Raw genomic sequence first — 70,778 nt, 5'->3', positions numbered from 1 at the left:
CCTGACTGTGCCAGAGTGCCTACTGCCTGTGGAGGATCGTGCTAGCCTACCTGGCACTTGTCTCCCAGAAAATACTGTCTCCCAGCAAACACCATGCAGTCTGATTTCTGAAGTTCTGCACAGCAAATGAAGCAAAGAAAAAGGTCAGACAGAAGCAATGCAGCCATCTCCAGTCAATTAGCCCCCCTCTGGGGTTCTCTCCAGCTGGCTCAGACCCTTCTGTACATGGGGGACTAAGGAGTGGTAATTCTGCATCCCAGGGTCCCCCATGCATAAAACAGGGGTAGGCATCCTTGCAATGCCCCCTGACGGGATGGGGAGGATGCCCAGAGCACCCACCTTTCCTGCTGTCCAGCCAAACATCGAACTCCACATTACGGTAGATATCTGGGTCCAGAGCTTTCATCACTTTGTAGGGGAAAGGCATCTTGGACTGATTATCTGAAAACTGAAACAAGATTCCCAAGCCATCAACTTCCTTTCATCTTGTTTGTCCCAGGTTCTGGGACAAATGTTAGGTGATGTGCACCTTCCCCTTGTTGTTCTTTCCAAAGGCGAGGCGGCCCTCTGTGTACTGACAACCAGGAACCCAAAGAAAGAGGGAGCAAAGGCAACCATGTGAAGTACCTGAAGATGGAGGGTGAAAGCCATGTAGGGGTCTGCCTGGGTCACTGGCTGTGTGCCAAAAAGCAGCAAGTCTTCCCTTCCCATTTGGCCGGCCCAACGTACCCTGGCAAGTCAGCATTTAGATTTGCCACCTCATCGCACGCTGCCACCCATCGAGGCTTTTCTGGGGCTTGCTGCATCATTATCATTAACATCACTTGCTACTTGGGCATGGATACCAAAGATACACAGAGGCGGAGTAGCAGGGCGTTTAGGGACTTTATCCAAAGCCCTGCATTTCTCAGAGAAGGCACAGGGGGCCCCAGACAGGGGCCGAGACTTACTCTTGATTACTGAATATTCAAGGTTCAAGAGACCAAAGAACATTTGGTCTAACCCCTTGTTTTTACCAAAGAAAGAAACTGAGGCCCAGAAAAGAAAGGTGACCATATCACTCAGAGTTCTGCCCTAGAACATTAAGGCTTGAAGGGGTTAGTTTAATGGCCTCCTTTTAGAGAAGAGGAAAAGGGAGCCCAGTCAGGGACAGCACCTTGGCCAAGGTCACTCCTTGAACTCACCTAATCTCCTCATTTAATAAAAGGAAAAACTGAGCCCAAGGAAGGTCAAGTTGGCCAAGGTCACACAGATGGTCAGTAACAGTGGCAAGATTTGACCTCAGACCCAGACTCCCAATCACTATGCTATGATGCCTTGTAGGGAGAAGGCTTGAGAGAGGCCTATCGAATGGAGCTTCAGAGAATTTTCTAGATTAGGATTCTTGAACAACAGAAAGAAAAGCTGTGGAAGAGAAATGGAAAGGCCTGAATTACAAAGGTTCTAATGACAAACTTGGGGCTTAGCTGCATTTATAACAAAGCTTTTCAATTGAATTTTAGAAAGGAGCTTCAGAAATGCTTGGTACAGGGCCAGGGGAACCCCAAGTTTGTTCCCAAGTGGTTTGGAGGCTGAAAGGCCACTAAAGGGTTGGAATCTCAAGCCAAGTGTGATCTCTGAGGAGAAAAAGAACATCAACCAAAGAAGACCAGAGGCTTTGCGGTAACCAACCTTTCCGTCCTCTGTTCCATGCCTGTATCTATCACAGAGGTACTCATGCCCACCGGTGGTGCTCAGGCCCCAATCGTCCATCCTGCTCAATCAGCAAAGATAAAGTCAGTTAGACTTCTCAGCATGGGCAGAAGCCATGGTGTACAGCGCCATCTGGTGGTTCTACAGCACGAAGAGTCAAGTCTTCAACTTCTACCCCACCCCAAGGACTGTGGTGCCACCTAGCGACAAGCCACAGGGAACCTAGGACAGGGTCTGGGGGTGGATAGCACACCACAACTGCAAAGTGAGTCATAGAAGCTAAGCAGTCTGCTCACCTCGTGTGACAGAGAAAGAAACTGAGACCCCACCTGCCCCAAGTCACACAGCCAGAATTTGAACAAAAGCCTATCTGTCCTCCAACTCCTTACTGTGAGAGAGCCCCTGGAACCATCTCGGGACCCCCTAATGTAAAAAGCCAACAAGTCATTCTCCCGGGGGGGGGGCGGGGGGAATCACTCCGCAAAGCCACAGACAGACAAGAAATTCCAGAACAAAGGGTCAGGGCAAAGTGAACTGTAGAGATCCGACCTGTCATCACTCCCCGGGAAGATGCTGTGTCTGTTCTTCCTGGAAGTGCCACGAAATATTTCAAGGGCAGCTTTCAACTCTTCCCCATCCACAACAAACACATCCTTGTAGAGAATCTCATAGAGTACAGCTAAGAGGGGAGAGGAGCAGACCCCTTTCATCACACCTCCCCCCGGCCCGAGCGCCACCACCGCTCGGGCCGGCATCGCTTTGCAGGCACCATCCATTGACTTGCCTCCCCCCCAGCACAAGCACCACCGCCGCTCCTTTCCAGGCACCGTCCATAGGACTTGCCTCCCCCCTTAGGAAACAAAGGGAAAAGGGACCAAGATCACTAAAGCCTTTACATACCCTGGCAAACAGCAGCATCAGCCTGAAATTGCTTGGTGTACACGGAATCATAATGCCCATTACTGGAACAGCAGAGCATGATCTAAAGGGGGGAGGGGGAAGAGTACATATGTGCCACAGCTGCATTGACGCCATGTTACACCCAGGGCCCCAAAGTCCAGGGCAGCTTCTGGGAAGGCTACGCAACGAGAGACCATTTGGTAGAATGATAACAGTACCTTAGGACAGGCTCCCACCAAGTCTTCGGAACAGAAGCTATACATAGTACGTACCCAGTCAGAACCCAACTGGTCTCCCAGGAGCTTAAGATTCCTAGAGATCCCCATCAGCCCAATCCCCAGATATGCCAAGAGAATACTGCATAGCCTGGGTTATAGGAGAGCATTTGATAACATTCCTCATGCTACCCTTGTGGACAAGAAAGAAAGGTAAGAGCTGTGAACTAGAAAGCTGAACAGATGTGGAACTGGCCAAGTGGCCCAAAGAAGACCATTAATGCATGGGGCGATGTCAACCTAGAAGGCTATCTCTAGTAGACTCCTTCAAGCTTCTGTCTGACCTTACACTACGAACATTCTTATCAAAGATTCAGAAAAGTCACAGACAACACAATTAGCCAGTTTACAGATAAGACAAGGTTGGGAAGCAGGCTTAGCATGTTAGATGCAAGTTAAGATCTACAAAGAGCTCACCAGCTTAGAATGACCAAATCTAACAGATGATAAAATTGAGCCTAATATTATGACCAAACCACTTGGGATTTTTTTTAAATCACAAATTGGGGGCAGGAGCACAGACATCAGTATCTCAGTATATCTGAAAAAAGATCGGAGGGTCTCAGTGAACTGCAGACTCACTGAGTCAAGGATGACCTAACAGCCCCCAAAGCTGACAGGATCTTTGGTTGCTTAAGAAAGGAAGGGCATAAGACTAGGGAAGTGAGCACCTACTATTTAGTCTTGGCCCTGATCAGATCCTTTAGGACCCAGACAGACTAGGGCTGAAAACTGAGGAGGCCATTGGCGATAAGACAAGTGTCCACAGAAGGGTCACCAGGACGGTAAAGGGCCTCAAGATCCTGTCCTCTGAAGCCTCGAACGCCCTCGTCTTACAGAAGAGCAAACAGAACCCCAGAGATGTGAAAGGATTCCCCCAAAGCCGGCCAGACTTCTGAACCCATGTTTCCTGCTGCCAAATCCAGCAACTTTTCCATTGGTTGAAGGAAGACCACTAGGGCAGGTGAGACACCAGAGCGGTCACATGGGCCAGCCAAGTCAAACTTGGCCCCAGTGGACAGAACTTTGGACAACGTCTGGGAAAATACAGAATTGAGAACCAGCTTGCTAATGAGTCAAGCTGTTTCAAAGGGGAAAGGGCTGCCTTGGGAAGTACTGGGCTCCCCCTCACCAGAAACCGAAGGACCACTTATCAAGGAGAATGGAAGACAACATCTTCGTTCAGGTATGCGCTGGCCCAGCTGCTCCCGGAGGGCTGCAACACTTGTCATTGTGTGTGCGTTCACTATGTGGAGGTGTCTGTGTGTATCAAGAAGAAGACACTCCACTGGAAAATTTGACCAAAGCTGAGGCTCCCCAACCTCCACTTCCTACTAGGATATATGGGACTTTAAGAAGGCCAGGAGGTGAATCAAATGGGCAAGGAGAGCTAAGATGGGACACTACCCCATACCTACCACATGCTGGCAGCTGGGTGGCTAATCCCCAAGAATCCGAGAGCAGAAGACGCATCATGACTTCCAGTCCTTCACTAACTTAGCAAACCTTTACTCTGGGAGACTTTTAGGAAATTAAAAGGTAACTTTTTTGTAATTGGCTTTCACAACCCCGACTTTCTCAAAATGGCAATTCAAAAGGTCAAGTTGTCTCTGTAGCCCAAACATTCTTCCCTGCCTGCTTGTAACAAATCCAGCTTGAATCAGTTCACCCTTATCGAAACACTGTGCCAAACGTTCGCCTCTGTGTTAAGGACTAGGGTGGGGGCGGCTGGGAAGCGAAGCCACCTTCTAAAGCATTGAACATCGGAAGGGGCAGCGGGAGGACCTCCAGGCTCTCACTCACCTCTTGGTAGACCCACATGCCCTTACTCTCAGCCATCTTCAGACAGTCCAAGTCCCCCAATGTAGCAAACCACCCACATCTGTCCTCCCCCCAGGGCCCTGGACCTCCTCCCCTCTTCCTAATGTTCAATCAAAATTCCCATTCCCTCCCCAAGTCTAGGGCCTTCAGAAGAAAGCAATAGCCTATAATCTTCCATTCCTATTTCGTAGGCTAGGTATAACCATGGGAAGAAACTAAAAGGCTCCCTTCACAAAGGCAAAAAAATCTCATACGCAACTCTCATGATCATGTTTGCCTTGGATTTCTCTTCCCAATGCTACAGAGCCATAACCAGAGCCTCAGGGGTCTTCCCTTCAATCACTTTTAAGGAGCCTTGCTGCTTAGTAAAACATTAAGGATAACGAAAGGGACAGGACCCCCATCTAGGCCAGGGAGTCCCAGAGAAAGAAACTCTCTACTTCAGTCAGGAAATGTAAAGGCACCTACAATATGGCACAGGTGGCTCCAAGTCCAGCTCTGCTCTCAATGCCAACCCAGCTTCCTCTAACGAAATGGAAGGCAGGTTCATTTCAGACACTTATCCAATGGAACATTCTCACTAGCCTTGGTAAACTGGCTCATCTTAAACAAATCCATATGGGAAGAAAAGATGTCAACAGAGCCATCATCACTTGGGTATATAAAGCAGGTTTACCAAATTTCCTTAACCACCTGGTGAACCTACATGATCACATCAATTTCTCCCAGAACAAGAGGGACACCCTCGCTTCCAGTTTTTACCTTGTTATCGTAGCCATTATCTGTGACGTAAGTTGGAGGCTTCCCAGGGTGTCGATAGAGAATGAAGTCTCGACTGGATGGGTAGAGAAATGGAAGGAGGAAGGGGTGAAAGGAGAACCCTTCACGGTGTGCTCTACACAGACACAAATACATGAACAGAAGCGACTTGAGAAAACCCATTTGCTACGTTGTACCTCTCTCCCTTGAGCCAGAAACCATCAAAAAATACCAAAACCCATTTCAAGGGGCAGTTAGTACTAGACAAAACCATGCTCCTAAATGGCCAAGGCATGCCATATCTGAGAGCTGTCCCTGAAGGCCTACAGGGCCTTTCAAGTGTCCTAAATGGGAGGAAATATCTGACGATTCAGGAGTGTGTGTGCACACACACACACCTAACAACCTCCCCAAGAGAAGGCAAAGACACACATACATCGATGCTTGTGTGTGCCCAACACAAGAGTAAGGACACAAGGGCCCCATGAAGTTGTTCCCTCAAATTAGATCCTCCTAAATGTTCCACAGGACCAGGGGGCACAAAGTGTCCAGACAACCCAAGACCCAGGGACAACAGAAGGGGCCCAAGGGCTTCGGTTTGTGTGATTATGCTATTAGTAATTGCTCAAGTAAGCCAAATCTTTGGCTCACAGAATCACAAGGCAACCTCAAGGTCATCTAGGCTAACACCTCCATTTTAAAGGGAAAGCAGCTGAAACTCTCACAGGCCACAGACTTGTTTGAATTCAGACCTGGAAGGGCCCTTCCCCATCTAGTCCAACCACCTTATCCCACAGAGGAGCAAACCAAGGCCCATGGAAGGAAAAGGCCACGTAAGGAGTAAAGACACAGATTCCAAAGGCAGCATAACTCCCACTGCACCATATTGCCCCTACCAACCTTCAACTGTGGCCTCATCTCAAAAGAAACACCCTCCCCCTGCCCCTTGCTAGACTCCTGACAATCTGCTCTCAGACCTGCCCCAAGTTTGGCCCCTCTGACAGTAGGGAGCTCTGTATCCTACTGAGCACCTCCTGGAGACTCCAAGCTTGCCTTGGGGGCTATTCATGAAAGTTATCTCACCTCCCCAAGGTCAAAACTCTCCTAGGCTGAGGGGTTCTCATTTTTGTGAGCTAGACAGGCTTTCATCTAAGGAATGCCAGCCATCCCAGACCCAAGGCAGGTGTAGGGACTCAGGCCAATCACACTGTGTGAACTGGCCCAATCTCTGGCCCAACACACCTACATACAGTTACGGTCTGGCTAAAATGAATGTGACTGTCTAAGGGAAAAGCAGTGATTAAAAAAAGTCCTGCCTCCAGTGTGCCCAGGGGGGCTGAGAGGAGAGAAGCAGGGCTCCATGAAGGAGTCTTTGGGCCTTTTGGAGAAAAATGTTTTCTGTGAAATAAGTCAGATTCTTTTAACACAAGATTTAGAGCTATGAGACCATAGAAATTCTTCAGCCCTCCTCCCCATTTTAATAAAGAAACTGACGCCCACAGAGGCAGAGTGACTTACCCAAGGTCACACAGCTAAGGATGATGGTTGTATCTCTCACCCTCCCCCCAAATAAGATGGGTGAGGTCCTGGAGGGTAGAGGCCTAGCACAGCGAAAGGTCCCCAGTGAGTGCTTCCCAAATACGTGCTGGCTTATATTGGGGAAGTAGCCGAGCCAGGATCTCACTCCCCCTCCCAGGCAGTGCCAGGAACTTGGGAGAAGAAGGGAGGAGCCCAAAGCATGAGCCTGGGCACCAGGCCAGAGGAGGGGGCTGTAACTGGACCCGGGAGGTATGTACTTCTTGACCAATGCATAAGAATTGTAAATCGGGAGACTGGCACAGAATGTCATGCCCTTCAACAAGAGATATCCTACACCCCTCTTGTCCCCAGCCAAAAAAGACCCATGACCCAATAGACTGGAAAATCTATATTCTGTGGTTAAAAAAAAATAAAAACATCAGAGGGATACAAGAACACCAGAGGGTCAGGTGCTAAGATGGCCCTAGAACCTTCCAGCTCCCCCCCAAAAATATATTTTCCTGTCCTGAAGGGTTAACCTAAGAAGTCTATCCCCCACTCCCAAATGGCAACAAGACTCCAGAGGCCAGGCCAAGGTAACGGGGTGTCCTGGGTCCCACTAGTGTGATCACAAAATCCAAAAATCTCCCACATCCCAGGAATCGGGAAGGAGGGGAGGCAGAAACTTACTTGTAAATGACAGAAAGCGCTCTTAACTCCAGTTGGCCAGCACTTTCCTATGGAGAAACAGTACATATAGCCTTTGTTCGGTCATGTTTTTTCAAGTACTTTGTAGCTATAAGCCGCCCCCCCACCCCCGCAACTATTCTGAGCCTCTTGGTGAAGCCCTCCATCCCGACTTTACTCATTGAAAATATATCAGAAGCCCAGTTTAGGGCTCTGAGGTTGGAGGTGGGTCCTAGGATAAGAGATTTGAGGGGGAGAATCCTTAGAAGTGGTCCATCTAGTAATCCAACCTTCTCTTTTCCAGAGACCCGGGAAGGGGAAGCCCTCTGGCCACTAACGTTTTCTAGTTATTATGAAGTTATGACAAAGGGCCCAAACCCCACCCCAGGACATTATTTTCAATTATCAAAGTCAAGTTGGCTCTTTTTTAAAAAAGCTACTCTGAATCCCATACGCTAAGGGATTTAGTGACTTTTACATTAATAAATTCTCAAAACAGTACAATTGAATTAGGTCAGCTGTCAACTTCTTCAAATTTTTCCAAGAAATACATTTGATTCCAACAGCTGTTTGTTTTTTTTTAAGAGCCTCTACATATTTCCTTAAAGGGCCAGAGCTGGAATGCTCAGGCTTGGTCACTCTTCTCCGAAATGCGCCCTACCCCCCATGTCTACCCTCCAACCTTTCAAGGGCCTTGTGAATAGCAAAGCTGGGAGAGTAACATTTGTGCTTACCTTGGGATCTCCCAACCGCTCCAGGTACCTTTCAAAAGACCCTTCCACGAACTGTGAAAATGAAACAAGCTTCAGTGTAAGCGGGTCCATGGCATTCATCACTAGTACTTAATATCAGACTACACGAACCCTAAGCAAGAGTTAATGCTTTATGCATTTGAACTCCTAGAATGCATTCACTTTGCTCAGCCCTAGTCCTGGAGTTAATAAGGTGATTACACTTGGCCCAGCATCTCCTGGAATACTTAGAAAAAAGTTAAGGGGCGAGAGATTGGTAGCAACAACTCCTAAGAAGCTTAAGGGCTGGCCAACTCAGTCACTTAGACAAGAGGCAATTCCCAAGTCTTTAGAGGTCTGCCTTTTTATTGGTAGCCTCAGAAACACCAACTTTTCAAGTGATGGACAATGGGCACGTCAGGCAACCTCTGTGTAAGCTAGAAAACCAATGTGATGAGTCGGCGTGTGACACTCGACCTCATTAATGATGTTAGGGGACAACTTTAGGGTCTGAAGTTTCCAACAAGATCAGACAGTACAAGGACAGGGAAGAGTTTTAGTCTGACTTGTGCTGTAGGACCAGGTTTGGGAGAGCTAGAAGGGATCTGGGATCACCTCTCATCCCCCTGCTCTTGTTTTACAGGTGAAGAAACTGGGGCCTACACAGTGACTTGCCCAAGGTCACACAGCTAGTGAGTGGCAGAGCCTGGCTCAAGCTCACCAGTGGATGAGCTGCCCTTTTTACTCAGAAGGTCTGCCATCAGTTGTTTTAAGACTTAACACGCTGCTGGTTCAGGTTTTCATTAGCTTCAGCAACGTTACCTGGTCCAGGCAGGATGGAACTCGGTAAAATGGCCCAGTCAGCTTTACTTTCAAACGAATCTGACTCTGAGAAAGTCCCAAGAGCCTGGCCACTGCCATGTGTGAAAGAACCAGTGAAGAGGGGGAGGAGGAGGGGTGGGCATGCTCATACTGATCCTTAATGGCCAAACCTAAGCAGGTCTTTGCTTTTGGTCCCTGGAAGGTTTTTTGGTTCTGTGTCAGTCAAAGCTAACTAAGGGCTTGGGCTAAGATTTGGCCCTTCCTTGCATTGTTTTTTGGGGGTCCAACTGGCTTCCTAACTATTGTAAAATCTGCAGTGTTCTATTCTATCCCGTGCCCAAAACAGCTGTTTCACTTTTTACCTGTGCCCAAAGAAGGCAGGATGGATAGAAACCCTACTGAATATGCCCAGAAATTTCAATGGCCAGCAAACATCCCCAAGGCCCCTTTGCAAAGGATTTCTCTGTTAAGCTATAGAAGCAATATGGGTGAAAAATGCACATGGTAAAGCAATTTAAAAAGTCTTCTCACTCAGGAAACACCCCTGATTCAGATCAAGGACTCCTAGAGCTATCAATGAATGTCCTTCTATTGGGATACAGATCAGAAGTGGGCTGACCTGGGACCTAGTTTGTTCTATTCTCGTCAACACATTAGGGGAATGGGACCAGTCACCAAGGTTTATTATATACGAGGCCAGACCTTCAGAACTATTTGTGTGTCCTTACAAGCAAATATTGGCCTATCTTTATGCAGATGTTCTTCGAAATTAGGAAAACTTCAGGTTAGCTCAAGTAAGTGGGCCCTGAGAAGTGTGTCACCACTGGCCAGCTAGCATGGTGCTTCCCCATTTCTTTATTTCACAGCCATTTCTCGCCATGGGTACCTCAAGCCCAAACCTTGCCATCAATCTGGATGGAGAGCAGGAGATGTGTGGCTAACCCAGGCCATCGAAGCAAACGGGCATTTTGGATTTGGTTTCTCAATTTGTGGAGAAGAGAAGAGGGCAGATTTACCTTCCCAACGTGATTTTATTTACGAAGATTTCTAAACACCCACGGACCAATAATTAGCTGACCTCAGGCTAGGCATCGAGATCAGTGGTCCTGGAAAGCAGAGCCACGTAGAGGAGCGGACTGGAAAGCAGCAGGACTTTTCGCAGATCACCCCCCCCACCCAGGCGCCCACCCTTGCCCGTCTCACTTACAGATTCAAAGTTGTGTTGGTTTTCTCTCATGAAGGAGACGCAAGCCCTTCTGACTTCCAAATGGTGGACCTGGCTGCAAAACAACTGAAGGAAAGATCACTTCGAGGGTGGGCTCTCCATGGGGGACTTCCGGCGGCTCACCCGGCACACGCCGTGGGGGGGGGAGGGGCGGGGCAAGCCGTCCAGGGGGCACTTCGGACTCCCTGTGCCCCCACCCCCACGGCCCCCTGGAGCTTCCACACCCTACCACACCCAAACATGGCTGCCCACCAAGGCAACCGAGGGGGGAGGCGGCAGGGCGGGGTCTAGGCTCCCTCCGCCAAGGGCAAAGCGCCCTCTAATTCTACTAACAACAACAACGACCCCCACCCCCACCCCGGGTCTGGAGTGGCCACTTCGGTCCCGGGCCGGGCCGTCGAGGCTCCAAAGACGGTCAGCCCGGGCAACGGCGGCTCCTTTTCGCGACGGCAGGCTTTCCCGCCACAGTCGGGGGGGGGGATCTGGGGGCGGAAGGGATGCGGGGGGGCCGGGCCCCTACCGCCCCTCGCCTGGACGTCAGGCTTTCTCTCCACAGTCGGGGGGGAGGGGAAATCTGGGGGCGGAGGGGGATCTGGAGACGGAAGGGATCTCGGGGCGGGGGGGCCGGGCCCCTACCGCCCCTCGCCTGGACGTCAGGCTTTCTCTCCACAGTCGGGGTGGGGGATCTGGGGGCGGAGGGGATCTGGGGACGGAAGGGATGCGGGGGGGGCCGGGCCCCTACCGCCCCTCGCCTGGACATCAGGCTTTCTCTCCACAGTCAGGGGGGAGGGGGATCTGGAGACGGAAGGGATCTAGGGGCGGGGGGGATCTGGGGACGGAAGGGATCTCGGGGCGGGGGGGGCCGGACCCCGAGCTGCCGCCTACCTGCTCCGAGACGGCTCGAAAGAGGCAGGAGGCATCCTTGGGCGTGAGCTTGCGGTAGAGCCCCACGCTGCTCAGGTAGTCGTCCATCCTCACCTCGCACTGGGGCTTGGAGCCCAGCGGCCTCTTCCAGCCCTTCTGCATCGCTGCCGAGGTCCGGGGCGCGGGGGGCGCGGCGGCCGTGACGGCGGACACGGCGGAGCAGCACGAGCGGGAGCCCGCACCTCGAGCAGGAGCCCCGCCGGACTGGGAGACTTGAGAGTCGCGAAGGAGGGCGGAGCCGCCGCGCGCCGGCAGGGGGCGGGGCCCGGCCGGGGGCGGGGCGGGGGGCGCCGGCCGGGGGGAGGGAGCCGCGGGCGGCTGGGGGCCCGGGCCGTAGAGGCGCCGGGGTGACGGCCGGGGGCCTCCTCCGCCCCGCGATCGCCGCCCCCCGCCTCGGAGCGGCAGCTGGTGCGCGTTCCCCTCGTCCTTCATGGCCTCGAGCCAGGGTCGCTCGAGACCGGCCCTTCGAGTCTGGGATGGGGGACCCCCTCTTGAGAACTCCCAGTCCGGCTCCGTCGTGGGCCGCCGGGATGGGGTGGTGGGCGGGGAGACTGGCGGCTGCACCCAATTGCGGGTCGCTTTCACCTGAGGGCTCCCCGGGGGCTTCCCCAGGAGACTCACGTGCGGCGGGGGAGGACCACGTGCGCCCGGGAAAGCCGAGGATGCGGGGAGGGGCGGCTTCCCTCCTCTCCATCGGACCCCGCGCGGGGTGTCTCACCGCACTACCGTTCCCGCAAAGGTCCGGGCTGGGCAGGGAAGAGAAGCGCGGCGCCCCGCTTTGGAGGGGCCTCCTTTGCCCACTGCTCCTTGGACTCCGCGTCTCCGGGGTTAATAATGAGGGCCGACATTTAGATCTGCCCCATTTACATACTTGGGGCCTTCTTTGGAACCCCTCTGGAAAAAAAAAAGCCCCATTTGACAGATCAGGAAACGGAGGCCGGGACAGGTGAAATGTCTGCAGGGAGTTTAACTCAGGTCCTCCTGCCACCACTACTCTCTTTTTCCCTTAGAGACCCAAAGGTGGTCGAGAGCCCCACGGCTCTTTCAGAATGATTTTGCTGTGAGCCTGTGGTCAGGGCTCGCCCTCGCTCTTGAACATCCTCAAGAATTGTGTGATCGCGGGGAGCGGGCTACCTCCCAAAACAGCTGAGTGCACTTTGGGATGTCCAATCTCTGATGCTTAGAGGAAAACCCCGAGCGAGAGAGCGGAGGAGGCCTTATTAATGCAATCAGGGAATGGGCTACTGGACCACAGCAGACGGGCCAGGAGCAAGCGGGCATCTCCTTGGGAATCCTGGCTTATTCCCTCTCAGTTTTTGCCACCAAGACCTTTTCCCTCTCCGAAGCCACTTATACACATTCATTCAAAAGTCTGCAGATCCCTGGCCTGATTCCTCACCCCACCCCACCCCATTACATTTCCCACCTGACATTAAAAATTGTAAAAAGGAAACCTGCCCTGGCCATTGGCAGGGGAACGGCCGGCCTCTGCTCCAAAGGCCTTGCAAGAGAGCAGAAACACGTGCGTTCTCTCCCCCTCCCCCCCCCCTCTCTCTCCATCTCCATCTCCCTCTTCCCCCCTCCTCTCTGTCTCCCTCCAGGTGCCAGGAGGAGCCCACACTGGGGCTCAGATCCCAGAGAAAGTGGGAGACGCTGGCTTGTGGCTGACCACCTTGGTCTATGACAGGGATCATCTATACTTAGCATCTGGCATCTGCTGGGAGCCCCTCATTTATCAGAGAGAGAGAAAACACCATTTGATTTTGAGACAGGACCTCAGCTCAAACCCCCAGCTCAAACAGCAGCTGAGTAGCCTACAACTCTCCTAACCACTCTGGGCCTCAGTTTCCTCATCTGCAGCATAAAAGACCCTGAATGTCCCTTCTAGCTTGAAATGTATGGTCCTTTCAGACTATAATAACTACCAGCATTTATACAGCACTCGAAGATGCAGAGCACTTCCAAATGTGACCTCATTCAATTTTCAAAATGACTGTGTGACATGGGTGCTGTCATGATCTCCAGTTTACAGATGGGGAAACTGAGGCAGACCTAGGTGAAGTAACTTGCCCAGGGTCACACAGCTAGCAAGTGTGGGGGACAGGATTCCAACTCAGACTTCCTGACCCCAGGCCAAGAGCCACACCTACTTACTTTCTTCCAATAATTTGACAGGATGAAGAAGCTGAGGCAGGTAGCATGACCCCAAATCCGGTGTTCTTTTCACTCCCCACAGGATCACTTATTTCAAGGCTTCTTAATCCAAAGTCCAGGAACTAAGATGGGGCAGAAAAGACATTTTTATTTTCACTGCCCACTAATTGAAACTTGGTATTTCCTCCAATTATGTCAAAAACAGCCTTCTGAGGAGAGGTCCATAAGCTTTATTAGACCCATAATGCAAAAAGGTGAAAAACCCTCAATTCATTCTTTTTCTGTAAGAAAAGGTAGCCAAGGCATGGGAATGAACCAGTTGTTCCCAGTGTCCCACAGACAGTTAACACAGGCCAGTAACATGCAAGAAGGGTACACCAAGAGGGGATACCAAGTCATCCAGGTTGGCCAGAAAGCTGGGAAAGGGCTGGGGAGTCCAGCCTTGATCTAATTAGGCAAAGGGAAGTTATCTGTCACTGAGCGCAACTTTCGGCCACTCCCTTCCTTTAACTGCTATAGGCTCCATCCCGAATAGGGTTTGAACGGAGAGGCAGCAGCAGGCATCTCCTTAGACTTGGCCTCTCAGGCTGCTGGGAAAATGGCACCTGAAGCCCACCAATGACACTTGGATGCTCTTTACCCTGGGCTGGGAGTGCTGCTGCTGCAATGGTGGGGGGCACCAAGGGGCCTCATGATTCTCTGCTGGCGAGTTCTAGTTTTACAAGGATGATTTCTATTGTTCATACTGAACCAGGACACATAAAGTGGGGGTTTTAAGGGCCCAAACGGTTTTTCCTCCTTATTTCAGGTTTAATTTATTGTGGAGGAACTGAAAACAAATCTGGTCAGACATGTTAAAACAAGGATGCCTTTCATAAATGGCTTGACTAGCTGGCTGCTGAAGTCATTTCCAACTGATCCTTCAAAATACAGTATTTTGATTGATGAAAAAATATCTGTTCATGGAGAAGTTCATCCACCCCAGTCTTGGTAGGATTTTAGCAAGTAGTAGGATTTATTCTTGCTAACTAGGCCCTAAACTATGTCATTCCTAGGCTACCAAATGACTAGAACTGCTGTCAGCACCTGCTAAATTTGCTGCCCTGGGGAAAAGTCCCAGTTGCCTTGTCCTGGTTACAGTTCTGGACAGAGCTAACTCTACTGACCCACTATGAACAGGGCCACAGGTTTCTCTCACTTTCTACTTAGAAGGAAGGCACATAGTAGGCACTTAGTAAATGCTTGCCTCCTTACTAGTGTCCCTGGCAAGCACAGGATCTATGAAAATGGCTATGTAAACTCAGGGGTGGCCTAGTGGTCCATGACATAGTAAAACTAAAGGTTCCACAGAGTAAGGAAGCTAATTTAGTTACATACCATTACAGATCATAATTCAAGCCAATCCTTGGGGCATTTATGAAGCGCTGTGCCAGGGTCTGTGGATATGAAGGCAAAAAAATGAAGCAGGTATACCTGCTACTTTTTTCCTTGTGACACCAAGAATGTTAGGAAGTCATTTTGAACTAAGACCTGAGAGAAGGTTAGTATAAATTAGCAGAGGTGTAACTAGGGTGGGCAACGTGAGCTATGCCCTAGGGTGCTGATATGTGAGAAGCGTGTTTCCCTTGCACAACATAGCTGCTTTGGCTAGCCCTGGGCTGTCACCTCCAGGGTTTTGTCACCATGACATCCCTCTCCCAACCCAACTGCACCTGACAGCAAGTTCCTCCCATGAAAGCCAGTCATGTGCTCTAGCTGGAGCAGACTCCCAAGATGGTCCCACACTGCAAGGAGCCTTTCTCTCTCTCTGCCCCTGTACCAACTTCTGAGGCAGCAATGCTTCAGGAAGTCTGGACCCTCAAATGGAATGTCTAGCATGAAGGTCTCTCCACAACTCCAATGCAGCTGTGTTCTCAACAATGTAATTATTCCCTCCAGTGATGTAGGTCACAGCCCATCCTGTATGAATCTCATCCAAGTCCTCACCTAAGTTCGCTATGGCTTGGGGGGCACTGGGGAGGATTTTCTTGAGCGCTCAGTGGAACTCATGGACTAACCATCAATTACCTCTCCCTCTGAAAAATCTAGACATGAGTCCTGGTTTGGGCTTGTCCCAGCTCCCTGGAAGTATCCATTGTTCCTGATTCTAAGGTTCAATATCTTTTTGTCTGGACCTTTCTCTCAACCTCTTTATGCCTGGGGTAGGGGAGGGAAGAATCAGATAGGTTCTTGAAACCCCCACATGTCAAACACTGGGAAAGATGACAAAGGAGAGGAAGACAAGCACCAAGGAAGAAAACAGGGTATTTTCCCCTACAAACCAGTGCCACTGGCCTGTTTACAAATGGGCAGCTACAGAATCTGATCAGTCTTAGAGACATCGGGGCAGGCTACATGCCAGAGAGAGCTCCTGTACCAATCTGACATTTTGAACAACTACAAGGAAGGATGTTACATACTAGAGAAAAACACAAGAAGCATCTCCATTAACAGCAGAGCTGAAGCAGGGTAGTCTATTCTCCCTACTCCTTTTTAACATCATTTTAGAAATCTTACGAATAGTCATCAGGCATGAAAAAAGTCCAAAGAATAAGTATCAGTAATGATAGAGTTAAAATATTTGTGTTTGCTGACAATATATGTAATTGTAACCCTGGACAAGCCAAGACAATCAAACAACAAAATTCATGGAGTTAATAATGATTTCAGCAAAGGAGCCGATCATAAGAAGAACTCACAAAAAAATTCTCCATTTTCATTTAGCACTACTACAAATCAAGAAATAATGGATGATAATAGTTACCTTCAGGGCCTGCTTATCGCATTTGATCCTGTGACATAAGTGCTATTATGACTCCCATTTAACAGGTGAGAAAACTGAGGTTCAGAAGAATTTGTCAAAGATCTCACAGCTGGATGTTGGACTCCCAATCCAGCACTCTTTCCAGTATACCATGCTTTCTCTCTTAAGAAACAGACAGTAAAAATACTCTTTGGGGCAGCTAGGTGGCTCAGTGAGTAGAGCACGGGCCCTGGGGTCAGGAGGACCTGAGTTCAAATGTGGCCTCGGACACCTGACACATTTATTAGCTGTGTGACCTTGGGCAAGTCACAACCCCAATTGCCCTGCCTTCCCCCCTCCAAAAAAAGAAAAATACTCTTTAACACAACAACCAAGTCCATCACATACTTGGCCGTTAACTTTCGTTGAGAGTTCAGAGATCTATCCCAAAAAGGCCTGGAGAAGGCCCTTCATTTAACCCCTTAATGAAAGAGCATTCCAAGCTGCAGGCCTAGTGGGTAAATGGGGACAAAAGACAAAACCCAACACGAACTTTGGTGGGGTCTAGGTTCTCTCTGATTTTGCCTGGCCAGCTGGTTTCCAAGTGACAGCCTCCAGGGCCTGCTCCCTAGAACTGGATTCAGAAGACAAAGTTCTGTGTTGTTGGTCTCTTTGCCCTTGTTTCAACAGTCCGGCTAGCAGCTGCTGTGGGGGTGAAAAACCACCCCTCCCTCCTGGGTCCCAAGCAGTCCCAGCAGAAAGGACCAAAAAGGCACACTCAGCGCCTTGCTGCAAAGTTTCTATCTTGCCCCAGACCTGAACTCCAAGTCCCTCGGTTCCTGGTCCTCTAGCTCGGGCTGGCCTCTCCTGGCTTCTGCCAGAATTTTTGCTCACCTCACCAAAGTCAGCTCCAAGGCAGCTCAGCGCTTTCAGCTTTCCAAAGTTCCCGTGCAAGCAGTCCTCCACTCCGTCTGGGTTAATACGTCAGCAGTCACCGTCGGCATTTTCTCTCTCCTCACCAGCTGCTCCTGCCATATCTGCATGAAGGCTATTCTCCGCTTTTTCTCTGAAGTCTGTACGAAGGCAGTTCTCTTCTCCTGTTTTAAAACTCTGCATACAATATAGTCTCAAAACATTCACCCTTTCAGCACAGTCCTCCAGAGCCAGGTTTATCAGCTCAAGCCCTCAGAAGGAGGGATTATCTTCCAGGGGGCCTGCTCTGGGCTCCCGGGAAACCACAGAACCATAGCCACCCCAAGTACAAAGAGCAATCCAAAAACTGGAAAACATTCAACCACCCCAGTACCCCAAAACGCCATACTTTCCTTTTACTCTGCAGATCCTCCCATGACTACGCCATTTGGTTCAACAATTCAGCTAGCAGCTGTTGTGGGGGTGAAGGACCAACACAAGCCCAACAAAGAAAATTCTGCAAGCACAGGTTCTTTTTTATCTGCTTTACTAAGGAAAGTAGCATTAAGGGGGTTAACAATATTACTTTAATCCAACATATAAATATCATTCACTCAGCTCAGGGGGAAAAGCCAGCACCCTGAGCTTCAGAGCAAATACAAACAGAGAAAATAAACATGAATCAACAGACAGATTTCTGTCTGACAAAATCACAATATACAGTTACCAGAGAAGCATCAACATCTGAGTTTTCTCCAAAGCCGAGGAGCTCTTAGCAATGGCTGGCCCAGAGTCATACGCCACTCCTGCTGTGGCTCAGAGCTCCAAGGCAGAAAGCCAACCTCTGGGTTTATATATCTTGTTCAGGGTCAAAGGTGAGTCACACACGTGACTCACCCACATGACCTAAAAGTGTCACAAAAATGCAACTTAAACCCACATGGTCTAAAAGCCTCTGATGTCACAAACATGTCACTCAAACCCATGTAAACTAGGCTTTCCCTTGAGACAAGGAGGTCATCAAGGACTCCTAATTTAGTCAAGGAAACAAAGGCCAAACTCTTCAAGGGCACTTGGTTGAATAAGTGCTAAGAGCCCATCTTGATTGCCAATACAGCCCTGTAGTGTCTGGTCCGATTGCTTTGATGTCTTACAAAAGTCCTGCATGAGAAAAGAGTTGAGGAGAACTTTGAGTTGGTAATTAGGGCGAATGGTTTGGCAGGTCTCCCATCTCTGAGATTCAGGTGGTGGAGCTGAGGAGCCAGGGGAAGCACTGGGTGCATTTAGGATTCACCTTGGTTTCTCATCTTTTGCTTTTGTCAAGAGAGTCAGGAGGACTTGGGTTCAAGTTCTGCTTTTGACACTAGCTGTGTGACACTGGACGGGTGGGTGGAAAGTCAGATGATCTGGGTTCAGATCCCACCTTTGGCACAAGCCAGATGACCTTGAGCAGGCTACCCAACCTTATCTGGACCACATTTTCCTCTTCTCTAAAATGAAAGGGTTGGAATCATATAGAAGAACAATTTTGAAAAGCTTTGACACTTTGCTCAATGCAGTGATGAATCATGAGTCCAGAAGACTAAAGATGTCAACCCACATCCCACCAGAGAGGGGACGGACCAGAAAAATGCAGAATGGGACATGCATTTTTGTACATGGCTGCATTATGCCTATTTGCTATGAGTTTTCTTTTGCTTCTTTTGTTGTTCAATGAGGAATGGAGTAGGGGGATCAGAGGGAGATCTAACAAATGTTTATAAAAATAATTGATTAATTCAAAAATAAATGAATGTCAAAATGACTGAAATACTACAATGAGTGCATTGGCCTAGATGGTTTCTGAGGACCCTTCCAGCTCTAGGTCTAGGATCTGGTGAGTTCCAAATGAAAAGCACCTCAGTAGAACTTCTTGGCATCATCCAGTTCTAACTGTGTCATGACAACTCACACTGTGCTGAGCAGCAAGGCAACCCACTGTAGATGGTCTTCTCAAAGAGTTTAGCCATAAAAAGGAAGAGAGATATGGGATGACAGCTAGGGGGAATGGACAGATCAGGTGAGGGACTTTTAAGGATGGGGAAACATGGCCATGTTTGTAGGCAGTAGGGAAGTAGCCAAGACAGGGAGAGACTGAAGATAGTGAGAGATCAAAAGTGAATGTAAAATTAGAAAGAACAAGCACAGTTTGAAAAAAGAGCCATGAGAAGACCCTTGTGACTGACCCCTTAACATAGGTTGGGGGTCCACAAGTGCATATGGCATATATTTGCAGACATTTTCAATGTTGATCAATTATGCTGATTTTTCCCTTCTTTTTTCTTTTGTCTTTAGAAATGCTATTTATTATATGAGATGGTTCTCTAAGAGGGGAAAGAGGAGGGATACTGGGGGAAATTATAGTGATGTAAAAATATAAAAGCTATCAATAAAAACTAATTTTTACAAAAAAGATTAGTGAAAGAGTAGGGATGGTAGAGGGAACAAGCTGTTGAAGAAGACAGGCTAGAATGGGGTGAAGGAGGTATATAGAGGGGTTGGCCTTGGCAGAGAGAAGGGCCACCTCATCATGTGAGACAGGGGTGAAGGAGGAGGAGGGAGGGGGCATCTGAGTGATGTGCCATGAGGAGGAGGGGAGAAGAGAAGAGGGAGCTCTCAGCAAATGGCCTCAGTTGTTTTTGCAGTGAAATATGAGGCAGGGGAAGGTGGGGGAGGGGTGCAGCAGAAGGTTTAAGGAAGGAGGAAGAGGTTGGGAAGAGCTACTGTGGAAAATGGGAGAGTAAACTAATTAAGCAGGTAAAAAAGGATTGCCTTGTCAAAGTGATGGCCCAATGGAGACTGTATAACTGAAATCTGTCAGGAAGCTATTCAGCACGGTTCTGTGATTTCTGAGACAGTGTCTCCATTCAGCTCTGTTCAGTGGTATGTGAATAAGAGTGAAGGCAGCAGATGGTGGGAGTAGGCCAAGACTGATGCCTGCTTGGCAGGCCAAGATCAGTGGTCACGGGATAAGGGGCAAGGGACTTGGGAGAAGAGGATAGTGTAGAGTCGGATTGGTTCACCAAAGGATTGAAGAGAGTGTAGCTAGTTATGGCTTGGGAAAGAACTGAGGGGCAGATGGATTGGAGGTCATAGTGAGGATAAAGAACAGGCTTAGGGACTGGAAGGGAGAGGAAGAGACTGAATGATCGAAGATAATTATCCGATGGGGGGATTTCAGAGTTCATGAACAGGAAAGAGTAACACTTATGGGTGATGGAAAGATCAAGGGAATGGCCATCTCTGTGGGCAGGTGGGGTGGAGGAAGAGCTCAGGGGAAGTGAGCAAGTAGAGGAGCTGTAAAGTTAGGCCCAATGTCCAAGTTGAAGTCCCCTACTCTGAGGACAGGAGTTGGGGAGGAGAGAAAGACTGGGAAGCAAACACTAACTCAGTGAGGAAGGAATGGCAGATGTAACAGCATCTCAGTGGGCTGATAATGCCATGTCATCAGCAGGAACACAGCTCCCGTGAGTACCAGCAGGTGGAAGGAGGGAGAAAGGTGAAGGGTTAAAATGAAAGCAAGGTTGTCACCCAAGATTCCTCAGATTCCAGAGAACATAGGGGAAGGGGGCTTCAGAGGGAGGGTTTGAGAGGGGTGGGTTACTTTAAGGAAGAAGGGAATGGGGGAGTGGAGAGGGGCAAAGAATGAGGTCTGAACAATGAAAGGGAAGGGTCAGATTCACTGGGAGGGGGCACGGTATGACAAGGTGGAGAGACAGTAATCACTGAGCAATGACTTCAGGCAGAGGCTCAAGAGAAGTGCATTGAATGGGCCCATGATTTCAACTGTTCAGGGCCCTCCCTCAACTTCCAGTCTTGTGATATATGGTTGTGTAGGGCTGGGGGGGGGGTGTCATACACCTAGCAACTGCCTGAAGGGGATGAGACTCTAATGGGCCCTCCACTGGGCCAAGCTGCCACAGCACATATCACAGGGAACTGGGTGCCTGACCCTTTGGGATTTACACCTTCAATTCTTGCCCTGATCCTTTGGGGAGGCCATTTTGCTCCAGGATCATTCCAGTGCTTCAGCCCCCCAAGACAAGTCATAAGCGGACACCCACAAGCCCCCCTAAGGGAAGTCAGTCCAGTGGTATGCTGGTAAATATTTTAACATCTGGCTTCAGAAAAAAACCAACCTGTGCATTATCTATGTATGTGTATATATAAAGACACACATTTATACACACGTACACACGCAGCGTTTGACACTGCTGGCCACACTCTCCTCCTTGATTCTCTCTTCTCTCCAGGGTCTGGGGATACCACTCTCCCTGGTCCTCTTCCTCCCTCTTCTGCCCGCTTCTCCTCTGTCATCATGCCCATCTAATCATAGCTTCCCTCGGGGCTCTGTCCTGGGTCCAATTCTCTACTGCCTCTAGACTATTTCACTTATTGATTTCATCAGCTCCTGTGGATTTAATGACCATCTATCTCTATGCTGAGGGTTCTCAAATCTCCCTATCCTGCCCTAAACTCTCTGCTTCTCTCCAGTCTCTCATCTCTAACTTTCAGACATCTCAAATTAGACAGCCAATAGACATCTTCAGCTCAATATGTCTAAAACAGAACTCATGATCTTTCCTCTTAAACCCTTCCCCCTCCTCCCTTCCCAATCACTATTGAGGGCACCACCATCCTCCCAATGACCCAGGTTCACAGCCTGGACTCCTCACTATCCCCCCACATACAAGCTGTTGCCAAGGCCTGATTTCACCTTTGCAATATCTTTCAAATACACCCCTTTCTCCCCTCTGACACTGAGGCAGGTCCTCACACCTGGACTATTGCACTACCCTGCTGTGGGGAAAGGAGGGGGTTTTGCATGCCTCAAGTCTCTCCCCACTCCAATCCATCCTCCAGTTGGCCACTAAAGTGATCTTCCCAAAGCGCAGGGCTGACCCCTACTCAATAACTCCACCACCTCCCTATGGCCTCTAGGAGCAAATACAAAATGCTCGTTTGGCATTCAAAGCCCTTCATAACCTGCCCCCTCCTCCCTTTCTAGTCTTCTTGCCCCATCACTCCCTGACAACATACTCTTTGATCCAGTGACATTGGCCTCCGGCTGTTCCACAAACACGATGCTCCATCTCCCAGATCCTGCCATTGTCTCTAGCTTGTCCCCCCAGTGTCTGGAACGGGCTCTTTTCTCCAGTAAGACTGACCTCCCTGGCTTCCTTAATTCCAAACTAAAATGTCACCTTCTCTGGGAAGTCTTGCTGAACCCCACTCAATTCTAGGTAACTATTTCCTATTTATCTTATATATAGGGATATATATGTATCCACACACATACGTCACACACATGTTTGTTTATACATTACCTCCCCCATCAGATCATAAGCCCCTTCAGGGCAAGGACTGTCTTTTGCCTCTTTTCGATATTCTTGAAAAATTGTTATTTGCAACTGCATTACAGCCAAGATCCGTTAACATTCATAAAGTTCAAAAAAGTATCAGATGAACCTTGGCACTTTGGCAAATTGAGAAAACGTGAAGATCTAAGTCAGGTAAGCCTGGCACAGAGCAGGCTCTTCATAAATGCTCATGCATTGCTGTGCAGAAATTTATTATAAATTTCACTTGAGTGAAGGATATATAGCAGACACCTTACAAATAGTAATAAAATGTGCAATATTCCCAGTGTGAATTCCAGACAGCCAACTGATTCTCACGTTTTCTCAATTTGAGTTTTCATGACTCCATTTGGGATTTTCTTGGCAAAGACGCTGCAGTGATTTGCTGTTTCTTTCTCCAGCTTATTTTATAGATGACGAAACCAAGGCAAATGGGGTGAAGTGACTTGTCCAGGATCGCGCAGCTGGAGTCTGAGGTTGGATTTGAATTCAGGAAGATAAATCTTCCTGATTCCAAGTCAAGTGCTCTGTGCACTATAGCGCCGCCTAGCTGTTCCTCAGTAGGTTTATTATCATTAAATGGGCTATGGGAGCTTCTGTTAAACAATCTGTCACTCCTGTACAAATTCTATTGATTAAACGGAAACTTCTTCCAGCAGCATCAGCACCACCGACTGCAATAACACCATCTTCTTAGCTTTTCGAATGGTTGCAAGGATTGGCACAAGATTTGACTCTATATTATTAGTCACCAAATCCTGAAAATCGTTCAAATCAATTTGACATTTTAAAATTTCACTTAAGTGATATATTTTTTTCACCAGCCCCCATGGTGAAGTTCGTTCTTCATAGGGCCAAGTAGAGGATTCTAATAAATCAAAATCATTTAAAATGCATTCATTGTCGTTTCTGTTCAATAAAGGACATAAATTCTCTTGTTGAATTCTATTTTCTAGTAACCTATTCCTAAGCAGTTTATTATTTTTATTCAGTGGAATGTCTTTACACTTACTGGAGTTCGTCCAATTTTCCCTCTGAGATTCCAGCTTTCTGGGACCACTCGTACCGTTTTCCAAAGCTCATATGTTGCATTTAATTAATTTTCTGCACATTCTGAATGTTAGTTGACCTTACCTTCAATGCAGCTGAAAGTCATGAAAATTCTTTAACAATGTCAATCATTCCAGCAAGGTCTTACAAGAAATTAATGCTGGCTAATCTCTTTGCCGAACCAGAATAAGGAGAAGTATGAGAAAAAAGCATTTATGATGCCAGATGTTCACACTACACAGAAGAAGCAAGCACCTCATGTCTCGCTCCCGGAACTCGACCCATTTTAATGGAAGTTCAAGGTCTCTAGCTGCAGTTTCTGGCTCATACTTTTATTAGATTTGTGATAAATATAATAAATTTTCTCCAAAGATATTTTGAAATGATTAACTTGTTTTATTCCAGATGTTGAATCATCAAGTGCTAATTGCGATCAGTGATTCAAACAGTGCAAAAGGATGATTTTCAGACAATTTTCAAATAACTCCATAGCTCCTCCAGACTTTCTTTTCTCATTGTATTAGCACCACAAGAATAAAACGCAACTAAGTTTGCTTTCAAACATTCATTATCAAAGTCCCAATCATTTCAAGTGAACTGAAAATACAGGCTGCTGTGGTTGGCACCAATGCTTTTAAAGCCACAAATAACATTCCCTGCATAGGAGTGAACTGAACTGTGTGCTGGCCATATTTAACAAATGGTTCACGAAATTCCTGAAAATTTAACAATGGGCTCTCGGCCAATATGAGCAAGCCAACTCCAGCCCATCACCAGGTCAGTAAGTCAGTCAGTTACTAAGTATTTATTAAGTGCCTGCTGTATGCCAGACATTATGCTAAGCACCAGGGATACAAAGAAAGGCAAAAACCAGTCCCTGCTCTCACAGAGCTCACAGCATGCAAACTATGTACAAGTAAGATATAGACAGGATAAACTGAAGGTAGTCTCTGAAGGGAAAGCAGGGAAAGGAGGACTGGGATAAGAAGGATTCTTGTAGAAGGTGAGACTTAACTAACACTTGAAGAAAGCCAGGAGGGAGAGTATTACAGGCATGGGTGCCAGCCAGTGTGGTCAAGAGAAAGAGAGCAGAGCATCATCGGCAAGCAACAGTAAGGAAGCCCATGTCACTGGATTGCAGAGTGCCTGCAGTGAAGTAAGGTATAAGGAGACTGGCAAGGTAGAAGGCGGCAGGTTATGAAGGGCTTTGAATGCCAAACAGAGCCACTGGAGATTATCAATTAGATGGATGACAAGGTCAGCCCTGCACTTTAGGAAGATCACTTTAGTGGCCAACTGGAGAATAGATTGGAGTGGGAAGAGACTTGAGGCAGGAAAAACCCCCCTTCCCCCTCACCAGGCTAGCACAATAATCCAAGTGTGAGATGATGAGGACCTGCCTCAGTGTCAGAGGAGAGAAGGGGATATATTTGAAAGATATTGCAAAGGTGAAATGAGGCCTTGGCACCACATTGGATGTGGCGGGGGGTAAGATAGAGTGAGGAGCCCAGGATGACTCCTGGGTTGGGAGCCTGAAGCATGGGGAGGATGAGGGCGCCCCGACAATAATAGTGGAAGTAGGAGTAGCCAAGGTTTAGTGGAGGAAGACAATAAGTTCTGTCTTGGACATGTGGAGTTTTAAATTCTACTGGACATCCAGTTTGAGATGCCTGAGAGGCAGTTGGAGATGTGAGAATGGACATCAGCGGAGAGATTGGGGCTGAATAAATAGATCTGAGAGTCACAATGAAACCATGATGAGATAGATCACCCAGTGAGATGGTGTAATAAAGAGGCAACATGGTGCAGCAGCAAAAGCACTAGATTTTGAATCAAGAGATCTAGGGTCAGGTCAACAAGCATTTATTAAGTGCCTACTCTGTGCCAATCAAGAAATGTTTATTAAGTACCTACTATATGCCAATCAATAAATAATTATTAAGTGCCTATTATGTGCCAGTCAATCATAAACATTCAGTGCCTACTATGTGTCAATCAATCAGTAAATATTTATTAAATACCTACTATGTGCCAGGCACCATGCTAAGAGATAGGAATACAAAGAAAAGCAGATGAGAGTCCCTTCTCTCAAATAGCTCACAGCTATACCACTTATGAACTAAGTTACCTTGGCTAAGTCACTTCCCCTCTCTAGGTCTCAGTTTTCCCATCATCTCATACTTAGAGAAGATGATCTCTAAGGTCCCTTCTACGTCTAGGGTCCCACGATTCCAATGAATAATAATAGCCAGCATTTATATATCACTTTAAGGTCTGAAGTACTTTACAAATACTAGCTCATTTAATCTTCACAACAACAGTATAAAGCATGATGAGGAAACTGAGGCTGCAAGGTGAAATTACTTGCTTAGGGTCACACAACTAGTAAGTATCTGGTGCAGGATTTGAATTCAGATCTCTCTTGATACCAAGAAGTCTCTCTATCTCTGTCTCCCTCCCTCTCTCTCTCTCTCTCTCTGTCTCCCTCCTTCCCTCTCTCTCTCTCTGTCTCCCTCCCTCCCCCTCTCTCTCTCTGTCTCTCTCTCTCTGTTTCTCTCTCTCTCTCTGTCTCTCTCTCTCCTTCTCTCTCTCTCTCTCTCCCACCCCCTCTCTGACTTTATTCATTTCCATGGGTTCAATCAGCATCTCTATGCAGATGACTCAATATGTCCAAAATGGAACTCATTCTTTTCCCCCGTAACCCCCCCTCCTCCTACCTTCTCTACCACTGCTGAGAGCACCCCATCCTCCCAATCCATCAGGCTCCCAAACTAGGAGGCATCCTGTACTCCTCGCTCTCTCTCACCCCCCATATCCAATCTGACAGCCAAGGCCTGCTGATTGCATCTTTGCAACATCTCTCAAAGATGCCCCCTTCTCTTCTCTGACATCACCCCCACTCAGGCACAGTCCCTTATCACCTCACACTTAGCCTATTACAATAATCTGCCTCAAGTGGCCCTCGACTCCTTCCATTCCCCATTCAGCCCCTAAATAGCAATGTCATTTTGGTCCTCTTCAAGGATGAAGGACAACAACCAACCAGCCAATAAAGTGATTTTCCCAAAATGCAGGTCCAGTCATGTCAAAAACCACCCCCACCCCCAAATCAATAGTCTCCAGAGGCTCCTTATCACCTCCAGAAACAAATACAAAATTCTCTGTTCATCATTTCCCATTTAGCCCCTGTATAGCTTGCCTGGTATATATTTATTGCATTAGATTGTAAGTTCCATGAGGGCAGGGATTGTCTTTTGCCTCTTTTTGTATCCCCAGTGCTTAGTCCAGTGCCTGGCACATAGGAGGCACTTGATAAATGTTGACTCATTGATAGATTGATTGCCAGATTGCTACAGCCAGATCGAAGCCTTCTTCCTGAGCTCTCATCCAACATGACTAACTGCTTATCGGACATTCGAAAGGTGATGTCCCAGAGAAATCTCAATTCATAACAAGAGCTAGCATTTCTATTCAATTTACAGTTGGCAGGGCATTTTCACAAGCATTACCTCATTTGAGCCTCACAACAACCCTGCAAGGTGAGTGCTAGTATGACCCCCATTTTACAGAAGAGGAAACTGAGGCAGGCAACAGACATGGGTCACATAGCCACTAAGTGTCCGAGGCTGGATTTGAACCCAGATCTTTCTGACTCCAGGCCTAGAATACTATCCGTCTAGCTGGCAAAACTCATCTTTCACCTCTTCCAAACCTCCCTATTATTGTCAAGGGCATCAACAGTCTTTTGGCTGCCCAAGTTTTTACAGTGTGATTATCCTGTTGGTCACCAAACCTCAGTACCTGAATCTCTCCACCATCTCTCACTGACTGATTCACATAGCCACCATTGGAGTTTAGGCCCCTGTCATCTCTTGCCTGGCCTACTGCAATGGCCTCTTTTTGGGTACCTCAGCCTCAGGTCTCTTCCCACTCCAATGCAGCCTCTGAGCAGGTACCAGAGTGATCTCCCTACAGCACATCTTGCCACGTCAAGCCCCCATTGAACAAACTCTAGGGGTTCGTTTTGAGAGGTCTTCAGAAGCTGCCTTACCTCTGCTTTCCAGGTTTCTACACTTTATACCCCCACATATTCTTTGATCCAGTGACAATGAGCTGCTTTCAAGTTGACATTTTCCCTGGCTATCCTCAGGGCCTTCTGTCCTCAGCTCTGCCTCCCAGCTTCCCTTCTTCTACAAGAAGCCTTCCCTGATCCCCCTCCATGCACAGGCCTGCCCTCTGGTGATTATTTCCTATTCCTCCTGTCTAGATATTGTTTGGACACAGTCGTTTGCCTGTTGTCTCTCCCATTAGATTGTGAGCTCCTGAAGAGCTGAGACTGTCTGCAGTTTTTCTAAGTGCTTCATACAATGCTTTGCATAGTGGCTAGCACATAGTAGGAACTTCAGAAATGTTCATTAACTGACTGACTGATTAAAAATATTAAAGAGCACAGAGCCAAGCACATATCCTCCCTGGGTCCATCCACTGGAGTATACCTTCCAGGACGATACGAACATTCCAAATTCCTCCTCAAGCCTGGCCATCCAAGCAATTCCAAATACATCTGCTTTCATTGTTATCTAACTCAGATGAATCCGTCTTGTCCACCAGATTAGCATGAGATGCTTTAGCAAAAGTTCAGCTAAAATTTAGGTCAATTTTATACACAGCATAAAATCTACCAGTTTTTGAATTCTGTCAACTAAGGAAATGAGGCTAGCATGACTTACCATGAAGAAGCATTTATTAGGCAACTACCGTGTTCCAGACATGGTGCTAAACACTGGGGATACAAAATGAGGCAAAAGACAGTGCCTGCCTTCAAGGAGCTCACAATCTAATGGAGGAGGGCAAAGTCTAATGAAATGGCTCACCACATAACACACAGGCTCATCGTATAACAGAGGGGCTTCGCCGTATAATGGAGGGGCTTGCTGTATAACAGAGGGGCTCACAGTATAACAGACAGGTTCACAGTATCACAGGTTATAAGCACTGCTTTGCTATCTAGATGTTCATCAACCAGCACTTTAACAATCTGTGCTTGAATCTTGTCAGGGATACAAGTCAAGCCCATTGGCCTTTGGTATACAGGCACTGTTCTCTTCCCTTCTGGAGAAATTAGAAAACATTTACCCTCTTACAATCTTGTAAGAACACATCAAAGGGCCATGGCCACATCACCATCTTTCCACAGTGGAAAATGCCTGGATCCACAGAGGGCCCAGAAACACTGATTCTTTCCATTTCAGGACAGCCCTTTCCCTGAAACAGGGGTATAAAACACAGGCAGAACTGCAGTACCATCTGCTCTTCCTTAGGATAAATGGATCCCATGGCAAAAATCCTCTGCTTGGTTTCCCCTTAAAACCCACAGGTTTTCTGAGCCACCAAAGTCTACCAGCAGTGTGGAACTCCCTAAGGCCAATGGAGTTCACCATGGGCCCCTAACAGGGAAAGTGAATCAGCTATGGAATACTAGCTAAGAGGCTGCCAGGAAAATGTTTTAAAATGTAGATGATCTGATCTGCTAGCGCTCACCATAAGTGTATGGAATGGAGACTTGACTGGATTCCAGCCCTCCCTAAGCCCCCCATGCTTGTAGGGATTAGGCAGGCATGTTTCCCCATCTCTATATATAAATCTATCTGGAGGAAAGGGCTGTAAGGTCAGTTTCCACTTTCTCTAGGAGAATTGGGGAGACAGTTGATTTCAATGAATGGCTTCCCCAACATCAGAATTTGTGTGGAGAGCTCAATCCCATCAGCCTGATTTTTTCTTTGTTTTCTCTCTGCCACAGCCAAGGCTTACAGTACTAAATGGAGGGAGCTCCTCTTTGAAACCCTGCTAGGGCTCACAGTGCCTCCAGGCAATCTGATCTGCTCCTCAGCATGACCTGGGCCATGCCTGGAATGCACTCCCTCTATAGCCCTGCCTGTCAGATTCCTTCTCGCCCTTCAAGGCTTGGCTCAGCTCAGGTTTCACACGTCCTGGTGCCTTGCCTCATTCCCCCAGCTCAAAGTGTGACCTCCCTCCTCAGATGTTCCTAGAGCCCTCTGCTTCTCCCCAGGGGCGCCATTACTCTCGGCCTTCCATGATACTTATCCATGTGGATGCTGTACCCCTTCTCAACTCTACACCCCAGTAGAAGGTGAGCCCTTTGTGGCCAGGGCCTAGGTCAATTTTTGTCTTTGTATTCCCAGTGTGAAGAACAGTGCCTGGCACATGGTTGGCGTTTAATAAAGGCTTGTGGGATTGGCAAACTGGGATGAATCGTCTATCAGAGGCCAACGTGACAGGCAGAAGCTGACTCAGTTGGCAGGTAGTGAATCAAGCTAGGTGAATGAACACCCATTTTCATTCACTGTTTCTAGTGGAGCACCTTTTGAATTTTTTTGGATTTCCCTGCCTTGGACATCTCTGGGGGCACCAACTGCCAAGTACCACAGACTGTTCCTCAAAAGCCAAAAGGCATTAAAAATCTCCCTCAGGGAGGCCAGGATACAATCTGTGTCTGCCTGGCCACCACCAGCGTTCTGATGAGGTGCACCTACTCAAAACTAACACCAGCTAGAACGATCTGAGCGAACGCTTACAAATGTTCACGCAGGAAACTTTGGAGGCATCCTTTAGATGTAGAAAATTTATTAAGGACAGGTCATACCGCAAAAATACACTAAAGAGAGGATTGGATCTGACTGCCTTATCTAGGATGTGTTGTCAAATGGGTGGGGAAAAAAGGTTGACATTGAGAGGCTGGCATTCATTTTTTAAATCTCACCACTTTATCCAAAAATTCAGAGAATAGCTCTGGCTTGCCAGGAGGAAAACGTTTCAGTGATGATAAGTCCACTGATTTTAACAGCTCAACAAGGGTGCTAAAACAAAAAGAAAGAGCAGAACGTTAGGTTACAGGAGCCACACAACAGTCTAGATGCTGCCCATTCACTCACAGTCCTGGGGTTTCTCAAACCCTCGTTTCTGCTTCCACATACTGGGGGCTGGGGGCTCCCACTATGGAAGGTCTGTTTTCATGTGAAAAACAAAACCATTATTTCTCTAGACCCTCAATGTCAATCCAAGACATCCTTCCTCACTTCCCTCCACTGAGTTGCTTTGCTTAAAGATGAGGCTTGGTCAATGCCACCTCAGGACAGTGTGCTCAGATGGCTTTGCAATTACCCTCAGGAGCAGCTGGTAAAAACCGAGATGGTCCAAAGTTAAATTCATGGAACAACCAAGTGACACAGCCAGATGATATGATGAGAACTGGATTTGGGGGGATGCGGGCACATGGGACCAGACTGCTGAATAATTAGGCCTTGCCGGTATTTTCTTCTCTTTGTTTTATTCCTTTTCTTAGACTTGAACGTTTTAGGGTTCTGATCCCACGTTCTTTCTACCCTGAGAAATTCTATTCTCTATCTGTAACATGAAAATTTTAGCATGGTTATTCATAACTATAAGCAACTGGGGGTACCCTCAATGGCCAACAGTCAGGAATGGGTGAGGATGGCAACAAACATAAGGGAGTAGAAAGAGAGGGAAACCTGGAAAGACTTTTCTGCAAAAATGCAACGTGAAAAAGCAGTCAGACTAGAAGAACACATTCCACCCTAACTAGGACCACTTGAGTGGAAGAGGCCATGGGAACAAATAGACCAAGTCAGGATGGAGGCTGGGACAACGGGGGGACTCCCAAGTTGTGACAATCTATGCATGGAAATTAATTACGTCAGGTGGTTGCTGAGCAAGTTTAATGACTTTCGTTGAGGTTCAACTGGCTAAAACCATTTTTTAAAAAGACTCACATGGTAAACTCAGGAAAAAAATAAAATACTATTAAAAATAAATAAATAAAATAAATTAAAATAAATAAAAATGTTGACGTGTCTGGATTCCAGTTGCCACAAGTGTGATATTCCAGGATTGTCCTAAGCAACACCACCAAGCAAACACTTGCAGGAATGTGGATGAGGCACATACATTAGGAGAGACACAGATGCCTGCTGTCCATGCCTAAAATACATCAGCCTCTGGACAAGAAACTACACTGGACTGCTGGCTTTTATTTCAGTGAGATGACACTGGAAGGAGTTGGAAAGGATTGGGAGAAACTTGGTACACGCTGATGATTGACATGGACTCGATCCTGTACATAGACTGCTTCTGTAAATCAGCAAAGTCACTTCGCTTTCTCCAAACCTGAGCTTGGTGGCTTGCTTTTTCAGGCTCTGAGGTGCAATCCTTGGGTTAGCATTTGGACCACAAAGGGTCGAGGCCCAGAGTAGCTGAATTTCCCATAAGCCAAAGTGGACTTGCATAAATCAGTTAGCAAGGCGACAGTTAACTTCCTCTTATAGAATCATGTCAGCCTGGGTTTGCCCTTAATCTATAAAGCACACTCCATTCCTGGGTGAGGATTAACCAACCAAGCAATCCTCCAGGCCCTCCTCCTGCCTCCTCCTCTGTTCCATGGCACCTCCAGGCCTGGCTTCTCTCAGCCTGGCAAAGCCACCCTCTCTCCTGGCCCACTCCATCAATGAGGACTAACTAACAGTCTCTGCAAGAGACTTGATCCTCAATCTGTCAACAAGAAGACACTGAGGGCCCCGCCCCTGCCAACTGGAGCAGTGAGCTCTGCCTCCAGTTCTCTCTACCTCTGCCTTTCTCCCCTCCCCTGTGCCCCAACCTTGGCCTATGTGGAAGTCCAGAAAAAAAGGAAGAGAGAAGTCTAAATAGCTTCCAACCCAACGACTCCCCATCTGGGTTTCATGACACCTTGGGCTGTCTTTTTTCTTAAGCCCATTTTCTTAAGGGTTTTATGAAATCTCCTAAAAGTACGTGATTTGAATTTGCTCTCTGATAATACTTAAACTACCGAGGCAGAAGGGCTTTGACCATGGGCCTGCCAATGGCGTATGCCTCTGCTGTCCAAGAAAACGTTCAGAAAAAATGCAGACCCATCCTTAGGTGGGCTATGGGAGCTCCTGAAGACCTTCTTCCAAGTCAAAGAGGGAGTGGAATCCTGGTCTGCCAAGGGAGGACCCACATTAACAGAACCACAGAACCTCCAACTGCTGATATCAGAATAAACATATTTTACATATACTTGCAGAGATGGTTCATCAGAAAAAAATTAAATGAGGTAAGGACAACTTTCAAAGCTGGTGGGAAACGACCTCACTCTCCAGAAAGCAGCTAATTTCTTCATCAATCAGTGCTAGGTACATGTCAGGCACAGTGATAGGTTTAGGGGTTTAAATAATGCCAGCGAACAAAGAATTTACATTCTCAGAGGACACAACCAGTATAGAGAAGAATGTAGAGATCATAATTATTAAGTGAAAAGTACAGAAACATTTACTAAACATGTACCATTTGGCATGCACTACACTAAACAAATACACGTATATGAAAAGTATATATTTGTATTTTTAATACATTAAATGAATCCCATTTGTTAGTAGTTTTAAAAAGTCACACGGAAGAAAGGGCATGAGACGTTAGGGGATTCAGGAAAGGATTTACACAGAAGATGGTGCTTGAACTCTGTCCTAAAGAAATTTGGGGCCTCTACGAGGAACCTGCAAGGAGGGTGGCCATTTTTAGATCACATGATGGCCAGTGTCAAGGCACAGAAACGGGACACTGAGTACTGCATGTGGTGTAGGAGGGACGGTAATTTCTAATGAGATGGAAAAGAGAGGTTTGGTCCAAGTTGTGTAGAGCTAAAGCTTTTTAAAAAGCTAACAAAAAGAGTTTGGTTTTTATCCTAGAGGCAATAAGAAGTTGAGTGAGCAGAGATCTGTACTTCTGGAATATTACTTTGACTGCGGCTGTGTGCAGGAAGGACTAGCATGGGGAGAGACTTGAGGTGGGGGTTCACTAGGAGGCTGTGGCAGTAATCCGGGGAGAGGTGACAGCTGTGTGAGTGGAGAGAAGGGCTTGGATGGGAGACATGTTGGGAAGGTAGACACGGCAAGTGACTGGATGGGTGAGGGGGAGAGGAGAGTCCACAAAAATGCACACATTACAAAGCCAGGGGACCAGAAGGATGGTGGTGCCCCTGACAGAAATTGTGTAGTTTGGAAAATGGTTTAGGAAGAAGGAAAATCAATTCTGTTTTGGACTTAGTGAGTTAAAAGAGATGTCTGTCCGGAGCAAGTTCAAAACTACACTCCAACTCTGGGGACACTTGGTAGAGAACGGAGTCATTCGCATTGGGATGACAGTTAAATCTATGTGCGCTGATGATGTTACCAAGAGAAAGAATGTTGAAGACAGGAGGGCCTAGGCCAGAAGTTTGGGAGATCCCCACTGGTCTGGGGTAGGGGGTGATATGGATGATGAAACAGCAAAGGAGGTAAGACACAGATGGAAAGAAAAGAAAAGCCTGAGAGAATAGTGTCCCAAAAAGTCAGAGAGCAGAGTATGGTGGAGGAGAGGCAAAGGCTGCCTGGGGTCAAGAAAAGACCATCATGGCTGGCAGTGAAGAGACTGCCAATGACTTTGGAGAGAACACTTTCAGTCGAGGGATGAGGTTGGAGGCCAGATTATAAAAGGCTGAGGAGCAAGGTGGAGGACAGGAAGTGGAAGCAGTGAGCATAGAGAGCACTTTCCAGTAGTTTGGCTGAGAAAGGGAGCAGAGGTATTAAGACAAAATGGAGGGTGTAGAAAAGGTTTGGAAGGACGGGAGAGACTTGTGATGGTTGAAGGCAGGCGGGCAGGGAGAATGGTAGGATAATGATAGAGAGAGATAGGAAGATATTTGAGGGTGTAATCTGTTGGAGAAGACGGGAGGGAATGGGATGATGGGCCCATATGGAGACCGGCCTTAACAAGAAGGGTGAGCTTGTTATCAGACTGCGGGAAAGGAGGGGGATTACGGAGGGATGCTGAAGAGACCTGAGGTGGAGAGAAGGGGAAAAGAGAGAGCTCATGGCAAACAGCCTCAAACTTCTCAGTAAAGTAAGAGGCAAAGTTCTCAGTGGAGAATGGAAGGGAAAAAGGAAATATGAGAAGCAAAGCTGAACAATAAATTCTGGGAGGAGAGGAAGAATCAGCCAGGAATCAAAGACCTGACTTTCCGCAGTAAGGTTCCAGTTCAGGGTAAATAACCAAATCTGAAACACCCCCAGCTGGCATGATTATGAGACACCCTTGAGCTGCCTTCAGCCACTCGTCCTGCAGATGATGGGAATATTCCAAGGATTGGGTTTGGTAAGAAAAGACCCGGGGTAGGACAAGGAGGCAAATGATTCGAGAACAGAGGACAGCAGGGATTTGAATTTGCTAAGTAGTGGGCTGAGGCTGGACAGAGAGGAAACTGAAGTCAGAACAGAGGTACTAGCCCAAGAAAGGACTTGGGGTGAGACACAAGAATCACAGAAAGTTCTGGGCAGAGAGGGGAAGTGGAATATTGTGGGTAATGGAGATACCCTATGGATGGCTGAGGTGAAGAGAAGAAAGCCATGGGTCTAAAGGAAGCTGAGGAATTGGGAGTTTAAGAAGTTGGAGGGAACATCTGAGGCTATAATATACATTCCCTAGGGACAGGCAGGACAGAGCAAGACTGTGGTGAGTCCTGTGCTGAACTCCTTGAGAAAGATAGGAGAACAAGCTGGGGATTACTATTTCATAGCCTTCATCATTTCCTAGCAGGAAAACCTGGGATCAAGGCCTTGTTTAGGCTGCCATCATGAAACCTAACCAGAGGCCAGCTGCTACAAACACCAGAGGAAGGGACTTGGCATCAGGAAGGCCTGAGTCCACAGCCAGCCTCAGACACTGCCTAGTTAGCTGTGTGGCCCTGGTCAAGCCTCAGTGTCCTCGTTCATAAAATGGAGCACTCAGCTCCACAGGCTGTCATGAGGGGCACAGGAGCCAAGACACAGAAATCCCTCTGCCACCCTCCAAACACTACATAAGTGACAGCCACTGTCTTCATTCCCCTTCTCGCTAATTGAAATGGTCACACAATTCAGATAAGAATCCATGCTGTGATCATAGGAGCCAGCTCCAAATTCTTTGTTGCAATGAAACACATTATCATTTACTCAGGGGCCTCGGTGGGCTTATGGAGGACAAACACCCCTTTCAAAACACCCAACATGGCTGTCTTTCTGAAGAGCCACACATCTCCTGATCCAGAGGCATACACCAAGAGCACCAAAGATAATAAAAATAGCTAGCGTTTATATCGTACCTACTATGGGCCAGGCATTGTGGGAAGCACTTCACAGTCTCTCACTTGCTCCTCACAACAACCACGAGAGGCAGGTGCCCTTGGGATCCCACATTTTACAGCTGAGGAAACTGAGGCAGATAACCATTCAGTGACCTGCCCAAGGTCACCCTGCTAGTCCATGTCTGAGGTTGGATTTGAACTCAGGTCTTCCTGCCTCCAGGCCTGCCTTTGGCACCATCTATCTGCTACTTTGAAGTATGTGAATGGCAAAGGGTGGGGGGTGGGCAGGTGAGAAAGGAAGAGCTCAATGAATCTGAGGGGGGAGCAGCAGTGGCTTCCAAAGAGTCAGTGCTAGCCCGCCGCCTACCTGCATGTGCAATAGAAAAGATACCCTTCCTTGTGCAGCTGTCTGGCCAGCTCTAACTGGTGATTGTCCATCAGCTTTTCATTTACGACCACCACCAAGGGCTTTCCTTCTTCCAGGGCCTCCAAGCAGCTCCCCGCACCTAGAAAGAGAAATCCAAACTCCATCAGCTTCTTCTCCAGCTGTCTTGCAATAAAAGAGTGAAAAAATAACCAAAGTCCAGTGATTTAGCTGACTAGTATGCCTACACATTCACCTCACTGAAATAGGCAAAGAAGAAAAATGTCAACAGCCTGTCTCTGGGGATTGACCTTTGTCTGGGCTGATGATGGTCAAGTCTCCCAGGTCCATCTTTATCCTCTGAAGAAGACAGAGGATTTCTCTAACATATAGAGAACTGTGTCAGATTTATAAAAATAAGAGCAATTCCCCAACTGATAAATGATCAAAAGACAGAATCAGTTTTCACATGAAGTAATTAAAGCTATCTATAGCCATATGAAAAAATTCACTATTGATTGGAGAAATACAGATTAAAACAATTCTGAGGCACTACCACATACATATTAGATAATAGGACAGAAAAGGTAAACAACAAAGGGTGAAGGGGATGTGGGAAAAATGAGACATTAATGTACTGTTGTCGGAGTTGTGAACTGATCCAGCCATTCTGTAGAGCAATTTGGAACTATGCCCAAAGACGTTGGTTATTTTTTCACTCTTTTATTTATAAAAGGCCGCATACCCTTTGACCTAGCAATACCGTTACCAGTTCTGTACCCCAAAAGAGATTAAAAAAAAAGGAAAAGGACGTGTAGGTACAAAAATATTTATACTAGCTCTTTCCTGGGGGTAAGGAATTAGAAATCGAGGGCATGCCCATCAATTGGGGAATGGCTGAATAAGTTGTGGTATGTAATTATGACGGAATACTATTGTATCATGGGAAATGATGAGCTGGATGGTTTCAGAAAAGCCTGGAAAGACTTACATAGGTTGATGCAAAGTGAAACATATTCGGTACAAAGCAGCAGCAATATTGTAAGATGATCACCTGTGAATGACTTAGCTATTCTCAGCAATACAATGATCCATGACCATTCTGAAGGACTTAGGATGAAAAAGGCTCTCCATCCCCGGAGAAAGAACTGATGGGGTCTGAACACAGATTTTTTTCCACTTTATTTTTCTTGAGTTTTTTTGTCTGTTTTCTTTCACAACATGACTAATATGGATATGTTTTGCATGACTACTCATATATAACCCATATGGAATTGCTTGCCTTCTCAATAAGTGGGGGTGGGGAGGGAGGAAGGAAGAGAATCTGGAATTCAAAGTTTTAAAAACAAATGTTAAAAAATTGTTTTTCACATATAACTGGGGGAAAAGTAAATACTAAATAAAAAAAACAAACACCAAAAAAAAGAGAGAGAGAGAGAGGAGAGGGGAGGCAGAAGAGCCTGGGGCTGGGGGCACCACGTGGACACCCACCTCTTTGGATAGAAGCACTTTCCAAAATACAGTGCCTGGCAGTAGCACAGACCTTTGTGGACATGAAATGAGGAATAACTCCAACTGGCAAATCCAAAACTACATACTTTGGAAATCACTCTTTGCCCAAGGGTTAAAGAGTTGGGAGGGAAGCTCTGCATACCTTTTTAAAATTTCTTTTCTTGGGGCAGCTAGGTGGCGGAGTGAATAGAGCATCAGTCCTGCAGTCAGGAGGACCTGAGTTCAAATGTGGCCTTTGACACAAACTACCTGTGTGACCTTGGGCAAGTCACTTAACCCCAATTGCCTTGCCTCTCCCTGCCCCAAGAAAAACCAAACAAAAAAAAATTCTTCTTTTTTAATAAGCATTTATCTTCTTTCCTTCCCACCTCACCCCCAACTTAAAAGAAACAAAGAAAAAGTCCTGCAACAAATATGCATAGTAAAAAAAAACAAAACAAAGTCCCATACTGTTCATGTCTCTCATTGTTCATCTTGAATCCATTCCCTCTGTCATGAGGTAGGTCACATAGGTCAGCATCCATTTGTAAAATAAATTCCTGGCTTCTGTTAGCAATCTCCAATCTGATAAATTTCCCCCCTTAAAACTGCAGGAAAAAAAAGACACCGAACAAAAGAACAAAATCTGTTCCCCTCCCCTATCCACTAGCTGTCACATTTCCAACATTGCTCAAAGGACTATTTTGAGAATAATGTGCAGTCATTTCCCAGGGTGGGGGGGCAGAAGGCAAAGCTGACTTTTCACCTTGATATAAGCAGCCTGGGGAGCTCCTGACGTGGAAAACTCCCTCCACTCATGCAGATTAGCAACATTAACAATAAGGTATCAAGTGACCTCTCTATGACAGCATGGCTAGTAAAATGTCAGGCACATCCTTGAACACAGACCTTCCTGACTGCAAAGCCAGCTGACTAGGTAAATTTTGATCACCTTCACGTTGACTATTATTAACTAAATTCATTCACAATAAAATTGATTTCAAAATGTATTTTTCAAGCTTGTATCACATTTTAAATGCAGAATTTTCACTTAAACTTAGAAGCTTCTATTAACATAGCAGATATCAAGTCTTATTCATTTATAATCCTTACACACTGGCGTTTTAACACCTTGCCATGTGATGCTGGAAATGCTTCATGCTTCCTGTGCTTTTGCTCCAATATGTGGAAAATAACATTGTTAGGGGGCCAAGGGTCCTACTCATTTCTGTTCTAGCAATGGACCAACGTGAGTAACATTCTCAGAGACCTTCCTCAGTTTGCCAATCCCTGCTTTATGTCACTGCTGTTCATCACAAGCCTAAACCAATCAGGTACCTTGAATTTCTAGTCTAATGTATGCTGTGATTCTAAATCCAAGAGGCCATACCTGCATGGCTAATGATCAGATCTGATCTCTTAATGTCTTCTTTCAAGGAATTCTTGAACCTGTAAACAATCAAAGAAAAAGATGTCGAAGCGAAGGAGTCCGGTACCACTGTGCCTTTTCCAATCTGTAGAACAAGTTTGCGATAACCAAGTCTCTTGAGTATCTAAAATAACAGAAAAATCAACACGGGCACTTTGAAATATCACCATCATCGTCATCAGCAACATTATCATCACAATCACCATGAGCAGCACCATCATCCTCATCAAAAAGTAACATTTCTCTAGTACTGAGTGGCAGGCCCTACGCCAAGCACCTTCCAATGATTATGTCATTCGGACCCTCACAACGACCCTGGGGAATAGGGGCTATTATTATTATCACCATTTTGCAGCAATGGTGAAGTGACTTACCCAGGACCACACCACTAGTAAATGACCTAAGCTGGTTTTGAACACAGGTCTTCCTGAGTAGGTCCTGTGCTCTGCAGTGCTACCCAGTGTCAGGTTTCAGGGAATAGGCACAGGGATCAAACTTGTAGTTTCATTGGGGGACTTCCAGACAAGGAAGTTTGGTACTTTCTTGGCAATTTGTACTGTTAGAAAAGGTTGTGATTTGTCCCCGGGCACACAGCCAGTATGTGTAATGGCAGAACTTGAAGGTGGGTCTTCCTAGCTTTCAGGCTATCTCTATCCACTCTACCACACTGTCAGGTTTGGAGTAACCAAGATTCCCTGGGGTTTATTTCACCGAATTTCCAGTTCGAAGTGCCCATATTGGTCATTTAGTCCAACCCCCTCATGCTACAGAGGAAGAAATGGAGATTCAGGCAGGGCCGAGGATTTGGCCACGTCACTTACACAGTAACTAGCCAGGGTACTTTTCGTTACTCTCTTGAAGCCCACATATAGGACTTATTCCTGTGAAGTGTGCGTCAGTTGACACTCCTGGAGTGTGGATGTGATGTCTAAGGGCCCCCGATGCCCTAGTGATGCCCTGGACATCAGCTCGGGAGTCAGAGAGCCTGGGGCAAGCTATTCCTCTCTCAGCCTCAGTTTCCTCACTTAAACCTACAATCTTATGGTCCTTCATCTCTCTGGGCCTCATTTTCTCTTTATCTGTTATATAAGGAGGGTTGAATTAGATGATTAATCTTTAAAGTGGCAGTGTGCCCTTACATGCTGGGAGTCGTTCTCCATTCCTGGGCCTCAGTTTCCCCTCTGTAAAATGAGAGGGTTGGTCTCTAAGGTCCCTTTGGGATGTGAAGTACCTTTTCCTCCGTCAAATGAGGATTCTGGCCTCCATGGTGTCTAAGTGATGGGGTGCTTGGACCCCAGCCCTAGGACCTATCTCGCACCCAGTCAGGGAAACCATCTCTCCCTCTTACAAGAAGAAGCTGACCTCTGTAGAATTTCCCTTATATGAACAGGACTATCTTGTACCAGCAGAACTATCATTCCCATGTTCCAGACGTCAAGCTATAGACGTCAACTCCCAAGGCTATTTTGTTACAGACGTAGACGTACAGACCCCTTAGAAGCCTCCCCTCCCCCACAGGCCATGCCAGTAGTGAATGATGCCTGTGCCCAAGGTGCAGAAACTGTATGTTCACCGCCTACTTGGCATACTTGCCACACAACTCACTGGACTTTTTCTACATAAGCCTTAGCATCACTCCTATTAGGTTGTGAGTTCCCTAAAGGAGCTCTGCCCGCCTTCGTTAGCATTATAATAAACTTTGCCACCTGACTGGAAGACTGATTGAGTCTGTGAATTCTTTCCAGACAACTCTGTTCTGTACCTTGGTACTTTGGGGTCCCTATACCCCTAAACCTCATCAGGGCCCATTTGGCCCAACAGCAGGCCCCAATGGGACCAGTGCCATTCAGAAGCAGGGGCATCGGTGGAGGGGACGAGGAGACGTGCACGTGTGTTCTGGGGGTGGGGGAGGTCGCCCGACCAGGCTGAGGGGCGATGCCGAATGGTGTGCGCAGGCGCAGGGGCAAGCGGCCAGGCCGCAGTCCGCGGATCTGCGGGGGCGCCTTGCGGCAGCGTGTGCGCAGCCGCAGCGCAGGCGCAATCTGAGCTGCCGGCCAAACGAGGGGAGGGGCGGGAAGAATTCCGACTAACAGACGGCCTGACGGACCGACACCGCTCACCTGGAGGGCAGCCCTGGAGGACACACAGGTTATGAGCTCGTCGAAACTGGTGGTGCCTACGGTGACGAAAACGGACTTCATCGCCAGAACCTGTCGGCGGGCCTCGGAACGGCCGGACGTGACGTCACTCACCAGTGGCTCCAGCCCCGCCCTGCTCAGTGCGCAGGCGTCCCTAGCGCCCAGCCAGCCAATGAGTTGCTAACAACCAAGCTTTCCTGGCGGCGTCGGCGGCGTTGCCGGAAGTACCTCGGGGGTGGGGGGGCGCCGCGGCGCACTCTCGGACCCCTCCCCCCGCATCGTCTGGAAAGGAGGCCACATTTTGTGTGGTCAAATCCTGTCTCTGTACGTGCAGGCATAATGTTACATTACATGACACCAGTCTAACCGCGCCCCCATTATAGTCCCTGGCTTGCAGCTGTTGCAAATAAAGCAGCTGGAAGACTTTGGTAGAGCCCCGCCTTTTTGTGATGAGGGCCCTGCCCGGACTGCAGTATTCTGGCTGCGCTCCTGGTTAACCCCGGAGGACTAGCCATGCTTACGGGCTGCCCACTTCCCTCTACTCCGCCCCCGCCCCCGCCCCATGATAATCTGCGTGAGCTCATTCCTCCGATTGTTTGGAGCCCCCAACTGGCATCACCCAAACTAGATTCCCTACCCTACTCCCGCTGCCTCAGCCTTTCCTCCCATCCCCTGCACGCCCACCTTGTCCCCAAATCCCACTCCACATCCACCCACCCGTCTACTGTGCCCTCTGATCACAGTAATAAACCTTTTCCTTGTTCATATCTTCCATCTTGGACTCACTGAACCCTGGCTCCCTCCCTTGGCCACCCTTTCTAACACTCATTTCTTTTTCATCCATTGCTACTCCCACCTCCCCCAAACTCATAGGCCCATGCTAGGGCGATAAGAATAGTCCTTTGCTATTCTCAGACTTTCTACTGCTAGCACTCAGTAACCTTTCCTCCTCTGAGACTTATTCAATCCACATTTATCACCTAATTAAGATTCTGGTGGGTATTATCTACCAGCTCAAATTTAGGGTTATTCAGGAGGATACTATCCTTCCTTCCTGGAAGAGTTCAATGCCTAGTTTTCAGTCTTTCTCTCCTCCCCAATTCCTGCCCTCACACTAGGGAATTTAACAGACATATTGATCCTCCCTCTAATGTTCCAGTTCCTTAACTTACTCATTTCCCATAAGCCATTCCTCCACCATAGTTTGGCCACATATGAAATGGTCAAACCCTTAATTTTCCCTTCTCTTATAGACACCTCCTTCACATCCTGTCTCACATGAAGAGGTGCTTCTTGCCAAGGCTAGCATGCACAAGTAATCCCATTCCGCTCCCATCCTTAAAAAATCCTCACTTTTGATCTGTCTATCCCCACTTCACTGCATATTGCTCATCCCTTTCATGGCTAACCTCCTTGAGAAAACCACTACAATTGGTATCTTGACTTCCTTTCCTCTTACTCTCCCCTTAACACTCTATAGACTGGTTTCTGATCTTATCCGTCAACTGAAACTGCCCTTTCCCAAGTCACCAATCATCTCTTACTGGCCTTTTTCTCAATACTCATCCTTCTTGACTTCTGTGCAGCTTTAAGCACTATCAATCACCCTCATATCCTGGATACTCTCTTCTTTAGATTTTCATGACGCTGTTCCCCTGGTTTTCCTCCCACCTAGCAAATTTCTCCTTCTCAGTCTCCATTGAGGAGTGTGTATTCTTCTGTGCTCCCAGAGGTATGTGTCAGTTCCTTATAAATCATGGAAGTCAGACCTTTACCTGCTATGTTCACTTCAAATGTTTTCCCCCAATCTGTCTCTTTCCATTTCATTGTACAAAGCCCTTTATCATATATAATCCAACCCATACAGGTTTTCTCCAATAGTTTCTTCTATGTGATTGGTTAAAAAAAAGTCCCTCCTCTCCAATTTAATCCAGCAAGCATTTCTTAAATGCCTGGAGATGCAAAATGAAAAGAAAGACAGTCACTATGTTCAAAGAAGATTCAGGTTTTTTGTGATTTCAGAACTCGAATAACCAAGATGCTTTGATTTCTTGTGTGCATTGTGTAAGATGTGGGTCCAAACCAATATTTTGCCATAAAACCAGAAAGATATCATTTTCAACACTGAACTTTCCTGAAATTATTTTACAAGCTGTAGAGAGAAAGCCACCCAAACCAGGAAATGCTTTTTATGAAAATAAAGCAAATTGTGAATGTGAGCTAGTCCCCTCAATTACATGTGGAATTCTATTAGTTACGGTCAATAAGAAAAGGCTAGTGACCCACCTCATTACTCGATTCTATGACTTGCCAAGTTAATAGATCATCTATAATGTTAACCTGTTGTGTAAAAGTTTAACCAATCAAATTAAAAATAATACTATTTCTGATGAAAGGAAACTATTGACTAAAATATATTTTCAGACATTGCTCTGTAAGCTGATGTATAATAGAGGCATGATTCTAAAATGAATGTGCTGGAGGTAACCTTTGAAAAATTTGGAAGACCAGAGCTATAAGGTCTCTTGAAAATTTTTTTCACTGAATTTTTGCAGTGACAGCACACATAAAATGTTCACCCTGGCCAGATTGCTATAACCATTATTTTAATATGAGCAAATAGACTAACAGTCTCTCAAGAAGAGAGTTTTCCCTCATTCTCCAAATGGAATCATAAATGAAAATGATAGCTCCAAAGTTGTAAGTGGAAAGCATTGTAGAGGAACTCTGTAGAAAACTCCTCCCTCCAATAATCCATCTGTTATTTTTATACAGCATTTTCATAGACTGGACAGAACTAGAAAGGACCTTAGAGGGCTTCTCGTATAATCAATCCCTTCATTGTATAGAGGAGGAAACAGACTGAAGAGAACTTAAGTGACTGGTTCAAGGTTACATGGATGATTAGTGAAAAGCTGAGCCCAGTGGGACCACAACATCCCCGCCAAATGAAAAGATAGCATTTAAATTCTCAAGGTTTTCTTTTGGGCAAAGAAAAAATATGACCACAAACTTTCAGATGCTAATGGATTTACCATTAAGTTGTATTCACTTGGGAGAATATCCCCATTCCCCCATATTAAGAATAGTAAGTGATTCATCTGTGTATGTTTTCATCTGGGCGTATAGTATGTTTCCCTGAACCTTCTGGTGCAAAGCAGACAGCCAGATGATCGAATTCCACATTTCATCTTGCACTTATACATTTTCAGAGCTTTCCCTACATTGTCAAGTCAGGTCAACAAGGATTCATTTAGCACCTAACATGTGCCAGGCACTGTGCTAAGGGGCTGGGAATACAGAGAAAGGTAAGAAAGAAAAAAGAAACCAAAACACCCCCTCCCAATGACTGCTGAGATGCTGCTCGAGCATCCCACCAGTATCTTGAGCACCCTAGTGAAGCACTGAGGAGAAGATGCCCAAATTGTCAAAAGGAAAACATTGGTTTCATTGGCCCATGAAGGCCATACCAGCTCTGTACCCATCTGTTGGTGGAAAACCACCAGATGGCAGCAGACTCTGCTTGAGAGCACACTGACCAGAGGGACCCAAGCTAGAAAACGCTCCCCAGTGGATGAAGGCTATAATGAGCCCACTAAATGTCTGCTGCCAGCTTGGGTGGGGGTGGGGTGGGAGGGTGCGGCAGATGGGCTTAGACGAGCCCACTAACATCCCCTAGGCCGGCGACCCCTTCTGCTTCTCAAAATGCCAGGCCTTCTCAGTCGGCCTGTGCCTAACCCCCTTGGAAGAGACCATTTCTTATTGCTCTTTTCCTCCAGTGTGTTGGTAACATGATGCAGAGCAAAATGTACCAAGGGTGGTGTCACTGGATCTTTGGTTCAGTTCCCAACCTTGGTACTCATTACCTGTGTGACCTTGTGCAAGGCCCTTCCCTTTTCTGAGCCTCAGTCTCTGCCTCTGTAAATGGAGAGGGTTGGACAAGATGGCCTCTGAGGTCTCTTCCAGCTCCACCATCTATGATCCCAAGTTTCATGTGGTGGTCCATCTGTGGGGATCCAGTTCCATTTGGAATCTGCATCCAAAGTGCACTGCACTCCTGCCTGAATCCTTAGCCTCACAGTGAGCAGAGAGAGCACTGTGGGGATATTGTATATGGCCCTTATTGATTTCTGTTTACAAACAACCTACCCTGAGGTACTAATTAGGCACTGTGTATTGCATATCCAGAGCAAATACCCAGTGTGTTTTTCCATACAAATAAATCTGTGGTCAGGGGGAACCAGTTGCTGGGTGCTGGTTGGAGGTAGCAAAGCCTGAAAGCCTGCTGGCTGCCAAATGTTCCCAGAAGATGGCAGACTGTTGGGGATTTGCCTGAAATGTCCCTATCGTACAGCTCTAGCCCTAGGCTGCTTACCCACCAACCACAAGGCAACTTCAGTAAGAGGATGAGAGCCTGACCTTGCAGCTGGTGGGAATCACAGGAAAGTGCAGGGCCCCTGCCTGAGTTAAATGGGCCCCACCATAAGCACAGACAGGTTGCCTGCTTTTATCCAATGACTATCCAGTAATTGAGGGCTTTTTGCTTTCCACAGGTCTGCTAAGCTCCCCTCAGTAACTGGGATAAATGCTTTTTGTTGCTCCCCAAGACTTCACAAATGACCGGCGGACAAACTGCACTCTCGGTGGGCTCCTTTAGTCCACTTGTGATTCCTAACACAGTCATTTCCAGAGCTGCTCAGAAACCTTAGGCGAGTCAGCCATCTGCCAAATGATAGGGTTGGATTAGGTAGCCTCTGTGGTCCTTTCCCACTCTAAAAGGACTAATTGAAAGTTCACAAGTGCCCTTTGAAGGACTCCAGAGGGTACAGGCAGCACTTCCCAAGGCCGTACTTGTGCTCCAAGAAGGGTTTTACAAGCTAAAGGCTAGGCATAGCAGGGGCTAAGAAACCACACACTTAGAACAAGGCCTTCTAATGGCGATTGGACTGAGTTCCAAGCCACCTCTTCTCTTGTCCTGATTCTCTTTCACAAATATTTCTTCCTTAATAAATCTGGGCTCTGCAGGCATTCAGTGAGTGAAACATCAGCTGAAATCAGAACTGATGCTGGGGCATCTTTTCAATCTCAGTTACCTTGAAAATCATCCCAAGCGATTAATCTCCAAGGCTGCCCTAGTGGGGCTCTTGCTTCCTCTGGTTTGGCTGGGGATGGGCTCTGTGATTTTAGTGCTGTAGGGGACCCCCTCTACTGAGAGATCTGCCCTGCAGCTTATAGTCCAAGAGTCGCCTGGGGCACAGAGGGTTTAGACTTGTCCAGGGTCACTCAGCCAGTACTTGTCAGAGGAAGGACTTGAACCCAGCATCTCCTGACTCCAAAATGGGTTATGCCACATTGCCCTCTTAGCCCATTCACATCTAGTAGAAAAATCTCCTGGTCACAGAAATCATAGCAACCAAGGTCTAGCTCTGTTTTGGCTGCCTGCCTCTGGAATTTAGAGGCAGGATATTAGTTGATGATGTTTCTCATATGTGTTTGAGTTCTCCAAAAAGAGGAAGCAACCAAGTGGACCTGGTCTGGTTGTGTCCTAGACAGCCCTTCTGCATATCAAACTCCAAATGGCCCAGAAAAAACTTGCTAGCTTACCGCGGAAGCCTGCTCCCTGAATCAGGGCCACTCAGTGTAGTAATTGAATGAGAGTTTTGTCTGTGCACCCGAGGAGTTTTAAAGCGACGAGTCTTGAACACTTTCTCTCACCCATTTGAATTCCTACATTTGGCCGTCAGGGCCTCTTGGCGTGAGTGATTATGTGGTAACTCAGCACCCAGACTGGTGGAGGGAAAAAGAAGGAAAGTCACTCGCAAGACCTGGATCCAAAGCAGATGTATTTATTTTTTTATTTATTTATTTATTTATTTATTTATAGTTAAGATTTTTTATTTTTAGTTTACAACACTCAGTTCCACGTAATGTTGAGTTCCAGATTTTCTTCCCCCCTCAAGACAGCATGGAATCCAATATATCTTCTACATTATAACTTCGCATTAAACTTATTTACACAATAGTTAAGTGGTAAAGAAGAATTATGACCAATGGAATGAATCATGAGAAAGAAGAAACAAAACCAAAAAACAAAAAACAAAGACAAAAACAAAAGAGAAAAAAAAAAGGCGAGCACAAGGTGCGCTCCAATCTGCATTCAAACTCCACAGTTCTTTCTCTGGATGTAGATAGCTCTTTCCCTCATGAGTCCTTTGGAGTTGTCTTTGTACCTTACATTGCTGAGGATAGTGAAGTCTATCAGGGTTAGTCATCACAGGATCCATGTATCTGTGATTCTGTATAATGTTCTCCTGGTTCTGCTCCCCTCGCTCAGCATCGTATCACGTAGGTCTTTCCCAGTTATTATGAAGTCCGTATCTTCCCCATTTCTTATCACACAATAGTATTCCATTACCTTCATATACTGCAACTTGTTCAGCCATTCCCCAGTTGATGGGCACCCCCTTGATTTCTAATTCTTTGCTACTACAAAAAGAGCTGCTATAGATATTTTTGTACATATGGGTCCTTTTCCCACTTGTGTGATCTTTTTGGGATACAAACCTAGAAGTGGTATTACTGGGTCAAAGGGTATGTACAGTTTTATAGCCCTTTGGGCATAGTTTGAAATTGTTTTCCATAATGGTTGGATCAGTTCACAACTCCACCAACAATGCATTAGTATTCCAATTTTCCCACAGCCTCTCCAACATTTATCATTTTTCTATTTTGTCCTGTTAGCCAATCCGATAGGTGTGATGTGGTACCTCAGAGTTGTTTTAATTTGCATTTCTCTAATCAATAGTGATTTAGAACATTTTTTCATATGACTATAGATAGCTTTAATTTCTTCATCTAAAAACTGCCTGTTCATATCTAAAGACTATTCTTTACAGCCCATTCGAGATGGGAGTGAGATACTGGGCCCCTCCAAATCTGCCTTCAGATTGGGGTGGTGGGAACCAGCTCCCACAAAAGCTTCCCAGATTGCCCCCTTTGTCCAGGAACCTTCCTATCTCTGCTGTGCTAAAGAAATACTCTTTGCTTTTGTGATGACTGGCAGGGAGGAAGGCATTACCTATGACTTCCACTTCCAGTTCTGTGCTTTGGAATAGTTGAGCAGTCATTGGGTGAGGGAGATAAGACTATGCCATCCAATACAGGAAGCTCTTCAATGAGATCCCTGGACTCAGTGACCTCTGAGATCCTTTCCAGCTTGAAATCCATAATGCCATGATCCTAACAGAGAGGGGAAAGCCTGGATTACAAATATATCTATGTATCAATGTGTGCGTGCCCATGGATGCATCCATGGGCACATACCCATATAGATCTTCTAACTAGATGGATCAATTCATTGGCATCCCTCAGAGGAAGTGTGGCACTTGAGGTTACTGGATGTTCAGGAGCAGGCATGCTGTATACACATTGTAAGGAAAGCCAGAGAAACCACCAACCAGACACAAGGAAATGAATACCAGCAATCAGAGTTTAAGAGGTCCTATAATACCCTGTCTCCAAACTTCCCTGGTTCTCTTGCTTCTAGTCTTCCAGATTAGTAACTTTGGGGCCATCCCGGATTATTTCCCCTCCTCATCCAGTAACTTGCTACATCCTGTTGATTCTACCTCCCCAATATCTCTCACATCTGTCACCTTCTCTCCACTCACATGGCCAGCACCCAAGTTCAAGGTCTCTCGACCTCTTGTTTGGGCCACTCTTATAGGCTACTGATGGGTCTGCCTGCTTTCAGTCTCTTTCCTCTCCAGTTACCTCCACACAGCTGCTGTCCTTAAACACAAGTCTGCACATGTCACTCCCCTGCTCAAAAATCTTCAGTGGCTCCCTACTGCCTCTAGGATCAACTACAAACTCATTAGCCTGGTATTTAATGCTCTCTACCATGTGGTTCCTATTTACTTTTCTAGCCTTACTTCATCCAACTCTGAGTTGCTCACTTTACATTACAGCCAAACTAGTCTAGGATCAGGCTTCTCATTTTATAAATGAGTAAAGCGAGGCAGACAGGGGTTAAGTGACTTGCCCAGGGTCACACAGCTAGGAAGTATCAGACACTCCATTTCCCCTCTCTGAACCTTTGCACAGTCTGTTCCCTCTGCTGAAATGCCTAGAGTCAGCTTCCTCCACCTTTATCTCTCAAGATCCCAGCTACAGTTGCCTCTAGCAACCATGTTGAATGACTGACTGCAAGAATGCTTTCAGAGGAGTGCAGTAGGGACATGGGGGGGCCTTTGGGGGAAACCCTCACTCGATCCAACCACCCCCACAGGCTGGTAGCCTATATCTCTCCTCCCCTTCTTAGCTAACCTCCTTCAGAAAGCTATTTATACCAGGTACCTCCACTTCCTTTCCTCTCCCTGTCTTCTAAACCCTCATCGTTCAACCCAAACCACTCTTTCCAAAGTTACTAATGATTTCTTACTTGCCAACCCTAATGGCCTTTTCTCAGTCCCCACCCTTTTGGACCTCCTTATAGCAGCTGACATTGCCAAGGGTGCTAGCTACCCTTGCCTCTAGGTCAGGGGTGGGCAACCTATGGGTCTTGGGGCCACATGTGGCCTTCTAGATCCTTAAATGTGACCTTTTGACTGAATCCAAATTTTATGGAACAAAAAAACCTTAAGGATCTAGAAGGTCACATGTGGCCTCAAGGCCTTAGGTTCCCCAACCATGTTCTAGGTTTTTGTGTCATTTCCTACTCCTCTTTCTCTTCCTAGTTGTCTGACCATTCCTCAGTCTCCTTGCTGATTCACATCCAAGTCATGCCCACTAGTGGTAGGTGGAGCCCCCCCCACCCCTATATGTGTTCAGCTCCCTCTTCTCTTCTACTGCTGTACTGTTTTCCTTGGTGAACTCATAAGCTTCCCCATGTTCAACTATGATCTCTATCTAGATGTTTGTCTGTTTATCCAGTCCCAGTGTTTCTTCTGAGCGGCAATCCTGCATCACCAACAACCTTTGGACACCTAGAACTGGATGCCCTATAGCACCACAAACTTAGCCTGTCCAAAGGAGAACTGATTCTCTTTCCCCCAAGCCCTGCCCTCTTCACAATTTCCCTGCCATCCTCCCAGTCAGCAGGCTCCCAACCCACATCTCCATCCATTCTCTTCAATCCTGCTGCTCGATCTCAGCAATATCCTAGTCTTCATTTTGCATTACTTGATAGCTGGCATTCTTACCATTATGTCTCTTGGTTTCCTGGCTTCCTATTTGCTTTCATGTAGATCTATTTTTGGTTTCATGGAGATCTTTCCATGCTTCTTGGTAGCCAGTTTATTTGTCACTTCTTACATTAACAGACCACAATATGGCAGACATCCTTTTTCTAGTTCTCTGCTATAACAAAAATCTCCCTGTCCCCCCCCCTCCAACTGCTGCCTCTTAAAACCTCCAGCTTCCTTTGACAGTCAGCTCAAGAACAACTTTCTTTATGAAACTTTTCCTGATCCCTCCACCCAGATATGAGGGCTTTCCCCCATCCTGAAAGTACCTTGTATTTCTTAGTCCGGATACATAGAGATTCTTATATATGTATGTGTCCCCTCTCTGATAATATGTGATCTCCTGGAGGGCAGGGCATTATGTTTTTGCCTTTCCTTGTACCCCCAGTATTTAGCACAGTGCCTGGCACACAGTAAGTACTTACTAAATGACTGTCCACTAAGTGACTGAAACAAAATGAGTCAGGGACTAAAGTTCCCGGAGATTCCCTGGCGGAGAACATAACTAAGAGATTTGGGAGAGGCATCCCCCAACCAGTGCCCATGTCATCACTCCTAGATCAGGACAGATTTTCTGACACTAAGCCCATAGGAGGGTCATAAATATATCGAGAAGTGGGTTGAAATGAGGACTTGCAAGTTCTCTGAACTGAGATAAATACTGACCGAGCCTACATGGAGAAACAAACACTGCCTACCTATGGGAATTTTCATTAGATCTCTGGAGATATGGGAGGCTTTTTTGTGACATGTAATTTCAGTAGCTTTTATTAGCCTCCTCAACTTATAAACACGGAATAAGAGCTGTTACTGTCAAAGAGACTAATCCATCTTTATAGAAAACATGATCTTTGTGAAGGAAAGTTGTCACTGAAAATGTGGTACCCATCCTGACCTCCTTCATATTTTCATTGGCACTAGGAGCCCACTGTCAGAAGTTGCCTATAACCACTGGCTTCTTCATTCTAGTCAGCTAACTCTATGCCTTATGTCTCAGGAAGGGGTCAGACAAGGCATGTTGGGATTGACCCCTTCCTCAGTAGGAACTATATCAAAGCTCTGAGCCCCAGGTAGAAATTTGTTCCGATTTCCAGAAATTAATTCCGATTTCCATTCATTTGGGGGATTAAGGCCTTACATTTGTTCTTCGGTTTCCTTGGCAATGACCCTTAGGATCTGGTAGTTCTTTTTTTCGTATTTTATTATTTAATATTTTTAGTTTTCAACATTGATTTGCACAAGATTTTGAGTTACAAATTTTCTCCCCATTTCTACCCTCCCCCCCACTTTAAGATGGCATATACTGATTGCCCCATTCCTCAGTCAGCCCTCCATTCTAACACCCCACTCTTTCCCTTTACTTTCTTGTAGGGCAAGATAGATTTCTATACCCCATTGCCTGTATATCTTATTTCCCAGTTGCATGCAAAAATAACTCTTTTTTGAGCATCCACTTTTAGAACTTTGAGTTCCAAATTCTCTCTCCTCTTCCCTTCCCACCCACCCTCCCTAAGAAGGCAAGCAATTCAACATAGGCCACATATGTATCACTATGCAAACCACTTCCATGATAGTCATTTTGTGAAAGACTGACTATATTTCCCTCCATCCTATCCTGTCCCCCTTTATGCAGTTTTCTCCCTTGACCCTGTGCCTTTTCAAAAGTGTTTGCTTTTGATCACCTCCTCCCCCGATCTGCCCTCCCTTCTATCATTCCCTTCCCCCTACTTTCCTGTGGGGTAAGATACCCAATTGAGTGTATATGTTATTCCCTCCTCAAATCAAATAGGATCTGGCAGTTCTTGAAGTATTTGCCGGGCCTTCGTTGCTTAGCACTGCCTCCTGGTCTCTGTTGGGATTTTGTGCTCATCTGTTGCCTTGTTTTTGACCTCATGTTTTTCTGACCCTTGCTATTGTATTTGTGTTCTCGGTGGCCTATGTACCTGGCCTTGCACTGACTTGTAGTATCCCCACATCACAACTCTCCACACCTGCTATCATCTAGGATTTCAGTGCTGACTGTTCAGTGAAGAAATCTTGAAAAATTCTATCCCCTTTCACAAACGGTGTAGACTGCGCCTCTATCGGCAGATCTGTATATAAATGCCTCGAGCAATGATTTGGTTTGCAGGTGGCAGTCAGTTTACTTGGGCCCAATATGCATGTTGTTGCTGTTGAGTCCTTCAGTCATGTCCAACTCATTGTGACCATAGGACACCAATACCGTCCATGGGCTTTTCTTGGCAAAGATTCTGGATTGATTTGCCACTTCCTTTTCCAGTAGACTAAGGCAGACAGGGGTTAAGTGACTTGCCCAGGGTCACACAGCCAGTCTGAGACCACACTTGAGCTCAGGTCTTCCTGAATCTAGGCCCAGCTCTCTGTCTACTGAGCCACCCAGCTGCTCCCATAGGTAAATTCCCAGATGTTTGGCTTCTTGAATCTAACTTTGAACCACATTAGGGTTCATTAGGGTTTTCGGGGAGGGAGGCAGGGAAGAGCAATGGGCTAAGTCCATTCACCTCTCTGCACCTCAGCCCTCAGTTTCCCCATATGTAAAATGAGAAGGTTGGCCTAGAGATTCTCTAAAGTCCCACATCCTATTGTTTGCTAAGACATGTCGATTCTACCTTCATAACATCTCTCCCATCCCCTTCCCTCTGTTCACAGACCACCACCATAATTCAGATCCAACCCCCCACACCACCCCTCTCCCCCTCCCCCGCACTCTGGACTATTACAATAGCTTCTTAATCCTTGCTCCACACATCTGCCTAAGTGATTTTGCTAAAGTAATGCTTTTTTTTTTAATTTTCGAGGAAATAATCACCCTGTCCTGGTCCCATCCTGGGCTCTTATATGGGGAGGCCACCACCCACCTGGGGAAGAAGCCCCAGGGCCTCTGGGGAAAGGAAGCTGAAGCTCGTGTGCTAAAGAAGAGACTTTAGTGGTGGGGAAAAGGCTTTGAAAAACTGGGGTGCCGGGAGGGGAGAAGGCTTTGGGAAACTGGGGGTGAAATTAAGATGTGTGCTAAAGAGCTGTGAGGGGAAGAAGGGGAGACCACCATGGGGAAGAAGGGGGTGGAAGATTTGGAGGTGGGGCAGGAAGGGCGAAAAATAGCCTTTGGGAGGGGGAAAGCATTGAAGGGAGTGGAAATCTCATGGCCCTGCCCCACCCCACCCTTTAGGTCTCAGAAGCAAAGGCTTTAAGGGAAGAGAAAAGCATTCAAGGGGGAGCCAAAGGGCTTTGTAGGCACTAAAATCATGTTCTCTCTCCCATTACATTTTATTTGAGTGGCAGATACTGAGTTTGAGAAAGTAAAGGGGGCACCGCTAGACCTAAAAATGAAGGAGAAGCTAAGACTACGGCATCCACCCATAAGAAAAAAAAGGCTGTAAGAAAAAGGCCTGGAGGAAAAAAAAAAGAAAAAAGCAAAGAACTGTGAGAGGAGAAAAAAGGTCAGGGCCAGCCCTGCTTAATTATCAGAATGAGAAATAAGTACCGTGGGGGCACCCTCCCCTGCCAGGGAAGGCTTTGCTTATTGCCTCACTCCCTCTGATCTAGCCTGCCCCCACTCTCCTATGGGGTTCTCTTTGCCCTTCCTTGCTTTAAAAATAATGCAAGGTGGAGAAGGCGGTGCTCTACAATACAGCAATACAGACGCACACACGTAGACACACAAAGATATACATACACGTGCATGGACTTAGATATCTATAATCACACTCACATACAGGCACATATACATGTTTGTACTAGACTCCTTAAATGTGCTAGGCGAGCTTGTCCCTTAGAGGAATCCCACAGGAAGTCCTCGTCAGTGATTACCGAGAGCACATTCACATTCTGCTTTATTCAGCTTGGGCTACATCAAGCTGCCTGTGCCAAACTCTTCTGCCTAGGAGATCAGAGGGTAGCAAGAAGGCAGGAAAGGTCATTGCAAATGGTGCCCATTCTTGTGACACCTGTCTCGGTGATAAGATCTACTGATGTCATAAGTTATGCATGGCATGGAATATTGTTGGATGTGAGGGGGGAGCTTTTATTTACAGTAGGGTAACTCTGTTTACAGAATTGATCGCTTCTTTGAAAGTTTAATTACCCCCTGAATTGTTATAATGCCCCATCCTTGTGTTATGGCTGGATGTTGTGGGGTTGAATGTTGCTATATTTGTTTAATGGGCGGTTTGGAGCTGGGTCTTGGCTGATGCTCAGTGGAAGCCTGTCTTCCCAGGGGGCTTGTGATGAAAGCAGGGAGTTGTTTTCCAGGTGAATAATTACCTAATAAACTGGGAATCTTGGGCCCTGTCAGTGATTGAGGAGCTGTCCTAGTCCTGTAGGTCTATGGCTAACATCAGGAAAAGGTCAAAAACAAGAGGCCAATGGAGTCATTACCATTGGAGAAACCATGACGTTGTATAGGTCCCTTTGCTGGTAATGAGTAGGAGGAAAGGGCTTTAAAACACGTTCTTGTCCTTTGACTGTATTCAACTGAAAGCAAGTCATGGTGGTTTTTTGCACAATCTGAGCCCAGAGTGGTCCTGAGGAATCCAATGACTCACTAAATGGCTAACTGAAGAGCCCATGGCATTTAGGAACTGGGGGGAGTCATTATTTACTGCCGTGGAAAGCATTCAGTGCATTAGGGCCTTCCCGGAGAGGTGGCGTGGAAGGTAAAATGGAAAGAGTTGGCCTTGGAGTCAGGAAGACTGGAGGCCTGACTTCCAGGCCTACCTCTTGCACATATTAGCTGTGGGACCCTGGGCAAGTCATCTAACTTCTCTCAGTGCCCCAGACCACCCTGTAAAGGTCAAGTTGTAGACCAGTTTACCACTGTAGTGCAGTGGCAAAGGGAATTCCCTCACTGCCAAAGAAATCATATATTCTAAGGATGAAGGGGATGCCTGGAATGAGTAGGCATTTTGTGTTTTTCGGGAATTTTACAGGGCTACCAGTGATAATGGCAGCCCTTGATGTCCCCATTGTGCCTGCAAAAGTGCCCATTACAAAGAATCCAAGGGATCTGAGCTCAAGCCACCAAGATATAACATATTTAAAAACAAAGAAAAATAGGATGCTGGGAGAGAACACTGTACACAGTAACAGCCACATTGTGTGATGACCAACTTTGATAGACTTGGCTCTTCTCAGCAATGTGAGGGTCTAAGGCAATTCCAAGGGACTCATGCTGGAAAATGCCATCCCCATCCAGAGAAAGAACCATGGAGCCTGAATGCAGATCAAAGTGTGCTATTTTCTTTTTTTTTCCTTTCTCATGGTTTTTCCCTTTTATTCTGATTCTTCTTTCACAACATGACTAATGTGGAAGTGTGTTTAATGTGATTGTACATGTGTGACCTATATCAGGTTGTACACGGTCTTGGGGAGGGGGAAGGAGAGGGAGGGGAGGGAGAAAAAAATTTATAAAAGTGAATGTCGAAAACTTTCTTTACATGTAACTGGAAAAAAATAAAATACAATTAAGTGGAAAAAAAACAAAGAAAAGGATGCTGGTGGTAGGGCCAGAGGGGAGTCATACACACTAACAAAGGGCGGGCCCACCACCCTGAATGATGGAGAACGCTGTTGGTCTGGAACAGGTGCATGGTCAGGACCGCTGCTAATTTCAGTTGTGCGTGTAGGGATTTAATATGTTGGGGCCCCTTAGAGAGGTAAGCATTGGCAAATGACTGTGTATAAAAATGGAAAACCCTTGGGAGTTTCACCACCAAGCCAGATATAGAACACAGCAAAGGGGCTAGCTGAAAGTAGGCACAACCCACAGAGGGCCACAAACTGAAGCAGGGTTACAGTTATCAGCCACTCAGCTCCACCTTCACACTGGGGAAGCACATAGCCCCATGAATGTTTGGGGCAAAGAAGGCATGACATGTAGCAGGCAACACTATCTTGGGCACTGAGCTTGTTGTGTGACAAGGCCATGGTCCAAGTTCTAGTTTAGACTTCCTTCACAATGGTATTTATCTCCCTTGTTTCCTTCGCTCTATCCAATTCTGTCTCCTTTGCTGGTAGGCCACCCCAAGGTTGCTCACAAAAGCTGAGTCCTTCACGCTCATAGGTAAGAAATGACCTTTTGGGCAGAAAGAGGGAGACTTTGAGGAAGGAAACAAATGTTCCATTTGAGGCTATCAGTCTCAATAAGGACCTTGTTAATAAGGCATCTTACACACACATTCATATGCAGAGCAAGAATATAACATCTGTTCCCCTCTCCTAATGGCACAACATGCTAGGGGTCACATATGCAGATTCCATATGTTTTTGCTGTGCTCAGCTTTCCATACCCCCCCCCCACACACACACACACATCCCACAAAGAACAATCTACTACCAAATAAACATTTATTTGCCCATTTTACAGAAAGGCAAACTCAAGGCCCAAAAGACTTCAATGTTTTGCCCAAAGCCCCAGTGGTTCAGGGACAAAGTCTTAGGGTTCTTGACTTCCTGCTTTAACGTGCTTAGCTCACATGTCCTTTGCCAAGACACCCTTTAAAGAAAAGTCCTGTCTTTTCTGTCTAGCAGCTCCATCCTGGACCGGGATGGGGAGGGAGAGAAAGGAAGAGAAGCCCTTTGTATGATGTAAGCTTCATTGCCCCGGCGATAGCATTTGACCTTGATTTTTCCTTGTGTGGTTAGGAGCTCTTCTTTCCAATGGTTTGTGATGAAGCATCTTTCCTTTTCTGGGTTTTTCAAGGCCCAGCAATAGTAGTAGAACAGATACAAAAGGCACATATTTCTCTGCGGCTGAGTTAATTTCCCAGAAATACTCCCGTAAGTGGAGAAGCACCCCTGAGTATCTGCTTTCCCCCAGAGACAGACAGGTGGCCCAGTGTGATTCAACTACTGTTCCCTTTGGAGAGGGCTGGGGCCTCCTGTGAGCACATCTGCACAAGTGTTTCTTTAGTATTTAGGTACGGAAAATTGAGTGCTTAAAGGCCAAAGGGCCTTTTCTTCCTTAGGTAATCAACCATTTTGTGGGCAAGTCACCTTGTCTTCTTCCCGGGCCTTCCAAGGATCCCATGTCTCTCCCAACAATAGAATGTGGGTTTCTGTAGCCAGGGGTTTCTGCAGAGCCCAGGGGCTCTTGTGTAGCTATGGAAACCTGGCTTCTCCACTAGCTGCCTCTTCCAGGCTTCTTGGCAAGAATGAGTCTCAGAAAATGAGAGACTTCCCTGGTGTCTCCCAGTCAGAGTCAGGCCACACGAGAAAGACCAGAACGGAACCTGAGCTTCTGATCCCCCTCACGAGAAGGCCTGTGCAGGGTCCCTGCTGTGCATGCAGCGGGGAGCTCTCTCCTGGGGCCCAGACCAGACCAGTTACACTTGACCTGACTTTAAGGGGTGGGGATCCGGCTCTGCATCTCAACATCCGTGAACTGGGGGCTGCTGCTGGTGTTCTCAGTGGTGATGGGAGAGATGACATGTTTGAGACGAAGAAGCATAGTAAAGAGTAGGATGAGCAAAATAGCCAGCAGACTCAGGAACAAGCCGACGTACATGTAGAGGTTGGAGTACTTATCGGCTGTGGTGTCCACCTCTGTTGCCACTGTGGGGAAGTGGGCCCTGCCAGTGAGGTTTCCATGGTGACGGAAATAGAAGTCAGTCATCACTCAAGACGAGTCAATGCCTGATCCTCTCGTGCTAGATCCCGCTGGGTACCCTGCAGCGTCCTCAGCTGGTCTCCACGTTCATGGGTCAGTTTAATAGTCTCTGCACCATACCAGGGCCCCTTCAGAGTGTGGTCCTTGGAAGGGCCTTATGCGGCGAGGACTGAGCTCTGACTAGGTTAAATCCAGATGTCTGTGGGACACACTTTTCACAGACTCTCTTCTCCCCTCTGTCCTTAAACTGAAGGGAAAATGTCCGAGCTGAAGACTGCACAGGGGTGAATGGCCAAGCAGAAGTTGGTTTCACTAGCTCTGTGCTCAGGAGACCTGGACGTTTAGATGCATCTAAAGCTTTGCCTTCCTGCAAACAAACACGCAATTAGAGAAGCAAGTGTTCAAACAAATACAGAGAGAGACATTTCCCTAGGAATAAAGAGATCTCTGGGGAGTATAGTTTGCTGTGGTCAAGACAATTTTAGAAATATTTGAAGGTTTTATGATTTTGAATGTTTGCTTTTCTCAGACATGTACATTTAAGTTAACCAAACAGCAACCAATAACTCAATTAGCCATTAGTTGTTCTGTACAGAAGGCCCCGATAATAGGGTTGATAAGAGCAGTTGAGGATCAGAAGGCAGCCGCTTCAGAGCCTGGGAAAGGGAGAGGAGATCATATCTGATATTCACGGCTGAATGGCCCCTTGATCAAGACAGATGGGACTTAAGGAAGATGTATCTTGCTGCCATGTGAGGGATGGCTTGGGGGCCTGAGGGACTCTCAGGTGGGGGGGCGGGGGAGGATATGTGAATGGGTCTGAAAGCCACGCCTCTGCCAGGCACAGAACACCAGGCCACATTTTAAGCAGGCCCCCAAACCGATGAAGTGTCTTTACTATATAGGTGATTACAGAGAAAGTCTCTAGGCCTTAGATAACATTGAAAGTGGGCTCATTCCCAATGAAGCACTAAATGCTATAGGTTATCGGTTCCTTCTTCTAGGAGAAAAATGTCCAAATCACACTTCTCCATGCAGATTTCTCCTCTAGCGGAGGAGGTGTGTCCTCAGCCTCCCTGTGGCCTTGACCTCCCTTGTACTCTGTCTTCTGGGTTCCACAGAGCTGTCCACTGATGGGATGAGGGACTGACTGAAGGTGGCAGCCACCCCCAATCTCGTGCCTGGGTCTACGACAAAGAGGGGCAGTACACGTATTCTACAAATTTCCCCAATAAAGTGTAGCCTGCATCATTTACTCCCTTTTCTCCCATTATGACATGGCATACTGCCCACACTATTCACGTCCTCTTCCAGTTCATGTGCTTAGGGAAGAATGGGGCAGGAGAGGGGTAGAAACTGGACCCCTAAATTCATGGACGTAGGGAACTCAGAATCTTAGAGCTTCCTGGAACACTGAGAGCTGGAATGATGCTGTCTGCTATGGCAAGCCACACTCTGCAGAGGGAAGTCACCAATAAATAAATTAGGATCAGTCTCCATGCTGATGTCGCCAAGAGCAGAAGGAAAGTCAGGCTTTCATGCCTTTGCCCAGGCTGTGCCCCCTGCCTGGAATGCCTTCCCTCTTACAATCCCTCACCTACTTCAAGGCAGCTTTTCCACAGTTAGCATTCTTTATAGCCTCAGATAATCTTGTATTTGCTTCTCTGGGTGCATATTGCTTTTCCCCAGGAGAATAGCAGCTCTCTGAAGGCAGGAATTGTTTTTCATTGTCTCTCTGTCCCCCCCCCACCCCCCACCTAGCAAATAACACAGTAGGGCTTTAATTGAATTCAATTGGCCATGAAGCTGTGCAGTGAAGCCAAAATGTCAGCTTTGTCCCTTTCAACAAGCCAGGGGACTCTGGAGACTGTGACCTGTCCCACTCTTGATGGTATCAGGCCTTCTACTGGATCTCAATGCCCAGGAGCCAGCAGGAACAAGAGACTTATCTACACACACACACACACACACACAAGTCTAATCCCCATCAGAATAATCCCAGTAGGACCTTTATTATTAATTCCAGGAAGTGAAACTTGACCTTGGTACATCATTGATTGTCATCCCCCAAATGAGATGCTAATCATAGTGACTCAGCGAGTCCATCTGTCAAGTAGAGAGCTGGGGAGGGTGTTTAGGGGAGGGCGAAGGAGCCAACCTGAGCATCTCTGGAAGAGATTGACGCAGGCTCCTGGCCCTCCTCACCATTCCCCGGAGACCTGCTGCTGAGCTGATCCCAACCTCCAGACCAAAGATCCTGCCTCCTGCCTGGCCTTCATCCTCTTTCATCACTTTCACGAACTCATTCAGTATAACCTGACTCAAATGTACTATGGGAAAAAAGAACAAGTCTCTTTTCCCATCTACCCCCCTCAGTGGGCCTTCATTAGCTTCCACTTTCTGGAAAGATTTTGACTTTAGGTTAATTAACAAACCTGTGGGCATTCTCTCACCTCAAATTCCCCCCACACATGGATACTTCCTTCTCCCAATGACTAGGGCAGATCTAACCAATTCCTTCCTTTACTCTATAAACTCCAGTGATTCCCTATCACCTCTAGGATAAAATGTAAGCTTCTCTTTTTGGGTTTATAAAGCATTGCACAATTTGGACCCAATCTTATTATATGCATGACTCTCGGTCCCCTCCAGTCTAATTCTCATATAAGGTATTCTGCTGGAATTCTCTGATTCGCCTCACTGGCCTGCTATCCTCCATTCTCAGAAAATCCTCCCTCTTCAACTTTACATAGAGAAACCTTCACTTCCTTTGTTGTTGTTTGTCCTTTGTGCTTCAAGAGGACCATGACGTTGGGAAAGTGATGCTATGACCTGCAGGTGACTTGGATGTAAGTGAGGGAGGGCTATGCAAAGTCACCAGCCTCACTTTCTCTTCAGGAGCCAGCTGGGGTCAGTGGCCAGATATAGATCAGGTCGACTGGAGATGGCCCAGGATGCAGGGGGGCACCTTGGGCTTTTTAAACTAAGGTGTTTCCCAGTTCTCAGTTTGTGTGAGGCAACTTAAGATTAGGTAAGAAAGGAGGTGAAAAATGGCCTCTTTTAAGACTCAGTTCAAACACTACCTTCCTTCCAGTCAGGGACTCTTCCCCTTTTTTACATCCTGAAATCCCTTTGGCAGCTGAGGGAAGGAATCAGGCTTTTAAACGAATAAAGCGAAATACACAATGGCACAAAGGAAACCATTGAAATGAAGATGTAGGGGTTTACCCAGATAAATTCATGGACTCCCTAAAATTGATCCATGGAGTACCCCCAAGGTTGAGAACCTCTGTCATGTAGGAAAGTCTTTCTTCCTCCCTCCATAACTGCTGTGGATTTCTTCTGTATGGATTGTATGTGTTACATGTTACATGTACTTAATAATACATACCTGTGTATTTGCATACACATGTATCTACATGCTGTCTCCCCAGTAGAATGAAAGTTTCTTAAAGGTCAAAACCTTTCCATTTTTGTCTTTGTATTTCTGGCCCCTAGCACAACACCTAGAACATAGTAGGTGCTTCAGAAATGCTTGGTGATTGATTGAAGGAAACAAGCCTTCATTAAGTACCTACTAAGTGCTGGGCACTGTGCTAAGCCATTTACAAACATTTTCTCATTCAATCCTCACAACAACTTTTGGAGATAGGTGCTATTATTATCCCCATTATACATTTGAGGAAACTGAGGCAGGAGGCAATTAAATGACTTACCCAGGGTCACCCAGTTAGTAAATGTCTGAGCCTGGATTTGAACTCATGTCTTCTTATCTCCAGACCCATCACTGTGATGACACCTAGCTACCTCTGCTTCATGGACTGACTGGAACCACCAGGGTTCTCTAGTCTTGGGGGGAGGGGCGTGGTCTCTCATGTCCAGGTACAAACTGGTGATTTGGGAGGATCCATTTGAAACAGCTGCCCTGAGGTCATAGTGTATTAGGACTCAGTATCAGATCCTGGTGTAGACCCCATCTGCAGCAGAGCTCTTTGAAGATTCTGCACCTCACAGGCAATTTAATGGTTCCCCCATCTGTCCTGGACTATATTTCACACTCCCCCTCCCCCCACTCCCATGCACATACTAACAAGCACACCCCTTCTCTCTGACTGACTTTTTCCACTCTAGTGCCCCATGAGTACCTTTCTGCCTTCCCAGAAGGGAGAGGAAGTTGATAGACCCAAGCTGAAGGTACAAGCCAAGAGGAAAAAAACTTGATGGAAAAAAACACACTGGCCACCCCATAGGATGTTGTTCAGTTGTGTCTGACTCTTTGTGACCCCATTGGGGGTTTTCTTGGCAAAGATACTGGAATGTTTTGCCATTTCCTTCTCCAGCTCATTTTGCACATGAGGAAACTGAGGCAGACAGTGTCACAGAGCTAGCAAGTGTCTGAGGCCAGATATGAACTGTGCTCTTCCCGACTCTAGGCCCAGCGCTCTATCCACTGAGGTGTCACCTAGATGCTCTGCCCCTCGAGACAAGGGAGGAATAAAGTGAGCAGAAGTACCAAAAGCCTGCATTTCTAAGGCTAGGGGCTCAGAGTCTACATCCTTTCAATAAATTCACTGCCTCACCTTTCCCAGGGGTCTGCTGCTCACAAAATAGGAATCATTGGCCACAATGATAAAGTAGAAACTCCTTATTGTGGCATTCAAGGCTTTCTTTTTTCATTTTTTTAATTAACAAAAATCTGCCTTTTCTCTTTCCCACCTCCTCTCCTCCCCTTAATTGAGAAAGAAAAAAAATGGGGCAGCTAGGTTAGAGCACCAGCCCTGCAGTAGGGAGGATCTGAGTTCAAATCCAACCTCAGACACTTGACACACTTACTAGCTGTGTGACCTTGGGCAAGTCACTTAACCCCAATTGCCCTGCCTTCCTCCCTCAAAAAAAAAGAGAAAGAAAAAAAAACCCTTGTTCCAAACATGTATAGTCAAGAAAAACAAATTCCCACATCTGTGTTTATATCTAAATTCAAAGCTTTCCATGATCTAGTTGTACCCAACTGCCCCAACTTTATAGATTCTTCTACTCTCCTTCAGTCTCTCCTTCTACTCTCCTGTAGTCTGGGATAGGCAGTGTTCTTTCAATATCATTGTCTTTGTGTTTCCCACCTTTGCTTGCATTGTGCCCTCTGCCTGAAGTGCCCTCCCCATGCCCATCTCTGTTAAAATCCTCCCCAATCTTCAAGGGCCAGTTCACGTGCCATATCCTTCATTCAATCTTTCCTGATCTTTTCAGTGACATGGTTTTCCCCCGCTTTGAACCTCCCAGTAGCACTTTATATCTCTCCTATGTCACCTGTCCTATTTTGCCCAGTATTGTAGCCTTTGAGTATGTGTCCTATCCCATTAGACTGTAATCTCCCTGAGGGCAAGGTTCACATCTTATACTTCTTTGTATTTCCCCTATCACTCAGCCCAAGAGCTCGTACATGGCAGATGTTTCGTGGGTATTTGTTGAATGAAGCTGCTTACTACAAATACGATGCAGTCAGCTCGCAGCACACTCTCTCCTTAGCTCTGGGTTGCTATGACTTGGGAAAGCTCACCCATGAGTCCCCCTTCCCCCACCCCCTCTTCCTTCCTCTAGAATCAAAAGCTTGAAATGGAAAGAATTGGGATGGGCTGTTCAAGGACAAACCCTTTTGGTCAGAGATGTGGCCCTTGGGTTTGCACTCTGGAAGGGAGATGTGGAAGCCTGCAGCTCCATCAGGAGGGGAGTCTTGGGGATTTGAAAAGGTCATTCCATTTGGAGAGGTTTCTCACTATGAATCCATGAAGCTTCCTTTCCCTGTCTTCTGAGTGAGCCAACCCTGAGTCCTGGTTTCCATAACAGCTCAGCCACAACAATTATTCATTCTCCTCCTCTAAGCCAGGCCCCTGCCAGGCACTGCTCTCACTCAATTATAGAAGAGATTGCCTTACCGACAGCTCTCTAGTTCGGTCATCATTACCCCCAAATGTCTTGTTTCAGACACTGTACATGAAAACAGCCATTTGACTGACCACCCACCTGCCTCCCTTGTCAGCCAGGTACTGTGCTGGAAAAGGAACAATCTAGAATAAGAGCTTCCCAACAGAAAGTCAGCCAAGCTTCTCTTGGCCAACTAGGTAATAAAAGTCCTGGTCCTCTCACACATTCTGCATTTGTACCCTTAGGAAAGAGGAAAGACTCTGCTGGCAGAAACAATCCTAGATAGGCTAACAGATCTGCAAGACAGCTCAGAGGCCATCTAGCCCAAACCCCTCATTTTACAGAGAGGAAACTGAAACCCTGGGAAGTGAAGTGACCTACCCAGGGTCACACAGGTACTATGAGATGGGGTGGGATTTGAACCCACTCCTCTGACTCTAAAGCCAGTGACCTCCTTCTTTATTCTAAAGCATCTTTGTTCTGTGCAAATACCCAGACCTGCTACTTTTCATATCTTCCATCACTAAGCATTTATTAAGTACCTACTATGTACCTGGCATTGTATCAAGCTTTGGGAAAGCCAGTGAATAAAATGAAATCAATCCCAACATTGGTTATCGTGATGAAAAATGACTAGAAGGCTCCCTAAAATGTGTGTGAATGGAACAGGGGGTGAGAGGGGATAGGAAATTCCAGCTAATTTTGAGTAATTGGTAAAAACATTAGAAGGACCAAGCAAATTTTAGCATCAGGTAACATGCTTGAGTCCTTCTGGTGCCTTAATGCCCGACATTATGGGTGCAGGGGTAGCTTAACAGTCACTGAAGGATGTAAAGCAAAATACCGGAAACAAACACATACATATATGCATGTATGTACACATGTGACACCTAGGTTCGCCTTTGATTTCTAGATCTTTCCTAGCTGACATGGTAGATTTAGACTTAGGGTTTGGGGGAAAAGCAGGGCCAGTTTTTCTGTACTCTAGCTTCGTGATTCACTAGCTTGTGGGCTAATCTGGGGCACTGGACTGTTGACTGGAAGCCTCTGGATCTGCTGCCCTCCCATTCCAGCCCCCCCTTTGGGGGATGGGACAGGAGCCTAGCACTTTTTCACACTAGCAGTGGAGTCTAGCTGCTTTGTGTGATGAGCTTTGGTGAATGGATGGAGGTGGGGGAAGGGACAGCTTTTCCTTTCACTAAGCTGCTCAAAGTTCTGCAAACAAGTAAGGGGGTGTGTTGGGGGTGACCCTTTGCTGCTGGACACCTGCATGCACTGAAACCTCCCAAGCAGCTACAGAATAGAATCCAGGAGAAATGGGAACCCAGCAGGTGCTTTAGGCTTCTGGGGGCCACCGGCTCCCTTTGCATTTGGAAGCTGAGTGAGGAAGGGGCCACTGTGGGATAGATTTCAGCATCAACCTGGGGGAAAACGCCAGGCTATTTCTGTCGCCTGCCTTACTCCAATTGTTCCTTAATTAACATGCTTGCTCAAATGGGGGCTGTCTGCTCTCTAGTCCTTCAGGGGCTCCTGGCGCCCCTTTGCTACACCTGCCAGAAGCTCCTCCTCTGCGGCAGCTGCTGCCCGTGGGGGGCGGGAGGGGGGTCGCCAGAGGCTGATGGGATCACATTTCACTGTGTCTTACCTTGCCTGCCAGTGGGATGAATGGGACTGCCTTCTGGAGCTGGCATGGGCAGCCAGCATGTCCCGGGACATCTCCTAGGACCTGGAGAAATGAGGAGGAAAGATTTGTTCCATTGGGGGAATCTGCTAATGCAGGCTACTCTGTCTCCTTCCCCTTCCCCCTCAGCTTCTCTTGCTACTGCCCCTTCACAGGGGCATCTTCTACCAGCCTTCTCCTGTGGCCCTTTGCCCTTGGGGCATCTGGGGTGCCATCTCGGGCACTGATCTCTGGACAGTGCACAGCCCAGGAGCAGAGTAATGGACTTGGACTGCTGCTCGCCGCTGCCTAGAACATTGAATACGAGTGCGGAGTTGGAATGAGTAAAGTCTCTGGTCTCTCAGGAGGCAGCTCTTAACTGAGCTAATAAGTACAGGAGAGGGAACACTCGGCTCTGTTGTGCCTTCTTAGCTTTGGCAGTAAGGAGGGAGGAGGAGAGAAGCAAAGTTTGTGGGAGCCTCTCCTTTTAACCCCTTAGAGACTCACTCCAGCTTAGGAAGAGACGCAGGTATTTTTCCAACGCTGCCTCTCCTTACAGGTAGTCGAAGATTGGGCGACTCTCTTACACAAGTAGGTGTTTTGCTTGGTCTTAGAGCAAGAAGAAAATGGCCCTGAGGAGATGACAAGTCAGTGACATCCTCTTTACAACCACACCTGGTGCGGGGTTCTTGGAGAGCTTGAGCTAGCGGCTTGCTTAAGAGCACTAATTTCTTAGAGGCCAAGGCAATGATTCAAGCCTGGACTTGACCAATCGGTTAATCAGTCAGCATTTATGAAGTGCCTGATGTGTGCCAGGCTCTACAGTAGATGCTGTGGAAAGAAAGGTAACAAGAAAGTGGGCCCTGCCACCAAGGAGCTGACATACTATGGAGCCATCCCAAATAAGAGAGTATATTTATTAAAGAAAAAAAGGGAAAAGATTTTAAAATCAGCAAAATGAATCAATATTTTGACAAATCTGAGAATATCTGCCATGCTTCATAGCCATGGAGCTCCCTCCCTGCTCTCTCTTCTGTACCATTCTCGGGCTTTGCAATCGGCGACATTGCCTTTGCATCGTTCTTTCTGTTTGCATCATTGGAGTCATGCCGTACCAGGTGTTCTTGGATCTGCTTTCATTCTGCATAAGAGCATGTAACTCCCTGCTTTTATGTATGTATCATATTCGTTGTTGCTTATAGCCCAGTGATGATCTACTGCATCTGCGGTCCACGATTTATTGAGCCATTCCCAGTGGTGCGATTCAAATAAATTAACAATGGGTTCTCCACCAACCAAGTTGAGGTGCTATCCCCACTAAAAACTGGTTTGCTGAACTCAACCTAAAATTAGGTAACGGTTCTGCTGAACTGGTGCAAACTGGCGGAATCCCACCAGTGGCCATTCCCCAATTCATGGGCATCTACTCTATTTCTAGTTCTTTCCTCCCACAGCTTTTGGTACATGCGTGGGGCCCTTCTTATGATCAAAGACCTCCTTGGAGTATATGGCTAGTAGGAGAATCTTTGCGTCAAAGGATGGCGTCTTAACCAAACTATAAAAGATAAAACAGATAATTTTGATTATATGAAATTGAAAAGTTTCTGCAGAAACAAAATTAATTCTTCTAAGATAAGACAGGAAATGGTCAAATGGGAAAAAGCTTTCCATCCCATTTTTCAGATAAGAATTTGGCATCTAAGATATATGGACAACCAACCAACCAACATACATACATACATATATACATATACATGCTTGATACATATTCACATATACATGCATGAATATGTAATGGGGGCTTTAGAGCATGCTCAGACCACCTAACTTGTGGGCACCCCGCTTTTTCTCCATCACATAGGGGGTAATAGCTTCTTTTCATTATTGCAACCAGAACAGAGTGTGTCTTTCTGACTGCCACAGTGGGCCAGTCTCACTCTCTTTCCTGCTAGCTCTTTCTTGAGTCCAGAAAGAGTTGAAGGTGGGCTCCAAGAACTGAACCTGCGAGAGAAGAAGGTCTTACTTCCCCTGCCCCACCTTTTTAGGCCACATGAGCAGGCCTGGTATTTGTTTCTGTCCTGTTCTGTTTGTCCTTCTCAGTTCTAGGTAACAGCAGTGATCCTCGTGAGACTGGGTGGTTAAGCCATGGCAACCTTGAAGGCAGGATTCCAGGAGGGATGCTAAAGCCACTTAGGCTTCCTGGGACTCAAACCCGAGGAGGCTCTAGAAGAACTGAGCTAAGCTGGAAACCTCGTCCTTTTTCCAGAGTAGAAGGTGGTGCACAGCAGGATTATGCCCCAGGTGGTGGAATATGTTTATGTATTTGTTATTATAACTTTGAAGTAAATCATCCTTTTTAAAAGCTAATTTGACTGTAAGTGGTTAAATGGAATGGGGTACAAGAGAACACCTCCTAAAAATGCCATTAGTGAGAGCTGAAAACACCCCAAATCCCTACAAACACCTCTCTGGAGGAGGGCTGAAGGTATAACACACCTGGCAATGGGGGCCAAGGTAGTCAGTGTTCCATAAATTGGTTATGTGAGGTATATAGATATCTAACACATGCACACGCGCCATTTCCCAATAGACAAATGCTCAAAGGATATGAGCAAAACAGATCTCAAAAGCATTCCAAACTGTTATAAACCCTATAAGAGAGTGCAGTAATAAGAAAAATGCACATCAAGACAACTGAGTTTTACCTCTCACCCAAGAAATTGGCAGATGATAAAAAATAGGAATAGTCTATTTTGAAGGGGCTGTGGAATGACAGGCACACTACTGCATCATTGGTGGAGCTGTGAATCAGGATCACCATTGTGGGAGATCATTTGAAATTATAAAAAATAAAGTGGCTCAAATGTCCATACCCTTTTACCCAGACATTCCACTACTAGGCATATATACCTCAAGGAGGTCATTGACAAAAAGGAAGGCTCCATATCCACCAAAATCTTTATAGTAGCACCTTTTGTAGTAACAAAGAATTGGAAATCAAGTCGATGCCCATTGACTGGGAAATGGCTAAACCTAGTGGTCCATGCAGGACATGGGATAGTACTGTGCTATGAGAAATGAGGAGTGTGATGACCTCAGAGAAGCATGAACAGGTCTCCATGAGGAGCAGAGAGGAGCAAGCGGAGTCAAGAAAACAATCTACATGATGATTTCAACAAAAAGAACAATCTCAGAGGAATCCAACTTTAGCACTTAGCACAGTGGTACAGAGTACCAAGCAGTACCAGGGTATGCAATAGGTGCTTAATCAATGTTTATCGAGTGACACAGTGCACTGAGCAGCCACAATTGGATGCATTGAAACTCAACTCCAGCATGGGGATGCCATTTTGGTCCTCTTCGAGAAGGAAGGACAACAACCATTGACTGACACAAAGTGAATGTTGCAAAACTACAAAGAACAAGCTTGAGTCAAAGAAAAGAAGATATCTCCCCACCCTAATTCCTTTGCAGAGTTAGGAGGTTCATGGGTATGGAACATTGCCTGTATTTTCAGATTTTTTAAATATATTGATGGGTTTTACCTGGTGCAGTAGATAGAACACTGCCTGGAGTCAAGAAGACCTGAATTCAAATCTGATCTCAGACACTTACTAGCTGTGTGACCCTGGACAAGTCACTTCACCCTTTTGTCTCAGTTTCCTCATCTGTAAAATGGACTGGAGAAGGAAACAACAAACCACTCCAGTATATTTGTTAAGAAAACCTGAAAAGGGGATCACAAAGAGTTGCAACAACAGGTGGCATGTAGGTGGCACAGTGGATAGTGCGCTGGACTTGGAGTCAGGATGACCTGAGTTTGGATCCTGCCTCAGATAGTTCCTAGCAAGACATCTCAACTTTGTTTGCCTCAGTTTCCTCAACTATAAAATGGGGATAATAATAGAAGCATCTGCCTCCCAGGATTGTTGTGACAACCAAGTGAGATCATATTTGTCAAAAGCTCTTAGCACAATGCCTGGCACTTACCAGGAGCAAGTGGTGGTAAAGTCAAATGTGTGTATGTCTCATTTAGTGGCCTTCCAGAATGGTTAGGCTAATTCTCAGGTCCACCAAAAGGGCATTAATGTGCCATTTTCCCAGTCCCCTTCAATATTTGTCAGTTTCCTCTTTGGTTGTCTTAACCAATCTGATGGCTATGAGGTAGAATTAAAGAGCTGCTTTAGTTTTTGAATTTTCCTATTAGTGATTTTCATCATTTTTCATGTAGCTGTTTGTGGCTAGTACTGAAAACTGGCTGATCATAGCCTTGAGCATTTATCAATTAGGGAACAGCTTTTTTCCTTATACACTTAAATCAGTTCCTTTCATAGCTTGGAAGTGAGGCTTTCATCAGAGAAATTTGCCACAAAGATTTTCCCCAAATATCCGTTTCTCTTCTAAATTTTGTTACATTGATTTTGGTTTGTGCAAAAATGTTTTCATTTTGAGTAATCAAAATCATTTGTTTTGTCTTCTCAATTCTGTCTATCTCCTGTTTGGTCATGAATTCTTCCTCTATGTAGAAAACTGAAAGGAAATTTCTTCCTTGCTGTTCTAATTTATTTATTATATGATCTTTATATCTATGTTATATATCCATTTGGAAACTATCTTACTATAAAGTATGGGATTTTTCTAAAGCTATATATTCTGCCAGACTGATTTCCAGCTTTTCCAGCAGTTGTAAGAGAATTGGCTTTTGTTCCTCCAGATAAATTTCTTTATTACTTTTCTAGCTCTGTAAAATAATCCTTTGTTAGTGTGAGTGTTTTAGTACTGAATAAGTAAATTAATCTCTTTTTTGTAATATTGACATGTGAACAATTAGCATTTTCCCAATTATATGTCTGTCTTTATTTCTGTAAAGAACATTTCATAGTTGTACTCATGTATTGTTTCAATCAATTTTTAGTTGACTCTCCAAGGTTTTCTAGATAGATCATCATATCAGCTGTAAAAAGCAATTCTGTTTTCTCTTTGCCTATATTCACTCACTCAATTTCTTTTCCTTATCTTATTGCTATAGGCAGTATTTCTAGCACTATATTAAATAGTAACGGTGAT

The 70,778-nt window shown here is 46.5% G+C and overlaps 3 protein-coding genes across 5 annotated transcripts in view; all 3 read right to left on the bottom strand.

Moving 5' to 3' along the window:
* Window positions 1-11,402, bottom strand: part of LOC118832921 (putative bifunctional UDP-N-acetylglucosamine transferase and deubiquitinase ALG13) — a 31,068-nt gene extending 19,666 nt beyond the window's left edge. Inside the window, exons 1-10 of the mRNA XM_036740312.1 lie at window positions 11,316-11,402; window positions 10,413-10,496; window positions 8,387-8,437; window positions 7,656-7,702; window positions 5,451-5,523; window positions 2,593-2,674; window positions 2,242-2,371; window positions 1,672-1,753; window positions 340-448; window positions 51-115 (exon numbers count right to left, since the gene is read on the bottom strand). Coding sequence (XP_036596207.1) covers window positions 51-115; window positions 340-448; window positions 1,672-1,753; window positions 2,242-2,371; window positions 2,593-2,674; window positions 5,451-5,523; window positions 7,656-7,702; window positions 8,387-8,437; window positions 10,413-10,496; window positions 11,316-11,402 — 810 coding nt within the window. The remainder of the gene's footprint in view (window positions 1-50; window positions 116-339; window positions 449-1,671; window positions 1,754-2,241; window positions 2,372-2,592; window positions 2,675-5,450; window positions 5,524-7,655; window positions 7,703-8,386; window positions 8,438-10,412; window positions 10,497-11,315) is intronic.
* Window positions 11,403-30,276: 18,874 nt separating this feature from the next.
* On the bottom strand, window positions 30,277-41,392 carry LOC118832922 (UDP-N-acetylglucosamine transferase subunit ALG13 homolog). Of its 3 annotated transcripts, none has more exons than XM_036740313.1 (4): window positions 41,246-41,392; window positions 39,087-39,249; window positions 36,209-36,347; window positions 30,277-30,529 (listed from the first exon to the last, which is right to left on the bottom strand). In XM_036740313.1, exons 1-4 carry the CDS (start codon window positions 41,324-41,326, stop codon window positions 30,415-30,417), a joined length of 498 nt encoding a protein of 165 aa, XP_036596208.1. In that variant the 5' UTR covers window positions 41,327-41,392; the 3' UTR covers window positions 30,277-30,414. The 3 variants fall into 3 exon arrangements, with proteins under 3 accessions (XP_036596208.1, XP_036596211.1, XP_036596210.1); XM_036740316.1 differs by having other exon boundaries at window positions 39,087-39,145; window positions 41,246-41,332; XM_036740315.1 differs by lacking the exons at window positions 39,087-39,249; window positions 41,246-41,392 and adding an exon at window positions 38,168-38,265.
* Window positions 41,393-57,865: 16,473 nt separating this feature from the next.
* Window positions 57,866-58,138, bottom strand: SERTM2 (serine rich and transmembrane domain containing 2). Its single transcript, XM_036739909.1, has one exon. The coding sequence runs from the start codon at window positions 58,136-58,138 to the stop codon at window positions 57,866-57,868; it is 273 nt and encodes a 90-aa protein (XP_036595804.1).
* Window positions 58,139-70,778: the final 12,640 nt, after the last annotated feature.

This window comes from Trichosurus vulpecula, chromosome X (genome assembly GCF_011100635.1).
Source record: "Trichosurus vulpecula isolate mTriVul1 chromosome X, mTriVul1.pri, whole genome shotgun sequence".
NCBI classification, from domain to species: Eukaryota; Metazoa; Chordata; class Mammalia; order Diprotodontia; family Phalangeridae; genus Trichosurus; species Trichosurus vulpecula.
This window is presented reverse-complemented; position numbering and strand designations above follow the sequence as displayed.

Excerpts from the sequence above, each read along its gene's own strand:
- SERTM2 (XM_036739909.1), bottom strand. The coding sequence starts at position 58,138 with ATGACTGACTTCTATTTCCGTCACCATGGAAACCTCACTGGCAGGGCC.
- LOC118832922 (XM_036740313.1), bottom strand. The coding sequence starts at position 41,326 with ATGAAGTCCGTTTTCGTCACCGTAGGCACCACCAGTTTCGACGAGCTC. Across the intron at positions 39,250-41,245 it reads CCTCCAGGGCTGCCCTCCAG|ATACTCAAGAGACTTGGTTA; the intron begins GTGAGCGGTGTC and ends CTGTTATTTTAG. Across the intron at positions 36,348-39,086 it reads TCTGATCATTAGCCATGCAG|GTGCGGGGAGCTGCTTGGAG; the intron begins GTATGGCCTCTT and ends TTCTCTTTCTAG.